At 42.7% G+C, this 62,019-nt stretch overlaps 1 protein-coding gene across 2 annotated transcripts; it reads right to left on the bottom strand.

The window, feature by feature from the left end:
- Positions 1 to 18,473: 18,473 nt before the first annotated feature.
- Positions 18,474 to 50,808, bottom strand: LOC138649135 (ninjurin-1-like). 2 transcript variants are annotated; one of them, XM_069739292.1, is made up of 4 exons: positions 50,560 to 50,808; positions 43,282 to 43,434; positions 27,809 to 27,909; positions 18,474 to 19,259 (listed from the first exon to the last, which is right to left on the bottom strand). In XM_069739292.1, the coding sequence occupies exons 1-4, from the start codon at positions 50,674 to 50,676 to the stop codon at positions 19,112 to 19,114; spliced, it is 519 nt and encodes a 172-aa protein (XP_069595393.1). In that variant the 5' UTR covers positions 50,677 to 50,808; the 3' UTR covers positions 18,474 to 19,111. The 2 variants fall into 2 exon arrangements, with proteins under 2 accessions (XP_069595393.1, XP_069595394.1); XM_069739293.1 differs by having other exon boundaries at positions 18,474 to 19,209.
- Between the last annotated feature and the right edge of the window lie 11,211 nt (positions 50,809 to 62,019).

Below are 62,019 nucleotides of genomic sequence, written 5' to 3'. Positions count from 1 at the left end.
AGGGGATAAGAAGAGATCAGTTTTCTTAAAAACGAAAATATTTCACTAACATCGATTAAAATGTAACCTGTTTTCTGCAGCGATAAAAATGAGCCTGCTTTCAGCAGCTGCTTGACGTCAGCACTCATTTAACCAGAACTGTAATTACTTGATCTTACAGAGCCCCAATTCCTTTGGCAATTTATTACACTGGGGGTCTTCTTTTGTGACCTATGGTCTCCATAGGCACCAGGGATTGGCTGCTATTGCTACTTCAGCACCCCCTATAGGAAAACCAATGTCATAGAAAAGGGGATTAAAGGAGTTTATTTTTTTCCAATAAATTACAAGATTTCCCTTACATTTCTAAGATAAGTTAAAATATTTGGTGACTCGTGAACTAAAACGATGGATGGAAACAACGACAACAATATGACTGCTTTCAGCAGCTGCCTGACACCAGCACTCATTAAACCAGAATTGTAACATGATGCTACTGAGCCCCATTTCCATGTTCCATTTATTACACTGATGTCTTCCTACAAGTATATGGACCTTGGAGCATAAGAAGCACCCGGGTCTCCCTGCGCGGGATTCTTTATACTCATCCTATTATTTGTAAACAAACCCCATAAATAATACCGCATGTCGCACAGTAACAATGTATCGTTAGCCCACATGTATCCACTGGTTTGTGTCTTGCGCTCTTTATTCCTGGTGTTTTGTGCTTTATGCATCCTCTTATGGTAAGATAACATTGAAACAAGTGTGTGAATAGTCTGTGCTAGAAGTAAGGTCATCCGTAGACACAATGCTGTCACTGCACACGTATACAGCTCGGCATTCACAGAATGTGAGGATGTGAATATACGGCTGCTCTAATAGCCTGGCGTTACAATGGAAGCCATCGTGCGTAGCGGGTGATGTTCTCATTATGTAGGGCTGCAGGCAAATGAATAGGAAATCCTGGCTTCTCCATTTTTATCACTCACAGTGAGATACACGAGTCCCAGCCCCAATATTTATACCGCTCTGAAATGCATTGACCTGACACCGGAGTCTGAGATGACGAGCAGCAATCGCTGAGTGACGCCATTAAGGGGCCGCTTTCCCCCTGATGTGCACCCATTGTACACAGCGGACGGAGAAGCTGTGAGGGCTCAGACAATTTATGGCAAAGCCTCTCTTTTGTTTGGATGGAGCTGCCATATCGGATATTATTGTACTTTTCATCTCTTATCTCTTTTATAGGTCCAAGTTTAAAAAGTCATTTGCAAAACAATGCAGAAAATAACACAACCATAATTGTCTTATAGTACTGCAATACAGTGCCTAAATAATACCACCATATAGGTCCTAATTATCACCTTCATGTAGCGCCCTAATAAAACCATATAGTTTCTAAATGATCACACCGAGCAGTTCCCATAATACCGTTATATAGCTCTTAAATGTTACTGCCATATAGTGCTCTAATAAAACCACCTTATATGATATAATTTCTGAATAATACCACCATATTATCTTCTAATAATACCATTATATGCATTAGGAATAATATTGGTACGTAGTGTCCTAAAAATGCCACCATATAGTCTCTAAATACAACTGCAATTTATTGACCAAAACATACCACTACATAGTGCCCTAATCTAGATCCTAAATGATACTATGATGTAGTATCTAAATTATACCACTATGTAGTACTCTCAGAATACCACCAGATAATACATAAATATTACTACCACATAATGCTCTAAAACTACCAACATATAGCTCTTAAATGAAACCACCATACAGTATCTAGTACCACTATATAGTTACTGACAAATATCACCATATAGCCCCTAAATAAAACCATCATATATATCTAAATAATACCACTATATAGTTCTTGAATAATATCACCATATTGCCCCTAAATAAAACCACCATATAGTATCTAAATAATACCACAATTTAGTCACTGAATATCACCATATAGCCCATAAATAATACCACCATGTAGTTCCTGAATAATATCACTATTTAGCCCCTAAATAAAACTGCCATATAGTATCTAAATAATACCACTGTATAGTTCTTGAATAATGTCACCATATAGCCCCTAAATAAAACCATCACATAGTATCTAAATAATACCACTATTTAATCACTGAATAATATCACCATATAGCCCCTAAATAAAACCATCATATATATCTAAATAATACCACTATATAGTTCTTGAATAATATCACCATATTGCCCCTAAATAAAACCACCATATAGTATCTAAATAATACCACTATTTAGTCACTGAATATCACCATATAGCCCATAAATAAAACCACCATATAGTATCTAAATAATACCACCATGTAGTTCCTGAATAATATCACTATTTAGCCCCTAAATAAAACTGCCATATAGTATCTAAATAATACCACTGTATAGTTCTTGAATAATGTCACCATATAGCCCCTAAATAAAACCGCCATATTGTATCTAAATAATACCACTGTATAGTTTCTGAATAATGTCACCATATAGCCCCTAAATAAAACAGCCATATATTCTCAAAATAATACTGCCATATCACTCATAAAAAATGCCCCAATATCACTACCATATAGTTAATAAATAATACCACAGTGTAATATATGAATAACATTGCCATAACGATCCTAAACATACGGCTCTGTAGTGACCTTATATCCTCACCATAAAGTTCCTAAATAATACCGCCATATAAGGCCTTAGAGATTTGTTTGAGAACATTAGGTAATAGTGATGAGTGAATATACTCGTTACTCGAGATTTCCCGAGCACGATCGGGTGACCTCCGAGTATTTTTTACTGCTCGCAGATTTAGTTTTTTTCGCTGCAGCTGGATGATTTACAGCTACTAGCGAGCTTGATTACATGTGGGGATTCCCTAGCAACCAGGCAACCCCCACATGTACTCAGCCTGGCTAACAGATGTAAATCATTCAGCTGAGGCGATGAAAACTAAATCTCCAAGCACTAAAAAAATACTCGGAGGACACCCGAGCGTGCTCGGGAAATCTCGAGTGACGAGTATATTCGCTCATCACTATTTAGGGATCAATCAGCAACATGAAAGCCATGGAGCCCACCAGACAGGTCCGGGATAAAGTTGTGGAGAAGAGTAAAGTAGGGTTAGGTTACAAAAAATAGGCCAAGCTGAACATCTTACAGAGCACTGTTCAATCCAACATCCAAAAATGGAAGGATTATAGCACAACTGCAAATCTACCAAGACGTGGCCGTCCACCTACCACTATATCGCTATACCGCTATATAGTTCTTAATTAATGTCACTTTATCCAACCTCAATTTCAAAATCATGTTTTTGTAGCAAAAAGACAAAACAAAAACATAGTTTCTGTAAATCCCTTTGACTCTTTATCCGGCAAGATCTCTTTGGTGCAATATTTACAGAAAGAAATGACCATTGAATGGGCTCGTTCCAGACTAATAGAGCCCAAACATTCCCAACCATTCCTGACTTTTTGCGACTTTTCGCCTTTCATCTGTTGCTCAATCTCTTCTCTTTGAATAGTTTTCAGTGGAGGCGACTATTTCATTTCCTAATTTTGCTCTTTGTGTCTAGTCTCCGCTTCTTTTGTGAATGCTAATACCTGTGCAATTAAAGGTCAGGTAGCAGCTGGAAAATACGGATGAAGGATGCGGTCTCTAATTAAGTTATTGTCGGAGCTGAAAGAATCATTGTAATCAGACGGAGCGCAACAATGTAACCACGTCAACGTAAGTGATAATTATGATGATGGAGGAACTGGACGGGGGGGGCCCTGTCTTCACATTACCATCTCTGTGCTATGTCCGAGGTATAGGACTACTATTATTGGTTTTGTCATTATTTTCCAGCTTTTACATGAGAACTAATTGGCTTCTTCCAGTGTTTAAGCTGTAAGCTAAGTAGGTGAGATAAACATTTCATAGTCTCATCATGCCATTTTGGCCTGGTCACCTTGCCGTTGATGCCTTGCGGGGTTTTAGTAACAATTTTCAACCAGACCCTTAATGTCTGGTAAGAGGAGGAAGGAAGCATAAGGAAGGCAGAAGAGCAATGATCACTATATTGATTGAGGGCGACCGGCAATTGAGCAAACAAGTCGCAAAAAGTTGCAACCAGTTGTATATTGTTACTTGCTTGCCTCGGTACAGGCGGATAACAATGGGACCCCATTTACTTGGATTATGCTACAATGTAGCAGCGATTTTTGAGTGCTCGACCTGTATCACAGCTAAGTTCACTGTGTGGCCCCAGCCTTAAAATAGATTTTATCAGTTATGGTGCTACATGAGATCCAGGATCCTTAGCTGGTGCTCCACCACAAAAGTAAGAACTCAATAGGAATCATTAGAAATAGGTCAAAGCATCAGGACAAAAGCTAAACATGAGAACAACTTACATGTTTACTTTTCTTTTAGATAATCGTGTATGTTACAGGAAGGAAAATGGAGGCTAACGTGAACCTATCATTGCCTCGTACGGCTCCATAATAGGAGAAATGATGGCAAGGAAAATGTGAAGTGAGAACCTTTCCTTGTCCTTAACTTAACAACTTGCAAAGTTCATAAGTTATAGGTCAGTTTCCTCAATCTTCTTAGCAGAGATTTTACACGGACATGTCAATTTTTCAAAAACTTCTTATTGACCATTGATCATATATATAGTGAGATTTTTAACTTATGGAGACTTGGCCTCTTGGATGATGATGACACATAGACATTCGGAGATCTGGTTCCCTCTTGGCTTCAGGGAAGTGCAATCATAATAATGCACTATCTTGTTTTGATCTTCACTAAGAATGAAGTTTGAAACTTGTGTGTGTGTGTGTATATTGTAAGGTTTGTACCCGCTCAGATGCGTAGGAGGAAACAGGAGGCACATTCTCTTAAATGTCCATGTGGGTTTATTTACTCCATAAACCAGCAAGGCAGCAACAGAAAGGAAAACAGTCCGTACATCAGGCCAACATAGCATAAAACTCCATAGAAGAGCTCTGCTCTTCTCAGGCCTGTGGGCACACAGGCTGTGCAATGTCCGGCACTCAGGCTCTATCTGAAGCCACAGACACAGAAGGGCTTCTTCCTCTCAAAACACAGACTCCTGTCTGTAGTGTCCAGCCTGGACACATGGAAATCTGTCCACACTGACAGACTCCCAAACACTCACTCCTTGTGCTAAACACACCTCCTTTACATAGTTGTAACCACACCCAGGTACCTATCACATGGCCAGTCAGGTGAGTGTGACATCACCACAGGTCCTGAAACACACATAGACAGGCAGGGTTATGTTACAGCGACAAGCCACCTATGTGACACATATCTCCCGTCGACTATACAACCTTTAGCCACGCTACAATATATATATATATATATACACACACTAGAAGCACCATCAGTACATGAATGCCGCATCAGAAACACCATCAGTACATAGACACGTCACTACAACCACCTTCAGTACTTGAATGCATCTCCAAAACCACTATCAGTACATGAATACTGTACCAAAAGCACCATCGGTACATGAAGACATTAGCAAAACCACCATCAGTACATGACTACATCACCAGAACCACAACCAATACATGGCTACGTCAACAGAACCATCATCAGTACATGGAAACTGCCCCAGAGCCATGTCATGCACTATGCATGTATGTATATGAAGTTTGAAACGTGTGTATATATAAAAGTGTACATATATATAAATAAATATATATATATATGTAATGTGTGTGTGTATATATATATATATATATATATATATATACGTTTAAATATATATATGTTTCAAACTTTATGTACATATACAGTACATATATAGTGCATGACATGGCTCTGGCGCTGTATTCTAGTGTGGTATTCATTTACTATTGATGGCTGTGGTGTTATATTTATGTACTGATGATGATTTTGGTTTTGTATTCATGTAGTGATGATGGTTCTGGTGATGAATACAGAGACCGTAGGCAGATAGGTGGGAGATGTCAGGACACTGCAGGCAGGCAGGTGGAGTACAGGAAACCATAAGTGGGCGGAAGTAATATCGGGGGACCACATGTATGTAGATAAGTGATGTCTAGAAGACTGCAGGCAGCCAAGTGGAGTACAGGGAATTGCAGTCAGTCAGAAGACATCTAGGAGACTGCAGGCAGGCAGGTGCAGTACAATGAATCGCAGTCAGAAGACATCCAGGAAATCGCAGGCAAGTAGTCGGGTGACGTCCAGGAGGCTGCAAACGGCAGCTGAGCAGGTCAAGGTGTATAGAGCAAGCAGGGTGTAGCAATAATGACATTTTAATACCAAGACACAGGTGTATGTCTTGGTGAGCCTTATATAGGTCCGGGCGGATGATCACATGTGATGATGTCGGGCCATCTGCGAAGCCTGAAGTGAAGCACAACATGTAGTGGACTGGTGTGAAGGAAGCAAGGCACGGATCCAGGACAGGTGCGTAAGAGTCACGTGAAACATTTTGGCACTGCATTGTATTTTGGGATATTAGGGAGACCCTATAATCATGTTTCTTTCTCATTTTACACTTGGTTGTGCAGTCACCAATTTGCAAAAATAAAAGCAAAACGACAAATTTGCTTAATCCATACATCTGATGGCTCCTTGTCGAGTGTAAGAGATGCTCAATGCCCAATCTGAGACTACGAGATCAGAATTCTGGAGTAAAACTGTTTGAAAAATCATCACTTTTTGGGCATCTTGAAGTTGCGCAACATTTTTGAGATTTTTGGTGATTTTTCTCCAGTTTTGGTTATTTCCACTAACTTTTTGAAAGTTGAGTAGAACTTGACCAAGAGGGGGCCTGACTGTGCACAAAATCCATTAAGAGGTCACCACGAATTGGCGCATCTTTCTCCAGCTTCATCAAAACTGGTGTATAAAAGGCTTGTAGTCTGAGAAGACCGGGAGACCAGAGTATAACGTTTTATTCAACCGTCTTGGATTTGAACTAATGGACTTTGACAGAACTGGAGGGAAAGCGTCTAAACTAAAGCTTCACAGTCCGCAGATGTGTATCGTGGAGCTCGGGGGGAAGGGTTCAATTGACAGGAGGCCATTTAATAAATAATGCAAGATGTCTAATATTTGCATGAAACTCCTCAATAGATTTGCCGACGGAACTTGGATCTAGAGTTTTTGGATTTCCGGTATCTTAAGGACGACAGAGATGTTCTGAGGACTTCTGGGCTCTGGTGTGTAATTTGTCTCACACCACGTCTCAGCTGAAGACTGATTTACTTCCCTCCTGCAGACATATCATTGCTCGTGCCCACATACTGCTGGGATTCTGCTTAGCTAGAGGTCGGTGTGTTTGGTGACACGCATAATCCTATCACAGAGACATTATCGAGACAATAAGCTCTCTCTCGCTCAATTCTTTTGGTATTAATGCCTGCTATGAATTATCTCCAAAGGTATATTTTCTGGCTAATTGCTTTAGCAGGGGAGCCAGCCTTACAATAAGTCTATTTTAATTAGCCTTTGCTAGGGAAGAGTGTCTACTGTATGGTCTACCTACTCCTGTATGCTCATAGCCACCCTCCTTGCCAAAGTACCCTTGGAATTAGCCATATTTTATTAGTCGATTATAATGCAAGGATTTTTTCTGCTCTGTAATGAACATCGGCACGTCATTAGCTTACGTTTAGATGTACAGGCTAATGGGCAGATATTATTAATCCATGGTGTGAAAACTTGTGTAAACGTATTTGGAGCGTGCACCATGGGTAACCGGCTGCCGATATGCCGGAGAAATGTCACAGTCCTAATTGATCTTGGCAGGGGCTGATGCTCGATAAGAACTTTAAGCAGAATTGGGAAAATGCTACATTGTATGTAGAGCCAGAATGGAGAGAATCATGTTAGGTGGGCTACATTGTGGGGAATGAGGAGCCTTAGAGCTTCAGACAATTGCCCCTCGCTAGAGTTCTTCATTCTATGTTGAGCGGCTCTGACAAAATCAGTGGAGGTCACATCAGAAGATGGCCTAAAATTTGGAAGCGAGCTATGAGCCACCAACGAAGAAGGAGAACTCTACTCATGGAGCTAGATCCCGACTCTGCACTTCCACCAGACAGATGAGCCATGTCCACCTTCTCCATAACAATCTAATTGTAGGGATCTGGTCCGACCTCCAAACCAAACCTCATAAGTGGCACTGGTAACACTACACCCACAACCCAAAAAGTTGTTGAGCTTAACTTTACCTCCCAAACTGGTTGGTGGATTCTTGTGGAGCTCCTTATGGCCAGAAGCTCCATACAGATGTGTCTGTCCACCATTGTCGTTGATTGAAATTGGGTAATCACTCAAGATTCTTCCAATACTAATTAGATATTTATGACAAGCTTATAAAAGGCTTCAATTCACATAACTATCAAGTGACCATGTGCAGACACATATCAAAACTATCTGTGTGTAGAGTATTGAGAAAATGTTTTATCCAATGCTAATAATCTTGTGTCACACATCTGGGGACATGTCAAGGCAAGCTAGGAAAAAGCTGGTCTGCTGCCACATATGCATCCAGTAGGCTCCTTGATGGTCTATGGATGGTCCCACAGCCTCTTACTTCACCATTTTATATCCTTACCTGGATCTGTTAGTGCTGGCAATGGAGTAAGCAGCATTGCTGGCATCACTGGGCAGTGCAGGTGATGTTCACCTAAGAATACTGATGTAGTTGTGACTTGTGTTGCCACCAAGCTTGGGTCATAAGCTCCCTGTTGTGACCACTGGGGCAGCACCACACCCTATTTAATCTCCCAGGAGTCTGCTGGAAGTTGCCAGATCTTTTTGGTTTACCTTATACTTCCCTAGCGCTATTTATCTGCTGGTCTCCTGTTCCTGATCCGGCTTGATTATGGCCTTGATTTCTCCATAGTCCATTCTGACTTTGACCTCTGCTTGTATGGCATTGCTTCTGAAAGTCTTCATACGCCAGTGGTTTTTTTTTTTTCAGCTGATTTTGTCCCTGGTTCCATTCCTCCAGTTACTAACTAATCTAGTTTGACTGCTTTTGTTCAGGTTCGCTCCACCGGGCAGCAGCTACTCTATGGATGCAACCCATCGGGCCCAGTTGTAAGTCCAGATCCCTGTATAATTGTTTTAGGAAGAACTTCAGAGTTCCTTTGATACCTGCTAGATGGAGTGACTAGTGCCAAGTCCGTCCGAAGTAACCAGACGGTATCACACAGACTTAAAAGCCATTACTTCTACAGATGTTTCTCTTGTAGGATAACCTCTTAGTCAAACATCACGAATGACGGCGACAATGCCAATCCCAAAGTTTAGATGTAAAAATTGGGGAAAAAATCTAGAAGTGCATCCTCCGTGTCAAGATTATGATTATACACTTGTGCCATATATCAATAGGTTTGTTCTGCCCATCTTAATGTGCAGAGAGTTAATTATCCTGTTATTCAAGTTGTGGCCACTGGAGGTCATCAGTTGCCTACTTTTCATGTTGTTTACCAACCTTTCCCTCCTAAGAGCAATGTCTTATGGGTTAGTTCCGCCCACATTCTTCTTGTGAAGACAAGCTTCAGTAGCCATTTTTCCTCAGATCTGCAGAGAGGCACACGTGCTCCTGTCTCGCTTACTTTCTTACCCCTGTCCTAACCGATCTCGGTACGCTTATAAAGGTTTAATGCATCTTATGTTTGTGTTAGTATTTAAGCCTTATGCAGCTCCTATAGTCAGATATAGTTAGGCAGATGTGCTTTGCAGCTTGCAGTTAGGTTAATGTGTACTCTGCATTTAGATAGATGCATTCTTGTATAAAATAGGGCAGTGCTGTTAGAATTACTGTGTAATGCACTCTGTATAATTCTTGCTGTTATGTCCCAGTTATTTATGTGATTGCACCCTGTATGTGCATATACTGAAATGCTGTTATTCTTTACAGTTTTTCACCAGTCATCCACTATGATCAGTCATCCACTATGATCAGTCATCCACTATGATCAGTCATTCACTATGATTATTCACTGAACATCCACCTTGTACATCAACATCATTCACTATTTGATCATCTACTATGAATACTGTCCACCATTGTTGTTCAACGTTATAGTTTTGGTTATCATCACCCTAATAAATAAGACTTAAGCATCAACACAGTCTGTTTACTGGGATGTGGATGAAGGTTTAGCCGTATGTTGGAATCCACACAGCATCCTACGTGGAGGAAGGCAGAACAGTGAAAAACGAGACCGCCAGTCGCAGGCGGTGATTGTAAAGTAAGATCAGATTAGCTGCCTTCAGTGAAACTGATAGCCGGTCGCAGGCTGTAGTTGTTCAGACTGTACGGAACCGCTAACACCCACACTGCTCCGCATTCGGGTATCACAGCAGCCGCCATACAGCCGCGGGACTATACTGCAGCCCGCCAAGAGGAGCTACATCATTCCCGCCACGCGGAAGCTCACCGCACCTAGACTCAGTTTCCCGCCAAAACACTCAGCAGTACGCAGCTAAGCGCACAATGTCTCGAAACAGCACATCCTCACTCAAGACGAGGTCACGAGCAAGCTCGAGCAGGTCATCATTAGCAGAGCTGGCTGCTGTCGCTCGTGCTGAAGCTGAAGCAGCCAAAGCGAGGTCCTCCTTTGCCGAGAAAGAAATGCATCTAAAGCTGAGACAAGCAGAGCATGAGGCAGAAAAGGTGCGTTTGCAGGCAGAACAAACTGCACGCCTGCAAGCCAAAACCGCACGTTTGCGGGCAGAGCATGAAGCAGAAAATGCACGTTTGCGGGCAGAGCAAGAAGCAGAAGGTGCGCGCCTGCAAGTGTCTCTAGAAAGACTTATGGTAGACAAAGAGGCAGCAGCTGCAATAGCTAAGGCAGAGTACTTGGAAGCCATGAAGGATCCTGATTATGAGAGACGCAGCAACGTTCTTGGAACAGATCTAGAGCAGCAAGATCCAGCTCAGCGCGTCGCAGAGTACGTTCATCGACACTCCAGCATGGACAACACCCTCGACAGTCTACAACGATCAGCCTACGCCGATTATCATCGATCCAACCCCGAACTTCACTACTACAAACAAGAAGACGTCCAAGACAGAGGAGTCGACCACAGCTACCGTTCCACTGAGAAGAAGGTACAGCTCCCACCTCACCTTAAAGAGACATCTTCTTCACCAGAAAGGTACTATGCAGACTGTCCGAAGCCAAGAGCATCTCACAGGTATGATGATGCACCACACACTAGACATGGCTATAACATACCGGCTCGTACCAACACTGATCAAGCCACCATAGACTTAGCAAAGTTCTTTGCCCGCCGAGAACTGGTAACAAAAGGACTTGTAAAGTTCACTGACAAAGCCGAAAACTACAGGTCGTGGCGAGCTTCGTTCCAGAACGCCATTCAGGGACTGGACCTTTCTAGTAGTGAGGAGTTAGATCTCCTGGTAAAGTGGCTTGGAACTGAATCGGTCGAGCATGCTAAAAGACTAAGAGACATTAACACAGAATACCCACACATAGGTTTACGTAAAGAGTGGGAAAGACTTGACGAATGCTATGGGTCCGTAGAAGTAATAGAGAATGCTTTATTCAAAAGAATTGATGATTTCCCTAAGATAGGGCCCAAGGGTTATCAAAGACTTAGAGAATTGAATGATTTATTGATAGAGTTACAGGTCGCCCAGAAGGAAGGTCACTTGGCTGGATTGGCATTCTTAGACACTGCTAGGGGTGTCAATCCAATAGTACAAAAACTTCCTTACAATCTTCAAGAAAGGTGGATTATACATGGTTCACGGTATAAACAAATTCATAACGTACCATTCCCTCCTTTTGCTGTATTTGTTGAGTTTGTCACCCAGCAAGCCAAGATCAGAAATGACCCTAGTTTTGATTTCACTCTGTCATGCTCCACTACCCCTGGTGTCAAACCCAGTAAGACACCCGTGGCAGTCCATAAAACTGATATTGATTCCACAGGTCCTCCACACAAGACAACTAAGCCCCCTACGGAAGAGAGCAAATCTCAGGATGTCAGTAAGCAGTGTCCTCTACACAGGAAACCACATCCTCTACTAAAGTGCAGAGCCTTCAGGGAGAAGACTTTAGAGGATCGCAAAGGTTTCCTCAAGGAAAACAACATCTGCTTCAAATGCTGTGCTACGACCTCTCACTTCGCCAGGAACTGTGGAGCTAGCGTGAAATGTGCAGAATGCAGCAGCACGGATCACAATACAGCCTTGCATCCTGGACCACCTCCAGGAGTGTTGTCACAAGCAGAGGAGCACGATGAGAAACAGAAGAACACCGATGAAGACACCCCTGCGGTCACCTCTCAATGTACGGAGATCTGTAAGGGACTCAAGGGAGGAAGATCCTGCTCAAAAATCTGCCTTGTCCGAGTCTATCCAACAGGCCACAGAGACAAAGCGCTCAAGATATATGCAATCCTAGATGACCAAAGTAATAGGTCTTTAGCCAGGTCCATCTTCTTTGACAACTTCAGCATTGTAGGCCCCGGTTCTCCCTACTCCCTTAGGACATGTTCAGGTACCGTCGAGACGGCGGGGAGGAAAGCAACCGGATACAAAGTGGAGTCCATGGATGGCCAGACCTGTCTGTCACTACCGACCATCCTGGAGTGCAACCAGATTCCTGACAACAGGTCTGAGATACCGTCACCAGAGGTGGCAACGTATCACCCCCACCTGAAGCGTATAGCCCACCTGATACCTAAGTTGGAACCAGAAGCGCCAATAGCTTTACTTCTGGGAAGAGATATACTACGAGTCCACAAGACTAGAAAATATATCAACGGCTCACTGAATGCTCCATACGCGCAGAGGCAAGACCTTGGATGGGTCATTGTAGGAGATGTCTGTCTAGGAGGAGCACACAAGCCAGTCTCAGTCAACAGTATGCTTACCAGCACACTAGAAAATGGACGTCCATCTCTCTTCCAGCCTTGTCACAATAGTCTGCTGGTAAAGGAACTACCGAGCAGCACTCCCCTACCTTGCCCTTTCTCAGTTCCTATCAACGAAGACCACGCCTGTGAAGGTGAACAAGACCACATAGGATGTACAGTCTTCCACAGGACGAAGGAAGACAACAAGGTAGCGATGTCTATAGAAGACAAGATATTCCTGGACATCATGGACGAACAAATAGTCAAGGATACGGCGAATAGTTGGGTCGCACCTCTACCATTTCGACCTCAGAGGAGACGCCTACCCAACAACAAGGAATTGGTCTACAGCAGATTCATCTCCCTAAGACACAAGCTTCAGAAGTCACCTGAGACGAAGGAACATTTCTTTACCTTCATGGGAAAGATATTCCAGAACAACCACGCAGAGATTGCACCTGCACTTCGACACGGAGAGGAGTGTTGGTACCTGCCCATCTTCGGAGTGTACCATCCTAAGAAGCCAGGTCAAATTAGAGTGGTATTCGACTCAAGTGCCAAATGCGAAGACGTGTCATTGAATGATGTCTTACTGTCGGGCCCAGACCTCAACAACAGACTTCTGGAAGTATTACTCTGTTTCCGTAGAGATTCAGTGGCATTTATGGCCGACATACAACAGATGTTCCACTGTTTTCTCATCAAAGAGGAACACAGAAACTACCTGAGGTTCTTCTGGTACCGTGACAATGACCCGGACGAAGACATCGCAGAGTACCGGATGCGGGTACACATCTTTGGGAACAGTCCTTCCCCAGCGGTCGCAATCTACGGCCTCCGACATTCTGCCAAAAAGGGTGAAGAAGAGTATGGCTCGGACGTCAGGTCCTTTGTGGAAAAGGATTTTTACGTGGATGACTGTTTGAAGTCCACACTGACAAGTGAGGCCGCAATCAGTCTACTAAAGAGGACTCGTGACATGCTCGCTCAGTCTAACCTAAGGTTACGCAAGATTTCTTCCAACAGCCGAGAGTTGATGGAAGCCTTTCCCTCTGAAGACTATTCCAGCGATCTAAAGGATTTAGACCTCAGCATCGACCCCCTTCCTATGCAGCAGAGCCTTGGATTGCTGTGGGACCTGAAGACAGATACCTTCACCTTCCAGATCAGCAAGGATGAGAAACCCTTCACGCGCAGAGGAGTTCTTACCTTCGTGAATAGTTTATACGACTCCTTGGGGTTCGTAGCTCCAGTAACCATCCAAGGAAAGCTGATGCTCAGGGACTTCACCCAAGACACTACTGATTGGGATGATCCACTTCCAGCGGGAAAGGCTGACCTGTGGGCAGAGTGGAGGAAGTCTCTTGAAGCCCTGACCAACCTTCGTGTGAAACGACCGTATGCTCCTGTGCCATCCACAGAGGTCAAAACGCAAACACTTTGTATTTTCTGTGATGCATCAGTCAAAGCGATTGCAGCAGTAGTGTACCTCAAATCCACAGACGTAAGCGGACAATGCCATATCGGGTTCGTTATGAGCCTGACGAAATTCGCGCCGCTTCGTGAACACACGATACCCAGACTGGAACTCTGTGCTGCTGTCCTCGCAGTTGAGTTGGCCGAGCTGGTCTCGGATGCGATGGGCCTGAAGATCGGGGATGCAAAGTTCTACACCGATAGCAAGGTGGTACTGGGGTACAGCTGTAACGAGACACGACGCTTCTACGTCTACGTCAGCAACCGGGTACTTCGGGTAAGAAGATCCACCGACCCTAATCAGTGGCACTACGTACTTACTCACCACAATCCTGCGGACCACGCGACTAGATCCGTTGCACCCAGTCATCTGAAGGACACTTCATGGTTCACAGGTCCTACCTCTTTGTACCGTTCGATGTCCCACATCAGCAGGCCTGAAACTTTCAGACTTGTGGGTCCAGACACAGATGAAGAGATCCGACCTCAAGTGTTTGCTCTACATACAGAGATTTCAAGCTGCCACCTCAAATCTCACTGGTTCAGCAGGTTCTCCACCTGGAAGTCACTCGTTCGAGCTATAGCTTGTCTGTTTCTTGTAACCCAGTCCTTCAAGACAGCACTTTCTAGTGATTCTGGAGATCCATCCATCCTTACTCCTGCAATGTTACTCACACAGAAAACCTGTGTCCCGAAAGCTCCACTCGGAGATTTCAATGACAAAGACCTCTACAGACGACAATGGAGGCAAGTACAAAGCGTGTCCAACGTCTTCTGGAATAGATGGAGGAAACAGTATCTCTCCACTCTGCAAAGCAGGACAAAGTGGCAGAAAGACCGCTCAAACATTCAATCTGGCAATGTTGTACTCGTCAAAGACAGTCAGTCACATCGGAACGAGTGGCCACTCGACCTAGTCATTAAGACCCTTCCCAGTAAAGCTGGGAAAGTGCGGAAAGTAGAGGTCAGAGTGTGCAAGCTTGGAGAAAACAAACTGTTCCTCAGGCCCGTTACCGAGCTTGTATTATTATTTTCCCCAAAAGAACCTAATTGTGGCATCTGTTGACGCCAAGCGGGGAGTGTTCTGCCCATCTTAATGTGCAGAGAGTTAATTATCCTGTTATTCAAGTTGTGGCCACTGGAGGTCATCAGTTGCCTACTTTTCATGTTGTTTACCAACCTTTCCCTCCTAAGAGCAATGTCTTATGGGTTAGTTCCGCCCACATTCTTCTTGTGAAGACAAGCTTCAGTAGCCATTTTTCCTCAGATCTGCAGAGAGGCACACGTGCTCCTGTCTCGCTTACTTTCTTACCCCTGTCCTAATGGATCTCGGTACGTTTATAAAGGTTTAATGCATCTTATGTTTGTGTTAGTATTTAAGCCTTATGCAGCTCCTATAGTCAGATATAGTTAGGCAGCTGTGCTTTGTAGCTTGCAGTTAGGGTAATGTGTACTCTGCATTTAGATAGATGCATTCTTGTATAAAATAGGGCAGTGCTGTTAGAATTACTGTGTAATGCACTCTGTATAATTCTTGCTGTTATGTCCCAGTTATTTATGTGATTGCACCCTGTATGTGCATATACTGAAATGCTGTTATTCTTTACAGTTTTTCACCAGTCATCCACTATGATCAGTCATCCACTATGATCAGTCATCCACTATGATCAGTCATTCACTATGATTATTCACTGAACATCCACCTTGTACATCAACATCATTCACTATTTGATCATCTACTATGAATACTGTCCACCATTGTTGTTCAACGTTAAAGTTTTGGTTATCATCACCCTAATAAATAAGACTTAAGCATCAACACAGTCTGTTTACTGGGATGTGGATGAAGGTTTAGCCGTATGTTGGAATCCACACAGCATCCTACGTGGAGGAAGGCAGAACAAGGTTGTTTGTGATTCATTATATCAGGTGGAAAGTAATTGGCTCCAAAGTCACCTCCAAATGGGGTTGCCTTCTACTGGACCATTGGAGTCAATTATTGGTGAAATCTCTGATGGACCTTTCCAACCATGGATGAAATGATACCCTACCTCACTAAAAAAAAAATTAGACCTTTTTCTGATGTCCACATGTTAAAACCTTCCCCTTGCTTTGTTGCGTTGAACGTGGCTCGTGGCACAGCTCCCTATTGTGCGTCGCCTCCTCTCTGCTTCTAACAATGACTCATCCAGAGATCAGATCTTCTGGGACTACGAATGTTATCCAAGATTGGGAATTCTCACTGCAATATGCATATATTATCCAAAAGATACATTTATATGGAAAAATCCTATAAAACAAAAATGTCCCTTTTCCCCTTTTTTCCTTGAATTGAGAAATTGTAAACTTCCAATTACCGGTGGATGTATCGAGCAAGACACTTATCTCAATATGTTGCCTGCTGAGTGCGACGCAATGCCCGGGGCGGCCGGTATACGGGGGGGACGTCAGGTTCTCGTAGGTGGCTAAATTGCTGTGATATCCAATGAGTCGGAAATTGAATTCGCCCTATTTTAATCGGTTAATTCCCTGCAGCTGCTGAGCCTGCACACATATATATATATACCCTCTCCAAGAAGCCCATTCATCACGTAACACCATTAAACTAGCCGCGTGTACGCTAATCACCGCTTTATGCGTCGGAGTAGAAAAAAAATGTATTTTCTAAATATCTAGCAAACAAAAGGAAGGATGAGATCTTAGGAAAACAATATATAAAGCCATAGAGCAGATGGTCAATATTTACTTTTGATTTTTGCTCATTAAATGAGTATTTGGCCGAACCTGACACAGTCATTTTGAGAAAATGAGCTTGGCGCACGTACAGCTAACACCGCCGACGGGCGGTTTGACGGCCCCGTTATTTGCTGATCCGGGAGCTCTTTAGAAGACTTTTGGAACCCGGGATGTTTGACTAATGTCCCATACGATATGACCGCTTCTTCTTGTTTGGTAATTTCAAGCCTCCATTGCGGTAAATGCGGAGACCTTGCTTAACGAGCCTTAGATTTAGGTTTTACGACTTCAGGTTTATCATTTCTTTGCATTTCGTAAAATTTAAAGGCGAAGAAAAGTACTAAACCTGATGTCGCGAAAATAGCTCAAACCTTATCGGAGGGAAGTACAGAACCTGTACCTTCCAGGACCAAAACCTCATTGTTACGCCCACATACCTCCCCTTAGTGAGCTCATATGGGGGGATGGACTTTTAAAAGTTTTTGGGATCCCCTTTGATAACTTTAGTTCTACCTCCTTCCCTGACACTTTCTTTAAGACTTGAAATGATAACCAGAAGCTCTAACTGCTGTACACTAGACTTCACCTTTATTGTGCACAGACTTGTCAGGGGTAGAGATCCTGATTCCAGTGATGTCTCACTTAGAGGGCTACTTGAGGCAGTTATGATAAAATCCCTGTTTTTTCTACTGTAGTTCTCTGAATGCTGAGCTCTGTATAACTTCGCCCACACCACTGATTGGCAGCTTTCTGTCTACAATCATGCTTGGGGGCATGGTTGGACTACATGGCAGCAGCTTTACTAGTCCTCTAGTGATAATCTCCTGTAGTTTTTATCAAAACTACAGCAAGCAACCCAGCAAGTAGCATATCCCTGGAATCAGGGGCTCTGCCTCTACATCATGCTCCTCTCAGATTAGGTGGAAAAAACCTGGCGACCGATAAAAGAAAACAACTAAAGACAAGAATTTGTTGGAATGATTTTAATGATCTACACAAAAGCATATTTCCATGATAATGCTAATATGGTCATGGTGGGGAACCCAAAAAAGTAGCGAACCTCAGGAGGATAAAGTACAATCTTAGTTACCCAACAGAGAACCAGCTGGGCAAAGTTAAGGTTGGGTGTGTCAAGGATTACCAAAAAACCCCAAAAAGTAGTGAAACCAAGGAGGACCAAGTACAAGCTTATTTAATCGGTAGAGAACCAGCTGGGCAAAGTTAAGGTTCGGTTCACCAAGGATTACCAAAACCCCCAAAAAGTAGCCAACCCCAGGAGGGCCTAGTACAAGCTTAGTTACCCAGCAGAGATCCAGCTGGGCAAAGTTAAGGTTCCTTGTACTAAGGATTACCAAAAACCCCAAAAAGTAGCGAACCCCACGAGGACCAAGTACAAACTTAGTTAATCAGTAGAGAACCAGCTGGGCAAAGTTAAGGTTGGGTGTCTCAAGGATTACCAAAAACCCCAAAAAGTAGCGAACCCCAGGAGGACCAAGTACGACCTTATTTAATCGGTAGAGAACCAGCTGGGCAAAGTTAAGGTTCGGTTCACCAAGGATTACCAAAAACCCAAAAAAAGTAGCTGACCCCAGGAAGACCAAGTGCAAGCTTAGTTATCCAGTAGAGAACCAGCTGGGCAAAGTTAAGGTTGGGTGCTTCCAGGATTCCGCCCAACATGGAATCGTCGATTTCTCTATCTAAACTTGAAGGCACATCGAGGTTGGGTGTAATAATGAGTCAATATTCGGAAAGGTCTTTTGTATCAGTCCTGGATTCCTTGATCTTGTACCAATATAACTTGATACTTTTAGCATCTTCCATTTTAGCAACCACAGGTGGATAAAAGTCTTATCTCCACCGACGACTTGATTATTAGGCACCGACCAGAGAACCGGTAATCCTCCGCCTCCTCGGACGGCTTCTCGAGCCTCGTAATTGTATCCAGAAAACACTTCAGTCTTCGTAGAAGGTTACCCGTATCCTGTTAACACTCGGCAGCCGCTTCTACAGTGAGAAAGTGGTGGTCCTCAGGGGTCGAGTGAAGAGGAGAGAACCAGAAGGCAGTGATGAACACATTGACAGCTGTGATAATTAAGATTAGCCCGGTCACAATGTTATTCAGCAGGTGGACTCTACGAGAGGAGATGAAGGCAGATCAATGATCAAAGGCAACGCGCCGACACACAACTCGCTCTAGCCTCTAATTGTACTGATAACGTAGCCCCCCGAGACGGGCCTGCAAACCATGAAGCCTAAAAGTTGGCAGTCTAGCAGTTCGGGAGATAAATGGGTTTATTTTCCTTTGTTTCTGTAGAGGTTTAGAAAGCGTCAAAAGACCGCAAGAAAAGGGGAATCGTAGGGAACGTCACCTGTATTCGGAATTGGGCTGAGACCACCCAACGGGACGTATATGGACATAATAGGACCCAGGGGGAGAACCCTCCGGTCATGTGCTATATTGGGGACAGGGTCAGGTCAAGGCCCGGGAACGGTGACCCCTAGGGGAGATATGCCATTTTATCTGTACAGAGAAACTGCGAAGAAGCTTCCATCAGACCCAATCATAACGTGAGAACATATCTTAGCAATATCACTTTATATCATGGGAAAAACCTTTAATTGTATGACATTACTAAAGAAGAGTTGGTTCTTTTTCCCAACGCCAATTTTGCGCGTAGGTTGTGTCTGGTACTGCTGCTTAGCCCCACTCAGCAATCAGTATGTACAGCATCAGGCGTCAAATTTTATCGGGTGCAAGAAAATCATGCCAATAATTCTGATCAGAATTTAGGACAAGTTTCATCCGATTTTTTTTTTCTCGTACGTGGAGAAGTACGTGAAAATTAGACATCTGAATGAGACCTCAATCGGCATAGTGAACCATTAAAAAGCACCAATCACATTTTTTTGTGAGTTTATGGGACGATTAAAGGGATTTTTGAGATTTAATATTAGGATACAATTTCATAGCCACAGAGTTAGACTCCAGCAAAAAGCAACGGAGATCCGGCTTTACTGCAGTACCAGGAATGGCCACAACTGGATGAATGGTGCTGTAACGATAACCAACGAGCGGCATGACCTGATCCTTGCCGATCATCTGATCCATATTAAATGTCTCCAGGATAAAACTGATTTACAGTCTAATCGTGAGTTCACAAACACTTATTAAAAGGGGACGAGGAAGAAAAACTTTAAAAAAAAAGAAAAGAAACCAAGAGATTTATCCTGAAGTCCGAGGCTTTATCCTTTCTAATCCCAGCTGCGGACGGTCAATGAATTAAACCATTATCCTGATATACGGAGGAGAGGACGGCGAGATGTCCCCGTTGCAAACAAATGTATGGTCTTCTGCCGGGGAGAAGAAGGTCGGGATTGGATAATTACTTGTCAATGTTATTGGGGCCGATATACCGGATACTAAGGGGCGGCCATTACTCTTCCTGGGATATTTTATCTAATTGTCCATTGCTCGGTGATAAGGACCTTTTTATATACAAATATTTTATCACTTTGGATTTTACCTTTCTCCCCGACTGCAAATAATAATGAGAAAAGCCCCGTCCTGGCGCAGCAAATCTTTCGACAGACTAATCTTTTCTTTGGCAAGCTTTACATTCGCTGTTCGAAGAAATATACTAAATATTTCTAAGTATCTGTAAATCTGGTGGCTCTTAATGTCTGGCAGGCTTTTGGCGCCCCGCTGGGATCGCGCGCGCGCCGATTTTGCTTTGAGATTCAGGCTTAATTCTTTGTTAGCAAAGTGACCATATCCACTTGTTGAATCCCTTTAAATAACGATTAATGAGAGCTTTATCAAGTTCGGGTCTCGCAGCCCCGGATTATCGTGGAACGCGGCCTCGAAAGGCTTCTTATTACCGGCCATTACGGATCTCTGGCTTGTGCACAGATGGGTGGGCTGGAGCGATCGCCGGCTGCTGCTGCGTTTCTTTGAAAAGGGAGCGCTGATTATAATGCCAGGCGAGGACACGGGGGTGGGGGGTATGGGGGTTGTGATCCGATCTGCTCAATCGCACTGGTACATTAGAGTAAGGCATACACGTACAGATCCAGAACCAGGACTTGCATCATATTGTGTAGGCTTATTGCTGGCTGTGTTTACATTTCAGTAGCTAAGCCAGCCTCCTCCTCCTATGCATGTATCACCTGATATAAGGAGGATGACTTAGCTATAGAGATCAGTAGCCAGCCAGTCCCCTCCTCTGTCTATGTATCACCTGTTAGAAAGGCCATGACTTAGCCATTGAGATGAGCAACCGGCCAGCCCCCTCTATGTATGTATGTATGTATCACCTGATAAAAAGAGGATGACTTAGCTATAGAGATCAGCAGCCAGCCAGTCCCCTCCTCTATGTATCACCTGTTATAAAGGGCATGACTTAGCTGTTGAGATGAGCAACCGGCCAGCCCCCTCCACTATGTATCACCTGTTATAAAGAGGATGACTTAGCTATTGAAATGAGCAACCGGCCAGCCCCCTCCACTATGTATCACCTGTTATAAAGAGGATGACTTAGCTATTGAAATGAGCAACCGGCCAGCCCCCTCCACTATGTATCACCTGTTATCAAGAGGATGGCTAAGCTATTGAGATGAGCAGCTGGCCAGCCCCCTCCACTATGTATAACCTGTTATAAAGAGGATGGCTTAGCTATTGAGATGAGCAGCTGGCCAGCCCCCTCCACTATGTATAACCTGTTATAAAGAGGATGGCTTAGCTATTGAGATGAGCAGCTGGCCAGCCCCCTCCACTATGTATCACCTGTTATAAAGAGGATGGCTTAGCTATTGAGATGAGCATCTGGTCAGCCCCCTTCAGACATTTCTTGGGTCACATGCTGACACAGGACACTCCGCCTTGTTTCTTTCACAAGACAAGAAGTGGAGCCACTAAATCTCAGAACTGGAGCCGATATCCTAAGATTCTGGCATTTTCAAAGTTTATTAAAAAGTTGTATAAATTAAAGGGAGTGTCCACTTCCAAACATCCTAGCATGGTAAAAAAAAAGTCTTAAGTCTTCTCTTCCAGTGGGGACATGGTGCGACCACTGCAGCCAATCAGTGAAGAATGTATCATTGGCTGCCGATGTCACAAGACGTTCCCACCAGAAGAGAAGTCTTGGACCCTAAACATAGTACAAAGAGGCAAAGGCAGATTAGTTCCATTGTTTGTTTTTTTATTCGGACATGCCGGGAAATCTGGTACTAAAAGAACTGGACAACCCCTTCAAGAACTGGACAATTCCTTTAAGAAATGAATCAAGCACAGTGAATGGGTCCAGAATGTAGTGAGCGTGTTGGTGCAGCGCTCAGTCCTTCCTCTAGGGGCACTGTGTGAGTCCTCCCAATCCAGGCATTATATGGGAAGTAGTATCCTCATCCCTGAGGCTCCGATGGGAGTCGGGCTCCGTTTTCAGATTTCTATACTAGTTTTTACTAGTCAGTGGCACAAGATTATTCATTATGGCTGCTCTCGTGGCTGCACACTGCTGACATAACTAATCAGGACAGGTCTTGTCCGGGAGGGCCGCCGCCCGACTCCTGCATCTTAGACCCACATTTATTTATGCAAATTATTCTCATTAAGTTTTCTACTGGACTAATTATATGTAAATGAGGTGACCAGTCACAGGCTTCATCATGGGTCCTTATGATGGCGGAGCAGAGCCTCTGGGTCCCACGATTAACCCCCTTCATCCCCCGGCGGCGACGATCCTTATTTCTGCAGGTTTTAATATTTTCTATGTGTGAGACGAGAATCCAGCGTCAAGTTAGAAAATAAATGTTACGTATCGTCAATGTGAGCGACGGGTTACTCCAACGTGCTCGTCATCTGCGGGGATCGTGCAGATAATCACGGACACCAGGATGCTACTGGGACTAGGAAGGGTTGTAAGGGGGTCTCCGGGCCAAGTTGGCTCCTTATACCAACGTGTGAACATAGACAGAATGGATCTCTGCACAGATCCCTCTGATCACCTGTGATCTATGAACCATCTTGGCAGGAGGTTTTCTTGTTCCCTGCAGCGCCTCCGCAGGGGAAGTGAAATATTACACATTTCCTATTAAAATCCATGCATGGAGACACCAGGTCCCCCAGAAGGCCTGATTGGGGGACCCTCTCTATTAACCCCTCCTGCCCCAACAGCGAATAGGAAAAGCTCTTTAGAACCAGATCTCCAGGAGTATTTGTAGCCCTGACTGGTAGAAGACGGGGCGATGGCAGAGGACGCCGAGGGTCTGGTGTCGCTATATACATAATGATGTTTCTACAGTGAATCTCCTTTTAATTGCCGCCCGTTCTCTGCTGTCGGACGCCATCTGTCCAGCCGCTCGCTTTTCCATGGTGAGATAGTCCTCTCTGTACGATGCCAAACGCCGCAGCATAAGTTAATGAATAAATAAACAATTACTAAGAAATTGTCAGGGCCGATCCGTCAGAGGCTCCTTAGCGGAAAAGCCAATGCATTTCTATGAGGCGTCGTACAGATCTGTCTGTTCTGTCTGATGGTGCCTAATGTGGCGAAGAGTGGGGGAGGGGGAATATTCCCACGCTGTCTGTTATTATAGAGAATGGATATTATTACTGACACATTCACAAGTCAGGAGTCAGAGATCCGGTGTGACCGGAGCAGCGGCCACTCCGTACTCCTCAGGGTCTACTGGTGCACTAATAATAACAGAACAAGTCACCAGAAGACAATGATGCGGAAGATCTGAGGATTGTAAAAGTCAGGAAGGAGGGAAGGTCTCACATTGCCATAGCCAGAGGAAAGGTCTCACACTGATGGAGATGGAGGAAACATCTCACACTGCCAGAGATGAAGAAAAGGTCTCACACTGCAGTAGGAGGAAAGTTCTCACACTGCCGGAGATGGATGAAAGTTCTCACACTGCCGTAGATGGATGAAAGTTCTCACACTGCCGTAGATGGAGGAAAGTTCTCACACTGCAGGAGCCTGAGGAAAGGTCTCACACTGTCGGAGTTGGAGGAAAGGTCTCACACTGCCGGAGATGGAGGAAAGGTCTCACACTGCAGGAGCCGGAGGAAAGGTCTCACACTGCAGGAGCCGGAGGAAAGGTCTCACACTGCAGGAGCCGGAGGAAAGGTCTCACACTGCCGGAGATGGAGGAAAGGTCTCACACTGCCGGAGATGGAGGAAAGGTCTCACACTGCAGGAGCCGGAGGAAAGGTCTCACACTGCCAGAGATGAAGAAAAGGTCTCACACTGCAGTAGGAGGAAAGTTCTCACACTGCCGGAGATGGATGAAAGTTCTCACACTGCCGTAGATGGATGAAAGTTCTCACACTGCCGTAGATGGAGGAAAGTTCTCACACTGCAGGAGCCTGAGGAAAGGTCTCACACTGTCGGAGTTGGAGGAAAGGTCTCACACTGCCGGAGATGGAGGAAAGGTCTCACACTGCAGGAGCCGGAGGAAAGGTCTCACACTGCCGGAGATGGAGGAAAGGTCTCACACTGCCGGAGATGGAGGAAAGGTCTCACACTGCCGGAGATGGAGGAAAGGTCTCACACTGCAGGAGCCGGAGGAAAGGTCTCACACTGCAGGAGCCGGAGGAAAGGTCTCACACTGCAGGAGCCGGAGGAAAGGTCTCACACTGCAGGAGCCGGAGGAAAGGTCTCACAATGCCGGAGTTGGAAGAAAGGCCTCACACTGCCGGAGATGGAGGAAAGGTGTCACACTGCCGGAGTTGTTGGAAAGGTCTCATACTGCCGGAGTTGGAGGAGAGGTCTCACACTGCCGTAGATGGAGGAAAGGTCTCACACTGCCAGAGAAGGAGGAAAGGTCTGACACTTCCGGAGATGGAGGAAAGGTCTCACACTGCCGTAGATGGAGGAAAGGTGTCACACTGCCGTAGGAGGAAAGTTCTCACACTGCCGGAGTTGTTGGAAAGGTCTCAAACTGCCGGAGTTGGAGGAAAGGTCTCACACTGCCGGAGTTGGAGGAAAGGTCTCACACTGCCGGAGTTGGAGGAAAGGTCTCACACTGCCAGAGAAGGAGGAAAGGTCTGACACTTCCGGAGATGGAGGAAAGGTTTCACACTGCTGGACTGCCGGAGCCGGAGGAAAGGTCTCACAGTTCCGGAGATGGAGGAAAGGTTTCGCACTGCCTAAGCCGGAGGAAAGGACTCACATTCCCGGAGATGGAGAAAATGTCTCACACTGCCAGAAACGGAGGAAAGGTCTCACACTGCCAGAGAAGGAGGAAAGGTTTCACACTGCTGGAGATGGAGGAAAGGTCTCACTCTGCCAGAGATGGAGGAAATGTCTTACACTGCCAGAGATGGAGGAAAGGTCTCACACTACCGGAAATGGAGGAAAGGTCTTACTCTGCCAGATATAAAGGAAGGAAATGTCTCGCTGTGCTAGAGATGGAGGAAAGGTCTCACACTGGCGGAGCCAGAGAAAAGGTCACACTGGCGGAGCTGGAGGAAAGGTCTCACTGCCGGAATTGGAGGAAAGGTCTCACTCTGCCGGAGATGGATGAAAGTTCTCGCACTAAGACGGAGAAAAGGTCTCACACTGCCAGAGATGGAGGAAAGGTCTCAAACTGCTGGAGATGGCGGAAAGGTCTCACACTGCAGGAGATGGAGAAAAGGTCTCACACTGCCGGAGACGGAGGAAAGGTCTCACACTGCAGGAGATGGAGGAAAGGTCTCTAACTGCCAGACATGGAGGAAATGTCTCACACTGCTGGAGATGGAGGAATGGTCTCACACTGCTGGAGGTGGCAAACAACGGCAGGCATGGCAAACCACGGGAGACATGGCAAATGACGGGAGATGTGGCAAACCACGGGAGACATGGCAAACAACGGCAGACATATGGCAAACAACGGCAGACATATGGCAGACATGACAAACAATGGCAGACATGACAAACAATGGCAGACATGGCAAACAATGGCAGACATGGCAAACAACAGACATGGCAGACATAGCAAACAACGGCAAACAAGACAAACAAAAGAAAGGGCAAACAATGGCAGACATGGCAAACAATGGCAGATATGGCAAACTATTGGAGAAATGGCAAACAGGAGAAATGGGAAACAACGGCAGACATGGCAAACTGCAAAAGAAATGTCAAACATCAGACTTGGTAAACAACGAAACACATAGCAAACGACGAGAGACATGGCAAACAATGGGAAACAATGCCAGTCATTGCAAATAACGTTAGTCATGATGAACAACATGGCAAGCAATTGCAGACATGGCAAACAGCATACATGGCATACAATGACAGACATGACAAGCAGTGGTAGACATGGCAAACAATGGCAGACAAGGCAAACAACATCAGACATGGCAAACAACGGAAGGCATGGCAAACAACGGGAGACATGGCAAACAATAGCAGACATTGCAAACAACAGCAGGCATGGCAAACATTGGGAGAAATGACAAGCAACGGGAGACATGGCCATCAACGGGAGACATGGCCATCAACGGCAGACAAGGCCAGCAATGGCAAACAGCGACAGACATGGCAAACAACGGGAGTCAAGGCAAACAGCAGACATTGGAAACAACGGGAGAAATGGCAGACATGGCAAACAAAATACATGCGTGGATGGCACCTGTCACATCTGATTTTTTCTTTAGAAGCGACACTGGTGCGACGAGGGCTGCGTACCTTCAGATGATTGCACATTGTTATCTGTCAGCTCGTTAGACTTGTCACAGACGACTTTGTGATTGATGGTCTAATTGGCTGCTGGCACTTGTAATTGGTTAATGAGGTTGGTGTGAGGCTGTAATTAGAATTTCTATATATAGGTAATTGTGGCATTGCTGCATCCTGATGACCGGGAAATCTAGCGATTCATTTAGATTCCAGGATAGGAGAGGTGCAATTAAATGGCCTCTGCAGCAATGTTTATGGGTAATTGGAATCTTCTCCACAAAATTCATTGTAAAATTCTTCCAGACACTCAAAAAAAGATGCAGAGAAAAAATTCAGAAAACAGAAAAAGGAGAACAAACGTACGATATCCAGAGCCGCCATGAGTCGTCACCGCTCACATGTCACTCAGAGCAGGTTACAGGTTGATCGCCTATAATGCCGATATTCCGGGGGAAGGTACTCAGACGTTCCCACCACTGGCATGTCTGAGGGTCTCCAATCACACACTGACATGAAGGGTACAGGGTAAGGACACTGACTTGGGGAACAGGGTATGGACATTTGGAATCACTGTAGGATGTGGGGGGGCAGTCATCTCGCCTTGCCCACCATATGAGAAGCTGGTGCTGATGATGTAGAGGAGTATCATTGAGCCGCACATGGTACAGGGAAAGATATAATTGCATTTTCTGTCTCCCCATCGTCCCTGAGCTATGGGGGGTGAAGGAGAGTCATGGATCTGTCAGTTGGCACTCTTATTAGTCCCCTGTTGTGGAGAGACGTGACAAACCACCTAGCGGGGGCTTCACTGATCACAGATGAACTGTGCAAGCAAATCTAACACCGAACCTAGTAAGAGCGCTACATGTAAGGCCCCCTTATATCAACTTCCATGAAATTTTCTCTTAATTCAATTATGAACATAGATTGATAATTTTTATCATCTATGTATCTATTATCTATCTACTATCTATTATCTATTTGGCATGAAGATCCCGTGTCCGGCGTACCTGTCACTCAGCCGCTGCTCGGGGTCGTCACATTCTATGTTCTTGGATCCCTTGTAGATGAGAAGAGCGGCCACAATCAGCTGCAGGAGAACCGATATGCACTGTAACAAAGCAATGGCAAGTAGATGGGAAGTGGCAGCGCACAGGTGGACCCTCTTTGTGCAGGATGGGCACCCCCATCAGAGACAAAGTGTGAGGCTTAAATACCAGCTCTCTACTCCATGGATATTATCCTTGTGTCATCAGTGTGCACATGTGCGGGACGTTTTGCTCCCCATGCTGCTCATAAAAAACAGACATGTCTGCAGGGTTTTCACATGCTCCCATGTTCCGTGTGAAATACCTGACATGTGCTCACCACAACTGCATGTGTCCATATTTGCGATCCTTAAAAAACGGACCACATACGGACATGAAAAACAGGCCTTAGAGATAAAGAACAATGGAGAGAATGTAAAGTAATGAAAGGGAAGAGCTGCTCCAAGAAAACTCAAATCATAGGAGTGGTATGAGACTCTACACAGCGCCAGCCTTTTATTTAGGCTGTGTCTGGAATTGCAGGTCATCCCCATATTGACCTATCCGTGTGTCATCAGTGTGACACTTACCGAAGCCAGGGAAGAAGCGGTACAGTTTGCGCTGTTCCCAGGCGTCGGCTGCTGGAGGCAGCTCTCATCATTGCCGCCTGTGATCAGCATGAGAATGCGACAGTGATGGGAGTCGTATCCAGCAGCCGTTGTGCACATCCTGTGTAAAAGAATGAAATAATAACTGGTGTGGGCTCCCACGGAATTTTCATAACCAGCAGAGAGAAAGCCAACAGCTGGAAGCGGATGTTACAAATCTAGGAAAGGGGACAACATCTCATAATGTTCCCAGGTTATTAATAACAGCTCACAGCTGTTTGCTTAGCCTTTACTGCTTAGTTTACGGGGGACCCCTAAGAGAGTTATTCACAGTAGACACGTAGGGTCCCAGCAATTTGAGGCCACCTAGTCGTTGGTTGCTGGGCATGCATGAATTGTCCAAATTATGTGCTAAGCGTCGCAATTTTTTTCTTATTATTCAGAGCAGTATTGCTATTCATATTTCATATATTCCATGTCTACATGCTTTCGCATGACAGAGTGCAACTTCTTTTGCATATTGTATATGGAGGTGGTTGCCCCTAGTATGCACCTGTTCACAATAGCTTGGCAGTGCCAGTCAATCTTTTGCTATTTATTATTACACTTGGATTATCTTCAGACAGGTGAGGAATATGGTGTTTTCATATTTTTAATTTTACACTAATAAATATGTAAAATAGGGCGGGATATGTGTGTTTCAAATAAAGGAGTCTGCGTCTTTCAATTAAAGGAATTTATTCTGGCTGTGTATTTTTAACAATATAACCCCTGGGCTTGATGTCAGAGGCCATAAAACAGCTGACATCAACCCCAACCCTATTACCGCACCAGGTTAAATAGGAAGAGCGAGGATAAGCGCAACTTATTGATTCACTATTTCTGGGACTGCAGAGGGCTGATGTTATTAGCATGGGAGGGGGGCCAATATCCCTGCCCCCTTTCCTGGCTATTAAAATCAACCCACAGCTGTCTGTTTAGCGTTCGCTGGTTAGAATTTATAGGGGGACCTTACATCATTTTTTTTTCTGGGGTCCCCATATAAACTAACCAGTAAAAGCCAAGCAAGCAGCTGTGAGACGTTATTAATAGCCTGGGAACATTTAGGGCTATTAGCCCCTTTCCCAGATTATTGATATCAGCCCACAGTCATGGGCTTTCCCTATGCTGGTTATGAAAATTATGCAGGAATCCACGCCATTTTTTTAAAATTAAATTATTTATTTAAAAAAACTATTTGTAGTCACTGTATTGCTTTATTATTCACTCACTGCTTGGTAGTAATAACCACTGTATGACCGTATTCTTCAGTCACTGTAAGGCTATATCATTTTATGGCAGTATTATGTAGTCATAATATAAGAGTATTATTCAGTCACTGTATATAAGTATAATTTTGTTACTATATGGCAGTATTAATTAATTTAAATACTGAATTATAGTTTGATATAGTTACTTTATGGTGTTATGTAGTCATTGCACAGCGGTATTCTTTATTCACGTTATGGTGGTATAATGCAGTCCCTGTACGGTGTTATTATTTATTCATTGTATACTAGTATTATTTAGTTACTCTGTTATGATACTATGTATTATGGTAGCATTATTCAGTTACTGTACGGTTTTATTGTTTAGTCATTGTATAGTGGTATTATTTAGTCACTTTATGTCAGTATCACTGTATGCAGTATTATTCAATCACTGTATATTGATATTATTGATTTACTGTATGAAAGTATTAATCATTTCATGACAGTATTATTTAATCAATATCTAACAGTATTATTCAGTCACTGTATGTCAATATCATTTTCTTAATACATGGCAGCATTATTCAGGTACTGAATTATAGTTTGATAAAATCAGTTTATGGTGGTATTATTGAGTCAGGGTATTGTATTATTATTTAGTGATTCTTCAATATTAGTCACTGTATGGCAGTATTATTTAGTTACTTCATGATGATACTATTTAATCAATCTATGGCATTATTATTCTGCTATTGTATGATGTTGTTATTCAGCCACAGTGTGGAGGTATTATTTACTCACTTTAAGAAAGTATTATTTTGTCTGTGTAGTGGCATTATTCTGTAACTATATATATATATATATATATATATATATATATATATATATATATATATACTGTATATATATACTGTATATATATTCAGATACTGTAGTATATAATTTACTGTATAGAGGTAATGTTTAGTCACTGTATGGAATTATGTAGTCATTGTATAGTGGTATTAGTTATTGTATGGAAGCATTATCTACTTGCTGTATGACAATATTATTTAATCACTTTATGGCAGTATTATTATGTAACTGTATCACAGTATAATTTCAGTACTATATGGCGATATTCAGATACTGTACTGTAGTATAAATTACACACTGTATAGTAGTATTACACAGTCACTGTATAAGTGTTGTTTACTGTATGGCGCTATTATAAATTCAATATACATTATGTCATATTATGGCAGTATTATTGGGCCATGTATCAGTCATATTATGGCAGTATTATTGGGCCATGTATCAGTCATATTATGGCAGTATTATTGGGCCATGTATCAGTCATATTATGGCAGTATTATTGGGTCATGTATCAGTCATATTATGGCAGTATTATTGGGTCATGTATCAGTCATATTATGGCAGTATTATTGGGCCATGCGATTAGCTAATTTCTCTGCCGTTCTCCAGATTTCTAGTTTCATCTCGTCCGCAGGATACATAAAACAAAATGACTTGATGTACCCGTTGTACTCTTTCAGGGGCGTTGAATTCTTTGGCGGCTGCACGGTTGAACGATCCGAATTCTTGTGGTTTTGCGGCACTATTGTTGCACATAATTATATTTATATATATTTCAGCAGGTAATTGGCATCTGTCTGTCATTCGTGATTATTCATTTTGATTCTGTGAAACGACAGCCATGTCCCCGGCGCCTGACACCGGTATAATTAAGTCACACAATATCCTTTATGCGAACAAAACACGGAGATATTTCTGGAAAACGGCAAACGGCTGAATATATTACAACGTGTCACATCCAACAATCACTTTATATTGTATTATTTCAACCTTTACGGCACAGACAATAACATCTGTGGGAATGCAGAACAGGGACGGGCTGCCAATGGGATCTAATAATAAAATGATACGATGTCATTTCTAGATATATTCCTTACAGATGTGGCAGAGCCGACATAGCGCCCGCTAATAAACCAATGCCAAAAAGGACCATTGCTGCAATTAAATCTGTATAGGAAGTTTCTGAAATACAGATGTAGCAGAGCTGAGTAAACCATGTAACAGTTCCTGGCTCCCAGTGCAAAATCTGCAGCAGGTCGCCCATCTAACATGTGCCATTTATTGCAGCTTGCCCCTGCACCCCCCACGCGTCTACTTAAGTTGATTTTTGCACTGCAATGACCAAAAACAATTTAAAACCTCTTTTCCAACAACTCTGCATTGTGCCGTTCCTCTGCTGTAAAGTAATTTGAGAAATGGGTGTTACCATTTATTACAACAAAGGGGGAGGGAATGTAAGGAAGCTCTGATTGAACAAGTATTAGAATCCATAGAGAAACCCCCCCCACCAATTGGTATAACCCAGTTATATACATTTTCCAGGAGGGTCAACACCATAGAGTGTTGCACAAAAATATGTCCCAGGTATTTACTAAATTAGCATTTCAAGGGTACGGTGATACTAATCTCTTCTTACACAAACAGAAAAATGATGGCAATCAATAAAATAGCTGTTATTGTTGTGCAGTGGCCACTTATATAACCAAAATTTAAAGGGGATGTCTGCCTGAATAAATATGAGGGTTCAGAAGTGTCTGATGGGTTAGAAAGAATTGGGATCGCTCCTTGTGGGAGGGTTCAAACTACTTCCTGCTTAATTGGGACACGCCCATGAGCAACTTTGATGCTTCTGATTGCCGCCTGAAAGGAGCTACGTGACCAAAGTAGAAGCTCAGCAGGTGGATCCATAATTTTACGTGGATGCCCTCAATTCGGAGGGTTCTCGCTGTCGCTGTCCCTGGTGCTGACGTCCGATTTCCCGTCATCTCCGTCCTGCTTTGCTTTTTGCTGTGAACTTCACGTTATTTAATTTGTACATTTTTCATATCAAGTTTAAGATATTTTCCGCCGGCTGCCACGAGCGCAGCGAATGTTGTGACAAGAAAGGACAGAAAGATCACCGCCAAATACGGCTCAGAGACCGAGCAGCCATGTAAAGTATATATACTGTCCCCTTCATAATGTCTTTTTACGTTTCTCCCCTGAAATCCATATAGACAAGAAAATGAGTCGCGTGCGCTAAATCAATGTGGCAGCGCCGCTCCAAATATGAGAAGCACAAGGAGGAGAGGAGGGGAGCGGCAAAAAAATCCTAGCACAACGCATTAAGCCATGATGTGGGGGATGGGCTGCCATCTGTTATTAGTGGCTGCGGCACATATGAAACAAGACAGAGACATATCAGATATGTGCAGTTACTGAGTGCGGAGGCTAAACAGAGCCCTCCTATACTGAGCAGGACAGGGCAGAAGGCACAAAATGGGGAATTGCAGTATGAGCATTTTTCCAATAGGATGTTAGTGCTGCAAATACTAAAAGGAGGTTGGAACCTCGACATAAGGCAGGGAGCTTACTTATGCTGCATTATCCTCCAGAGCTGCACTCACTATTCTGCTGGTGCAGTCACTATGTACATACATTACATTACTGATCCTGAGTTACATCCTGTATTATACCCCAGAGCTGCACTCACTATTCTGCTGGTGCAGTCACTGTGTACATACATTACATTACTGATTCTGAGTTACATCCTGTATTATACTCCAGAGCTGCACTCACTATTCTGCTGGTGCAGTCACTGTGTACATACATTACATTACTGATCCTGAGTTACATCCTGTATTATACCCCAGAGCTGCACTCGCTATTCTGCTGGTGCAGTCACTGTGTACACACATTACTGATACTGAGTTACCTCCTGTATTATACTCCAGAGCCGCACTCACTATTCTGCTGGTGCAGTCACTGTGTACATACATTACTGATACTGAGTTACCTCCTGTATTATACTCCAGAGCCGCACTCACTATTCTGCTGGTGCAGTCACTGTGTACATACATTACTGATACTGAGTTACCTCCTGTATTATACTCCAGAGCTGCACTCACTATTCTGCTGGTGCAGTCACTGTGTACATACATTGCATTACTGATCCTGAGTTACATCCTGTATTATACCCCAGAGCTGCACTCACTATTCTGCTGGTGCAGTCACTGTGTACATACATTACATTACTGATCCTGAGTTACATCCTGTATTATACTCCAGAGCTGCACTCACTATTCTGCTGGTGCAGTCACTGTGTACATACATAACATTACTGATCCTGAGTTACCTCCTGTATTATACTCCAGAGCTGCGCTCACTATTCTGCTGGTGCAGTCACTGTGTACATACATTACATTACTGATCCTGAGTTACATCCTGTATTATACTCCAGAGCTGCACTCACTATTCTGCTGGTGCAGTCACTGTGTACATACATTACATTACTGATCCTGAGTTACCTCCTGTATTATACCCCAGAGCTGCACTCACTATTCTGCTGGTGCAGTCACTGTGTACATACATTACATTACTGATCCTGGGTTACATCCTGTATTATACTTCAGAGCTGCGCTCACTATTCTGCTGGTGCAGTCACTGTGTACATACATTACATTACTGATCCTGAGTTACATCCTGTATTATACTCTAGAGCTGCACTCACTATTCTGCTGGTGCAGTCACTGTGTACATACATTACATTACTGATCCTGAGTTACATCCTGTATTATACTCCAGAGCTGCACTCACTATTCTGCTGGTGCAGTCACTGTGTACATACATTACATTACTGATCCTGAGTTACATCCTGTATTATACCCCAGAGCTGCACTCACTATTCTGCTGGTGCAGTCACTGTGTACATACATTACTTTACTGATCCTGAGTTACCTCCTGTATTATACCCCAGAGCTGCACTCACTATTCTGCTGGTGCAGTCACTGTGTACATACATTACATTACTGATCCTGAGTTACATCCTGTATTATACTCCAGAGCTGCGCTCACTATTCATGCATTGCGTTACTCATGTACAGAGGAGAATGCAGAGACTCTGTGACTGTGTGACCTGATGATGGCTCCATAGCAGCTAATAATGGTCGCCCCTTTACTATATTCGCTGTATGGATGTCAGAAGATGACGGACTATCAGCCCTCGGACATTTAGATGTTTCTCCTGGACTCCATGCTTTATCATCCTGCTTTCACATTTAATGACTGCCAAGATTTTAAAATTCCAATTTGGTAACGTTGTAACGTGATTTTTATGCCGATGGAACGGCCGCTCGCCTCTGAATGGGTTTGGCGGCCGGTAATGAATGGGGGGAGTCTGGTGATATAATTCTTGACAAAATCGAGGAACAGATTTTAATGTCCCATCTAAAATCATTCCACTATGTAACTATTATATTTACAGTCATTAATGCCCGCTCTATTTATGGCTAATTACATTAGCTCCGTGCCAACGTGCCCTTTTTAATTTCTCTCAGATTCCTAAAGTATGCCGCGATAATTGATCTGGTTGTAAACTACAGCCATAAAGTACAATTTTTTTTAGCTAAAAGTCCCCTCCGCCTGATCTCCTCGGAGCCGACATCTTGGAGGTTGAGTTACTCATGTAATTATGAAATGTAACGACTTTCTTTTCCAGGATATCAAATATTTTGTAGGGCAAAAAAGACATTTGTATGGTAACTCTCGGCTCCGAGCTCCATTATTCCATCTGTTATAGGGTTACCCCATCTGGTACATTAATTGCCTATCAAGTGCTCCATTATTCCAGCTGTTATAGGGTTACCCCATCTGGTACATTTATTGCATATCCAGTGCTCCATTATTCCAGCTGTTATAGGGTTACCCCATCTGGTACATTTATTGCGTATCCAGTGTTCCATTATTCCAGCTGTTATAGGGTTAGCCCATCTGGTACATTAATTGCCTATCAAGTGCTCCATTATTCCAGCTGTTATAGGGTTACCCCATCTGGTACATTTATTGCCTATCAAGTGCTCCATTATTCCAGCTGTTATAGGGTTACCCCATCTGGTACATTTATTGCGTATCCAGTGCTCCATTGTTCCAGCTGTTATAGGGTTACCCCATCTGGTACATTTATTGCCAATCCAGTGCTCCATTATTCCAGCTGTTATAAGGTTACACCATCTGGTACATTTATTGCGTATCCAGTGCTCCATTATTCCAGCTGTTATAGGGTTACCCCATCTGGTACATTTATTGCCAATCCAGTGCTCCATTATTCCAGCTGTTATAAGGTTACACCATCTGGTACATTTATTGCGTATCCAGTGCTCCATTATTCCAGCTGTTATAGGGTTACCCCATCTGGTACATTTATTGCCAATCCAGTGCTCCATTATTCCAGCTGTTATAAGGTTACACCATCTGGTACATTTATTGCCTATCCAGTGCTCCATTATTCCAGCTGTTACAGGGTTACCCCATCTGGTATATTTATTGCCCATCCAGTGCTCCATTATTCCATCTGTTATAGGGTTACCCTATCTGGTACATTTATTGCCTATCCAGTGCTCCATTATTCCAGCTGTTATAGGGTTACCCCATCTGGTGCATTTATTGCCTATCCAGTGCTCCATTATTCCAGCTCTTATAGGGTTACCCCATCTGGTACATTTATTGCCTATCCAATGCTCGGACGGCATCGGTCAAGAATGTGGCTCCATTGTAAGGAGACGTGATTTTGGCTCTCTCCATTAATTGGAAATGGAGCTGTGATACATTGTAACTGTCCTACAAGTGAAAGAAGTAGGCCTGCGCCACCGCCTCTCTGTCTTCGATGGTGGGCACTTGTCTGGCAAATTTGAAAACTCCCATACAAATAAATGAAACGTGCAGCAAATGAGTGATCACCTCTCCGCTCCTGAAAGTGCATTTGATTGGAAAGTTTTAGATTTTTAGAAAGAAATGAAGAGCCGAACATGCACCGCTGCCACCTCTCTTTTCCCAGTAGCTAATTTTCTTGAGGATTTTAAGAGCACCCATGAAAAATGAAATGAGAAAAACCATATGCACGGCCACCTCTCCATTCCAAGTGGCACATTTTCATGGGAATTTTAGGAGCCCCCATAAAAAGTGAAAAGAGAGACCATATGGGAGACCACCTCTCTATTCCGAGTGGCAAATTTTGGGGGTAATTTTAGGAGCTTCCACGAAAAGTTGGAAGGTGAGAACCATATGCACGGCCATCTCTCCATTACGAGTGGCAAATTTTTTGGGTTATTTTAGGAGCTCCCATGAAAAGTGAAAAGAGAGAAACCATATGCCACCTCTCTATTCCGACTGGAACATTGTCTTGGGAATTTTAGGAGCACCCATGAAAAGTTAAAGGAGAGAAACCATATATACCTCGCCATTTCTCCTTTCCAAGTAGCACATTTTCATGAGAATTTTAGGATCTCCCATGAAAAGTGAAAGGAGGGAGACCAGATGGCGACCACCTCTCCATTTCCAGTGGCACAGGTTCTTGAGATTTTTTTAGGAGCTCCCATGAAAGTGAAAGAAGGGAGACCAGATGGAGGCTACCTCTCCATTCCTGGTGGCACAATTTTCAGCATTTTTAGGATAGAAACCGTATTTGTCGCCACATCTCCATTCTCAGTGATACACTTGCTTGGCAATTTTTGGAACTCTTAATACAATGAAAGGGGGGAGCCCAGATGGCGGCCACCTCTCCATTTCTGGTGACTCGCTTCCACATCTCCTCTCCCGCTGCCACGCATAGTTACAGACTCCACCAGAAATGAACACAGTAGCTCCACTCTTTCATTGCCAGTGATACAATTTGGAAATCCCTAACAAACGAATACAGAGTTGCAGAGGCATGGCCGCCCGGCCGCGTGCAACGAGTCCAGTTTTCAATACAAAAACTGATCACTCACAGCAGAAACCCAGCGTTATTGGCCCTCAGGCCGTGCAGTGCCGCAGACTTCTCCTCGATGCCAAGTGCCAGGTATGAGCTGTAATTAGTCGCCTTGTGGTTTTCTGCACGTTTTCTCCACTTTCCAATGAAGCCAGAAGAGTTTTCAGAATTGAGAGTGCGCCGGGCATGAGACGGCCGCTGCACCGCCTCGTATTAGACAGTGAGGAAGATGAAATCCGACAAAGCAATTACAGGCGAGCCGCAGTCATAGAGATGTAAATGTCGCTAATTAGGCTCATTAGAGGCCACGTGCGCTCACATCCGCTGCCCCCTGACACGTACCGCCTGATATTTTCATTAGTTACACACTTCAGGTCCATGCACTAAGCTTCTTCTCCAGGGTAGAAATCTGCTTAAATACTCTGCGCTCACAGTAGTTACCAAAATCCCCCACACCATACGTTCTTGTCGGTTAATTTCTTAGCCATTTTTGTAAAAATTGTGGGATATCCAGCATGGAGGCCATTACATGGGCTATACCACCAGCAGGTCAGCAGAGGGCCCTGGGCAGGACATGTGTGGAGGGGCCACAACCAATTTTTCAGGAGACACAGTTTGGAGAGTCGTGCCGACATAACATTGCCGTAGTGTCTCCATAACACAGTGACGTGTGTGCTCACAAAACTTCTGCACTTTAAATATGCAGTACAGCAGTGCCACATACTACCGCCATAATGCTGACGTGCCGTGAATGCATAGCAATGCCGTCTAGTCAGGGCGTGCATGGGTTACTTTCTCACCTGGGTCCTGGAGCCTCGCGGGGGCCAAAATGGTCCATTTGTCCCATATCAGAATCCCAGGACTATGTCGGGATGTATAATTTGTCAGGACTGTCTTAATCCAACAAATTCACAATATCACAGGCCCGGAAGGTCACGGGTACCACCCGCTGTGATCTTTTGGAGCGAACCGCTCTCTGCTGCCCCTATCGTCCAGACAATTAAACGATTGGCCAACGATCAACGGAGAAAGCCGCTAGGCCGGCTATTGGAAAACTAACGGTGAGCGTACAGCACATACACCTCCGGATTCCATGGATATACCCCCACATGGTCATCGCTAACTCCACGATAGTCCCAGACTACTTGTCTCCACCACCAATCTGTCTCGGTCTATTGGACACCGTTACGGTAGCTTATCACTTCGAGGCGTAGTTTACAGAACAAAAGGAACATAACTATTACATTTTATATTTAATCCAAAGGAAGGTTTTGAAAAATATACAAAAGATTTTCCAAGGGGGACAAAATAATACAGCATAAACAGTTACATAAAATAAAAGGGATTAACAGGAGAACTTACTATCGATTGCAGAGAACCATTCAGTTTAGTGAAGGAGAGCGCTTTCCTTGGGTCCAACAATAAACGGGAATCATGCATACACAGGTGTGTATCTCTCTACAGGAACACCGTTCATAATTGGGATTGATCTTTGATCAGACCCTCTACGCTTAGAGACCAAACATGTCCTAGCTGCTGGTGGATATACGGGCCCTATGGTTTTGGGGCCTTTTGGTAGGGGTTATAATTATGAGAAAATATATATCTGTTTCCTTGGTTAACCCCAATGCCAACAATGTACATCACATTAATATCGGATGGATAGAAATTCCAATATTCTAAGTTTTCTCCCAGAGACACAATGTCTGCGCTGACTTATTGTAACTGCAGTGACCATGGCTATTTCTAAAGAGTGTGAGGTCTTTCTTTAGTCCACTCAAATCCTAATAAGCCTTCTCCTGTCTCTCTGTCTACGCACAATACACATCCTCGATCAGTCACCTAGCCATAAAGAGGACTCCTTGCATGTTAATTAAGCTGCTTCAGATTTCTTTGTGCACCGCCATTTTACATAAAGGCAGCTTGGAGTGCTAGCTCCTGTTTCCTTATGGCAAATGGTAGAGGAAAGAAAAAGGGAGGGGGGGGGTATACGAAGGACCCCATGGATTTTTAATATTTTCTATGACACTGCCTAATCCTTGAAAAGGAATATTGGAATCAGCTCACCACATCCTACGTTATGTAGTCAAGTAGAGCCTTGAGGGCCATGTTGTTTCCTGTTTCCCGCAATGTGCCATGAAATTTTTGGGGAATTTTTAAGGTGTCTCTAATAAAGGGTTTTCATATTTTTATGCATTGTTGCCAGAAACTGGAATTTTTTCTACTTCTCACTGCCTATTACTGCCATACTGTGAATATCTAGCAGTGCCGTGTAGAAAGTGGCCACATAATACTACCATACTGTGAATGTATAGCAGTGCCATATAGGAAGTGGGCACATAATACTACCATACTGTGAATGTATAGCAGTGCCATATAGGAAGTGGGCACATAATACTACCATACTGTGAATATATAACAGCCATATAGGAAGTGGCCACATAATACTACCATACTGTGAATGTATAGCAGTGCCATATAGGAAGTGGGCACATAATACTACCATACTGTGAATATATAACAGCCATATAGGAAGTGGGCACATAATACTACCATACTGTGAATGTATAGCAGTGCCATATAGGAAGTGGGCACATAATACTACCATACTGTGAATGTATAGCAGTGCCATATAGGAAGTGGGCACATAATACTACCATACTGTGAATATATAACAGCCATATAGGAAGTGGCCACATAATACTACCATACTGTGAATATATAACAGCCATATAGGAAGTGGGCACATAATACTACCATACTGTGAATATATAACAGCCATATAGGAAGTGGGCACATAATACTACCATACTGTGAATGTATAGCAGTGCCATATAGGAAGTGGGCACATAATACTACCATACTGTGAATATATAACAGCCATATAGGAAGTGGGCACATAATACTACCATACTGTGAATGTATAGCAGTGCCATATAGGAAGTGGGCACATAATACTACCATACTGTGAATGTATAGCAGTGCCATATAGGAAGTGGGCACATAATACTACCATACTGTGAATATATAACAGCCATATAGGAAGTGGCCACATAATACTACCATACTGTGAATATATAACAGCCATATAGGAAGTGGGCACATAATACTACCATACTGTGAATATATAGCAGTGCCATATAGACAGTAGCCACATAATACTACCATACTGTGAATAAATAACAGAGCCATATAGGAAGTGGGCACATAATACTACCATACTGTGAATATATAACAGCCATATAGGAAGTGGGCACATAATACTACCATACTGTGAATATATAGCAGTGCCATATAGACAGTAGCCACATAATACTACCATACTGTGAATAAATAACAGAGCCATATAGGAAGTGGGCACATAATACTACCATACTGTGAATGTATAGCAGTGCCATATAGGAAGTGGGCACATAATACTACCATACTGTGAATGTATAGCAGTGCCATATAGACAGTAGCCACATAATACTACCATACTGTGAATATATAACAGCCATATAGGAAGTGGGCACATAATACTACCATACTGTGAATATATAACAGCCATATAGGAAGTGGGCACATAATACTACCATACTGTGAATATATAGCAGTGCCATATAGACAGTAGCCACATAATACTACCATACTGTGAATAAATAACAGAGCCATATAGGAAGTGGGCACATAATACTACCATACTGTGAATATATAACAGAGCCATATAGGAAGTAGACACGTATTACCATACTGTGAATAAATAACAGTGCCATATAGGAAGTGGCCATATAGTGTTACCATACTGGTAATATTTAAACATTCCATAAAGAGGTCACATCATATTGCCATACTGTGACCCCCGTACCAATCAATAATAGCATATTATAAGCTCGTAGTAATGACGCAGTGGCCATCTATCAGCGCCGTCCTTAAGTTATACCGTAATGACTAGGTTCCCTTGAATCTTGGAGCTGGGCCCCACCACTCGGAAACCAGATAGTAGAAGCTCCTTTGATCTTGTTCTCTGGCAAAGATCTTACGTTACAAATACAAGATCTAAGAATGGGACGATTTGCAAGTAGATTGCTGTGAGCAAAGCCCAGGACTAGGTGCAGCTGTTCCCATTCACTGACAGCAACAGAGCCCTTAAATTTTGTGATTGCCGGAAAGACAAAGTGTAAAGTCCATTGGTGGTGCTCGGAGAAGTTACGGCATCCTCCCAGGAATTGAGCTGTTTATCTTGATTAAAGTGTCTGTTTCCAGTACAAACACCCCATACGATTATGTATTCTGTGTTTCCACGGCTAGTCGTCACATTAAAGGCTGCGGAAATATTTAGTTGCTAAATCATGCCCAAGGGGGACAATGACTAGATTATTTCAATGTACTTATGCCTTTCCGCTAAGCCTTTCTAATTGGTTCTGCATTATGAGTACATGTGTAAAACTGGCAATCAACCATTGTCTAATTACAGAGTGAACCGTCAGTGATTTACACCCTCCGCCGCCATAACCTGCGTCGTTTTATGCTCCAATGCCGGAAATTTCTGATGGACCTGATTGAAGTGTTTGTAGGAGGGTTATATACACCGGGCATCGGATGGTACAGTCAACGTATTGAGCTTATTTCATGGCACAATCAAGAATCCGGCTTCATGAAAGGCAGATAAATATTTAAGAGATGTTATATCTTTATACCAGGCTGTAAAACTTACTTTATTTTTATGCGTTACCATTACGACGCCTCTTGTCAAACAGCGGGAGCTTTTTTCTTTTCTCATCCATGAATCTGTGCTTTACTAGGAGCTGAGATGATTACACGGAGGATGGAAATGAGGAAAATACGCATATTGCCTTAGTAAAGAGTCAACTAACCCATAGAGGCCAATGTTGGGCCTGCCATCACCGTATCTTATAGTAATGGGCAGAAGAAAGCCAACAATGACTGTCTGAATCTGGGCGCAGGCTTCATAGTCAACATTTATCCTAAGGAAGCCCACTTATCTAGGATGCCCTGAAAGTCTGGACTTCCGAAAGACTTGGCAAATTTCCTGGGATCCACTTTAACCTTCTAAAACCTTCTTGAAGCCAAGCTTCCAGAAGAGCAGAGGGTCATAACTGGCCAAATCAGGACGACGGTTTCCTAATCATCATTTATCCTAAGAAAGCCAACTCTCCTACGATGCCCTGAAAGATGTGGAGACCTCCTGGACTTTCAAAAGACTTGGCAAATTTCCGGGGCTCCACTGAAAACTTCTAAAACCTTCTTAAAGCCAAACTTTCAGAAGGTTTCTTACACAGAGGAGGCACAGGAGAGTCGAGAAGGGGTATCGTAAAAATCTGATTTGGAAACTTTTTTGGCCTTGACCTGAAGGCTGGCAATTTTTCGCTTACAAAGAACAGTACTGAGGTCTGACGATGCAACCAGCTCAAGACCAGGACTAGGTGAGGATGCAAAATTCACTGTCTGTCCCAGGTGAGTGATGGTACAGTGGAAATGTAGAATTACACAGTGGCCATTCAGATGAAAGCCCCACGGGTCAACAAGCATGTCTGCTAGAAGTTTCTACAGTGCTGCCCCAATTTGTGACTTATAGAGCACTGATCTCCCTTTCCGATGAGCATATGCCCTAATGTGGCATATGGACAAGAGTTATATTTATAGGACAACATCTTTAAAGCCCCGTGGGTCAACAGTCACAGTGGATATTTCCAAAATGATGGGAAAAGAATGAGAGTTGCCAAAGCCTGGAATAAGAAGTTATCGGAAGGGCATTGGGCATCAGACTAGATCACAAAGGTCCTATGGTGGACTTACCAGGAGGGAGAAGAGGAAGTAATAAAACGGTGTCTCTGGTCCCTGCTGGAGGAGGTGTTTCATCTGGGAAGCGTTTGCCGTGAAGAGGGCCATGTCTAGAAATCCTTGTGCCAACGTCTTAGTTCTGGCGAATGTGTTGATGTTCCTTATCACCTGCAGAGAGATGTGAGGGTTACACCATGTCCCCATGAATTATTCAGACTGCCGTTCAGTCCTTGTATTAGTTAAACTTGTGGTGATTCATCATCTCAGGCTTCACCAGATGTTTCTCTCTGAGATGTATTGTTACCTGATGTTCCCTCTATGACAGGCCGGAGACACAGTGATATTGTGACTCACAGGACGACCTGACGGGCTCCTGTGTCCTCCTGTGCTCTGCTCAAAGCTCAATCAGGTCATAGTGAACATCTTAAAGGAAAGCTGTCGTCAGAAAAAAAAAATTTTTGGCATTTTTTTTACAAATATTTATTAGTTGAATGTGTTATCAGTCCTTGTACAAGAGAAGGTGAGCTGTGACATCACCTATTGTGAATGGTGGATCCCGTGTTATCTACTGTATATAGAGGTGTTATCAGTCATTGTACAGGAGGAGGAGGTGAGCTGTGACATCAGCTATTGTGTATGGTGGATCCTGTGTTATCTACTGTATATAGAGGTGTTATCAGTCATTGTACAGGAGGAGGTGAGCTGTGACATTACCTATTGTGAATGGTGGATCCTGTGTTATCTACTGTATATAGAGGTGTTATCAGTCATTGTACAGGAGGAGGAGGTGAGCTGTGACATCACCTATTGTGTATGGTGTATCCTGTGTTATCTACTGTATATAGAGGTGTTATCAGTCATTGTACAGGAGGAGGAGGTGAGCTGTGACATCACCTATTGTGAATGGTGGATCCCGTGTTATCTACTGTATATAGAGGTGTTATCAGTCATTGTACAGGAGGAGGAGGTAAGCTGTGACATCAGCTATTGTGAATGGTGGATCCTGTGTTATCAGTCATTGTACAGGAGGAGGAGGTAAGCTGTGACATCAGCTATTGTGAATGGTGGATCCTGTGTTATCTACTGTATATAGAGGTGTTATCAGTCATTGTACAGGAGGAGGAGGTGAGCTGTGACATCACCTATTGTGAATGGTGGATCCTGTGTTATCTACTGTATATAGAGGTGTTATCAGTCATTGTACAGGAGGAGGAGGTGAGCTGTGACATCACCTATTGTGAATGGTGGATCCTGTGTTATCTACTGTATATAGAGGTGTTATCAGTCATTGTACAGGAGGAGGACGTGAGCTGTGACATCACGTTTTGGGAATGCCTGGACCTTTTCATGTTGCAATACCAGACACAGCCTTATAGCCATGGGTGGCACTGTTAATGATAAAAAATTAAGTAAGACAAATTGTCATAATCTTGAATATTCTCTTTTTTATAGCAGACATGTAAAATCCATTGAATCAATGTCACCATGTAATAAATGTTCTAAGCTACAATTTCCATTCTAAGGTCTGACGGTGATTTGTTCGGTTTGGATACATCACAGGCGATATGACAGAGTAGTTATTTGACAGCGTTGTTATCATAGACACCTGCAGCATAAATACATATTAGAAGCGGTTTCAGATCCTAAGTGATTGCTATCATTTAGCGTAATGCTCTTTGCTCCCCTCCGCCTGTATAAATAGGGACCAGAGATGTAATCTTCTACTGTCTCCTACGTACCCTGTGTGCATACTGGAAGCTTTATGAAAATGCAAACCATGTATTGACTCTGTCCTTGCACAGAGGGGGGAGGTATGTATACATTCTGCCCTAGAATAGACTTCACTTTAGATTCAATTGAATGGCTCTGCACTGCCCCCAGTGGCCATAACTAGTACTGCACATTTAGCTAAACTTGTCTTTATTTGCTCCTAACATTGGCCTATCAATGAAATGACGCCCTAAACGAATGTTTCTATAATTCTTTGGTCGCACAGTTCTCTGTGATGTATTACGGGAAATAGCTGTTGTTGTCTTGATGTTAATAATGTATTTACGTTCCTGGCACAAAACCTCAGGCGGTCTCTCATATTCAATGAACTGTGTCTTGGATGATATGATGGAAAGTAGCCCGAGGCTGAATTATTTATATACCAATAAACGAAACTACAATCTGTTCTTTGTTTAATGTAAGCTTGCCAAAGGGGGAAAACACTAATGTGCACTGGAGTGATTACCTCAATGTATATTACACTTTATGTACTGCAAAGAGAAGCTAAACTCAATACTTTGTGGAGCTTTACGGCCATTGGGATGAGTCTTCAAGAGACCCAAAGTCAAGTGACGAAAGAAGTGCGGCAGACTGACTTCCTACAAGTAATCTACAGCTTAATTACAAATAATCCACAATTTAATAATAATCATATGTGTATTAATTTGGAATAATAGAAGTAATGAAAGAATATAGTGGGCTCAAGCCAGCATTAATGAGTAGAGGGCTTTCCCCACCTCCGCTGTCCCACATGGTGGTGAATTGCAGATTGTAAAGTGACTGGGAAATTGCTGAACTTAAGTTAATTGAAATCAACCAGACTCAACTGAACCCAACTCAATCGAACTCTATCCAACTCAGCTTTAAAGAATCCAAGTCAAATGAACTAAGTCCAACTCAACCCTATACAACTCAACTGAACCCAACTCAATCAAACTCTATCCAACTCAGTTCATTTGACTTAGGTTCTTTTAGGCTAAGTCTAACTCGACCTAGGTAAAATAAACCCAACACAACCTAACTGAACCATACTCAATTTAACTATATACAACGCAGCCTAAAAGAATCCAAGTCAAATGAACTAAGTCCGACTCAACCTAGGTCATTTCAACCCTATAGAACTCAACTGAACCCAACTCATTTTAACTATCCAACTCAACCTAAAAGAATCCAAGTAAAATGAACTAAGTGAAACTCAACCTAGGTCAATTCAACACAACAGAACTCAACTGAACCCAGCTCAATCAAACTCAACATAAAAAAAAAGTAAAAGTAAAATAAAATAAGTTCAAATCAAACTAGGTCAATTCAACCCAACACAATCCAACTGAAACCAGCTCAATCAAACTCTATTCAACTCAATCTAAAAATTTTCAAGTCAAATTAACCAAGTCCAAATCATACTGGGTCAATTCAACTCAACACAACTCAACTGAACCCAACTCAATTCAAATTAACAAAGCCCAACTATACTAAACTCAATTCAATCAAACTGCTTTGAACTCAATCAAAACCAATCCAACTGAACCCACCTGAAGCCAATTCAGTTCAACTTAATGCAACTCAACTCAATCTTACTCAATCCAGATTATTCTAATTGAACCAAACTTAATTTTACTCAACTTAATCCAATTTGCTGAAAGTCAAAGCAACTCAACACCACTCAATTCAAATCAACTAAAGCCAACTATATTAAACTTAACACAAGTCAATTCAACCCAATTGAATTCAACTCAATCCAATCCAATCCAATCCAACCCAACACAATTCAACTCAATCCAACTTAACAGCGTTGACTACAAATCAATTTACATTTGTGCTACTGTTTTAAACCCAACTGAATCCAACTAAATCAAAACCAATCCAACTGACCACAATTGAACCCAATTCTGTTCCACTTAATTCAACCAATTAATCAAACTAATCAATCAAAATTACTTCAGTTGAACCAAACTCAGATTAACCCAACTGAATCCAACTAAACCAAGATCAGTTTAACTAAACAAAACTGGTCCCAACTAATTTCAGCTCTGCAACTAAAGTCGGTTTAACTTAAATTTAATCCACCTGAACCGAACTCAGTTCAACTCAGCTGAATCCAACTTAAGTCAACGCAACTCAACACAATTTAAAGGCAATTTAAGTGACCATTTAAATCAACTCAGTCTAACTCAACTCAATGCAATCCAAGGAAAATTATCTCTCCCAGTCCAAACCAAGTCAGTTGTACCCAACACTACTCAACTGGACTGCACTCGAGCACAATGCGATACTCCGCACTGCTCAATGGATCGACCCCGATACTCAATCGATTATTGACCACTGCCGAGTACTGATAATTGTTTATTAAATGTTTATTCAATTTTAAGGGCAGTTCTGTTAAAAACCAATCATTTCTCTTTGTAATCATTCTTCGGCAATCCTTCGGAGACAAGTAACAATAATCTGTCCAAGATCTTGTCCTTAGCGTCCGACTACTCTAGATGAGAATGTGTAGACCATTGTCGCCTTCAGTTTTTCCATTACTTAGTGAAGGTCTTTCTTCATGAGTGATGTCTTGGCAAATATTTGCTACTGCTTTGCATCCAAAAACATTTTTTGTCTTAGCCATTTATTACATTGTATGCCTGGGCTCTGTAATCCTGGCGAGACAAAATGTAGCTGATTGCTCCTCAGGATTCCTTCCACCTGGATATTTGGCTTTGGCAAAGCTGAAAATCGTTTTTGTTTGTCCCCGTCGTAGTCAACAATAAACACAAAGGAAAGAAGAAAGAAAACAATATACTAAAGAGTGAATAAGGTCTCTCATCAGAAGGTTTTCCTTGATTTACTGTAAGTAGGGAATCCTTCAAATTTCCCATTTATCCATTCTTCAGTGGTCGCTTGTTTGCCAAATTTCACTAATTTGAGCTAACTTTAGATTGGTTGTTGTCCAATGTAGCCGTACATTGCCCAGATACCATTTGTCCAGTGACCGAGTACTGAACTTTAAAAGCTGTCTGCATCTTGTATTGCTACTTTTGCTAAGTTTTAAGCACCAGTGTGTAGCTACCAGTTAACAAATCCAGGATACCAGGTCATTAGAGGCTAATTGTGTGCTGCTCTGGTGACGACCATTGCAGACCTTCAAGTTTCTCATCCATGCCCTGTATTTTTTTTGAAGATATTGGAAAACTCTAAACGTCTTGTGCAGTAATAGTATGATGCAGGTGGGACATGTGCCATACTATGCATTCTGTTTGAGTGAACACTGTCAATCACAAAAATCCTCGGTTGCTAAGACCCCTAACTGGAGGGTCTTAAAGAGTTTTAGGGGTCCAATAATTAACATTGTTGTCATGTCCTTTAGATATTCTAGTGGTATAAGAATAATGGTGACCCACCATGCACAAGAATGAATGAGCAGTTTATCATTTTCTCCAGTCTCTATATTACCATGAAGGGTAAGAAGCCCCTTTTGTTCTTCTGGTCAATGGGGGTTTCGAGAAGATTACATGTTAACACAAAATCCTAAATTAACTGGGCCAGAGGAGGACAAATTCGGATCTGCACACTCTTGCATTTTTGTAATTGAAGAAAGGTGGCGCACCATTTTTAAGTCAAGCCATGGTTTCCAAAATGCGAAGGAGACCTTATAGGAATGGTATATTAGGGCCAATGTAGACAGTCCCTATTCATAGGCAAGGACACAGGCAGAGGTATTTTTACCTACATTCTAGAATCATAGAATGTTAGAGTTGCGATGGATCTCCAGGGTCATCGTGTCCAATTCCCTGCTCAATGCAGGATTCACCAAACCACCTCAGACAGATGTCCATCCAGCCTCTGTTTGAAGACTTCCATTGAAGGAGAACTCACCACCTCTCGTGGCCGCCTATTCCACTCACTGATCACTCTCACTGTCAAAAAGTTTTTTTCTAACATCTAACCCGTATCTTCACTCTTTCAGTGTAATTAAATCCCTTGGAACCACCAAATCTGGCCCCTAAACACACACGGAATGCCAACTTTGGGTGGTTTTCCTAAACCGCACCCTTTTTGCAAAATTTGGCAAGTATGCAGAAGTCATACACAAGTTGCCAAATGGTCTTGTAAATAGTGGTTGAGTTGAGCATCAAGTTACCTGACTGATCATATGGTGGTTATAAAAGAGGGTTCCTCATGGGAAATGTTTCAGACACCGGGGAGAAGCTGTCCATATGGTGATCCGCGGACTATTGGGATGGCTGCAGTCCAGGTGGGTCTATTCCTAGAAGTCCCATACCCACCAACCCTATAAGAAGCCTTTGAGCCTCCATGTAGGATCCTGCCTCTCCGGCACAGTCCGGCCCTGGAGCCTTCTCTCCAGCGCTGACCTGATGACACATTGTAACAATTAGCTTTATTGTAGATTAATCCTTGATGAAAACGACAAGGTTAAAGCTTTTCATAGAGCGCGACTGTCAGATGGAATTATCTGGAATCTTTACTAATTCACTTCTCAGAGTCACTGATGTATCTACTTAGTGGACGCCATGTTTTATTCTCCGGGCTGCAGCTCAAGGCAGGAGTATTTTTTTTCCTTTTTTTTCCAATTTACAAATAAGAACATAATAGCAACAAAATAAAAGCGGCTTCCAAAGACATCGGCACCTTCTGGCACCCGCATCTATCTCGAGAGCAGAGGCCCATCGCACGTTCATAGCCCCTTTCATTTGGATGGAAGGTCAATATTCAGAGCTGCCTTACAGATGGACAAAGAGAGCAGCGCATGCGTGGCCACCTGTCTATTCCAGGCAGGGTCCATTTTTGAGATAGATGGAGGTCCCCCTTTTACTATGTTTCTGCTTGTATGTCAGTCTTCACTGAACTCCTAGTATTATATTCATACACCAGGAAACCCAGGATGAACAGTGTAAGTAGATAGGTGGCTGCGCATGCGCAGATATCTTTTTTTTTTCACTTGCTCAGAAAATTGTGGAAAAAAACGATTTCAGCAATTTTTGGAGCTTTCATTAAAGTAAACTAAGAATGGGCGACCACCTTTACTACTATAAGTCATAAATCTCCTTTCAGTCTCCTTCCGTCTTCTGCCTTATTCATGAACCAGGAAGCTTAGGCTGAACCATATTATTTCTTAAGAAGGGTCTTCCGGGATAGCTTGTACAAACAAAAGTATTCTAAAATGGTGCAAACATCAGCACTGTCCACATTAAAAAAAAACAAAAAAAAAACCTGCTTTCTTCCAAAAAAATAGCGCCACCCCGGTCTTACAGGTCTTGTGCGGTATTGCGGCCTCACCACTCACTTCAATGGAGCTGCGTTAATTGAGTTTAAATTGTTTCTGGGATTAGAAAAAAAAACCAATATCTTCAGAGTGATCGTGTTGATCAATCTGAAGATACTGGGTTTTTTTCTAATCCCAGAAACAATTTAAACTCTGCTTTTGTTTCAGTTTTTACTGCATTTCAAGGATTAGATTCATGAACCAAGAAGCTCAGGATAAACATAATTTTTTTTTGGAAAAAAAAAGTAGTTACTCACATTGATTGTGCTCCCATCGTGAGGACCAGACTGGAGAAGCGGCTCTTCCTCGCTCGACATGTCGCTGTTGTCCGCGGGCTCGCTTCTGCGCATCGCTCGGTGGAATATCGAGGTCATGTCTAGGCAGGAAAATTTTGCAAAAACTGTTTGGAAAAGTGCGTCGGTGCAGTGCAGCAGCGTAATGTAGGTCGAGTCCCGCTCAGTATCACCCCCACGGTCACTACAGCGCTGTCTGCTGGATCTCGGCTGACTCCTGGCTTCTCGTGCTGTCTGCTGTGCTTTATTCCCTGCCGCTGCCTGCTGACGCTCACGCGTTCCAGGCTTTTCACAGCTTTTATCTTCTCTGGACTTTTGTCAAAGTTTTTGTTTATGAAGAACAACAGCAGCAGCAGCCCTGATGAGTGACGAGACCCCTCTAATGTTACACCCCTTATTGTCTGGATTCACACTCGGAGTTTCACAGTGACATTTTAATTCTTTTTTTTTTTACTTTTCTTTACAGTTTTTAGCAAATTATTCAAGTGTAAAAAGTTGCATTTTGTTGTTTTTTTGCCATTTCTGAGCCATTTTGCTTTTTTTTCTTCTCCCATATTTCTTTAGTCTTCTTTTCCATATATTCCGTTTATGATGTTTTTGCTTTTTTTTTTTAATTCCTTTATTTTCATACTATAATTTAAAGCGTTTTTTTATATTGTTCTTTTAAAAAACATGAAATAAACACCTGGAGCATTTTGCAGTGGGCAGAAAAGGTCACGTCATTTTTAAAAAAATTTTAAAGTGTGAAACAAAATGAAGTGTTTTTGATGCGTTTTTATCTTGCGTTTTGGTGCAGATTTTCCTCGCTCATTAGTTTTGGGGAAAACTGCAGCAAAAACTCTGAAAGAATTGATGTGCCATAAATTTAAATCTGCACCAAGTCTGCGAGAACAATAAGCAACGTCAAGATTCTCATTCACTTTGCTGATCTCAGGAAACCCTTCAGGTTTTGTGAAAAATCTGCATAGAAAAAAATGCACCAAAAATGGCCTTAGGGGTCTTTTGAATCGGACCACAGGATCTTCAGGTTACTTCTCCATGAGTAACCTTGTGACAATTTTGCTCTTAGGGTGTTAGATATTTTAGGTTGCAGATGTTAACAGGTATGTGGATGCAACAGCACAGAGAATTAGGGGACAATGGTACTTAACCAACAACTATTTATTCGATTATCACAAATATATAATTAGTACCAACGGCAAAATATCGAAAGTAAAAGTGAACAGTGGCAATACAGTGAATTATGGTAAAACAGGTCATTAACACAATGCTATTTACACACTGTCATTCTAGAATCACCATTAAACAGCTGTTACTGTCTACAATATTTCGGCCCTAATACCTTGTCCTAGGGTGCTTCATCGCCTGTCACCATTGTCACTCCCTAAGAAATATCAAGTGCCATACAGACCCCAACAGGAGTCTACGTTACTCCCTGTTAGGCCATAAGTCCTGTATCGATGAGTCACTTGACACACCTGACACCTCTGTTTCCTAAAGCACGTCCTGATACCCCCACTCTACCATATGTTTGCACCTGGAATGGCAGCTAACAGGAATGTCCCTCTTCTGAAGCCCGATCACCACTCCCAGTTGTGTCCCTGCTCACACAACTCGGTTCTTTCGTCTCCAGGTGTGATCTCTGAGGTCTTCATTTGGTCTGGTCTCTTGGTTCTTCACCTGGGTCTGGCCTCTCAGGTCTTCACTTGAGTCTAGTCTTTCATGACTTCACTCGGGTCTGGTCTTAGGTCTCCACTCAGACCGGGTCTCTCAGGTCATCACTCTGGTCTCGCCTCTGAGGTCTTCACTCAGGTTTGGTCTCTCAGGTCTCATCTCTCATAATGGTGGCTTTAAGCCAACTCCACTGCTCACATGTCCGTCTTGCTACAGGTCCAGGCATTGATTCCTCCCCTTCTCGGACTTCCTGGGCTTTTTAGATTTATTAACTGCACCACAACTGTTATCTGACCTGGTGCCTCCTCTAGTGGTTTTCTTCAGGGGAGGTGTACTTCACTCTTCAGTTCCTACGAGTACTGTCAAAAGTCCAAGTATATATAAATGTACAAAAAATCTTTATTAGTAATGACAGGTAAAAACATAACAGGAGGAAGCAATCCCCGTGCTACCCATGGCATGCACCTGAAAAGGGCAGGGGGTAGGTGCCTCTAGTATAAATAAGTCCACTCACTAACCAGACAGAAAAACCGATAAACCCTGTCCACCCCGACGCGCGTTTTGGCTGATGCCTTTCTCAAGGGGTATGCCGGTGTAGTACTGGGTTCATTATATAAAGGAAAGGGGGCGCAGAATGGTGGAGCTAAAGTTAACGGGCTGACCAATAGCGTCGTCCAGAATATCTTCATTATCTGTACTCGGTACACCTGGACGCCTTTTGACTGTTTTCTCTTCGGTTTGGTTTGGCGTTAATTGTTGCAGTCTGTCCATTATGGTCCTATTCTTGGTCCCATTAATTTAAATATGAGTATACCGCATTCGGGGTGAATAATAATGTTGGTGACCTCTTTGCCTTCCACAAAATCTTTTTGCTTAGTTCCTACGAGTGTAATTATCTCTGCTTTATCTTTTCTTCTTTTTTCTGCATTTTTTTCTTTGGTCAGCAGTTGCTGATGTTCACTTGCAGACACTCTGTTTAGGCATTACTATGTGTGTCTCCTCACTCTTTCATCCCCTTACGCAGACTGTATATCTCTCTAAGATCGGAAGATCAGATATTGTCCCAAAGTTTGGTACCCCTATGATACCACAGAGGCTCATCAAAGTCAATGGACATCCATAGAGCTCCATGGTTGGCCACCGAGAATAATACCAACGAAAGTATGATTAGACCATCTTTACTTTAATTTAAAAAATATTTCATATTTCCCAGCACTCCTGAGTCTCCTGGTATAAGGGTGAAACCTCCTGAACTCCCAAAAAGTTAGCAAATTTTCCTTTCCCTGCAATACCTGTCTGAAACCTTCTGGAAACTGGTGGGTCTGAGAGGTTTCTTCATTCAGGTATATTGGTACAGAGGTGGAGGGGCAATGAATGGGGATGGAAAAGGTGGGGGAAAAGGCAAAGAGGGTGTTAATTTGGCGAAAGAATCATGTCATCGGGGATTGTATTTTTCTTTGTGAAGGATGGCTTATAGATGGAAATGCCTCCATAGAGATATCCTCCTTAATAGATGGTTAGAGGAGGCAGAGGGTGCAGTGCCCTAGTTGAGCCAGTGTTACTGGGCAGAGGAGGACATGGGAGTAAGTATGTACTAATAGACATGTCCCCAATTACTTAAGGGTCAGATTTTGCCATTCGGGGTCAGTTGCAGAGGCCACAAGAAGCAGACTGGAGCACATAAGGTGGGGAGAGGAAAAATATGGGTCCACCTGTAAGGAATGGAGGAGAAAGCTGTCCTGTTGAGGGAGCCACCCCCATAGCAAGTTAGAGTTGGGGAAAGGCTAGATGTTTCCTGTGGATGAACACTTACAGTATAAATGGATTGTGACTATGAAGCAGAAAAAGCCTTACAAAGTGTGGACCAGAGAGTGAAGAGGTCCTATGACCAGAGTGCCCAGTGCTCAAGCAGCCATAGGCCATCATGTAGAGAAACTGTAAATGAGTCATATCTCATCTTTGAAACCTGTTTCTTCCATTGTTGAGAAGTTCTTGTCCACTTTCTGCAAAAAATAAACCCAATACAATTTTGATATTATTGAGGAACCTGTTTAGTTTCTATCAACAGAATACAAAAACAGCAAGTCCTTTGTTTGACATCACCAAGCTCAGCATTTATTTATACAGATGACTTTTTTTTGCAGCACTTGGTATCCATATGTTGCGACGTTTGTCCTTAGGAGCTTATTATTTTGGTTTCTGATGTACAGGAGACTCATTGAAGTTCATACAAAGCCTGAAAGTCAAAATTTTCTTGACTTACGTTCTTATCCACCTTGTCAATATAAAACTAGAGAGATCAGTAGAGATGCAGTTTGGCCTCAGGATCTTCTTTCATCTGTGTCATCACTTTGAGTTCGATATTCTCCAAGGCAATGCATATTCAAAAAATTACCAATTTTTGGGTATTTTTTTTAATGGCAGTTGGACAGTAGCTCTGAGAAATGCCTCCAACCTCTTGGCATCTGCAACCTTTCTTTTGATTAGCCAGCCTGCCGTGATGTCATCTTGCCATCATCCCTGACTAATGAAAAGACAAGATGTGGGTGCTGTCAAGTATCTTCCACCATTTGGTGACTTCTATCTGGGCTTTTTCAAAGTCTATAACTCATGGAAAGAGTTTATATCAGATAATTCCTTAGACACTGTGACAGGGGTGGGTGTGGACCCACATGCTTACCCTAGAGGGGAGAGGCTAAGTGGCTTCCTGGTTTTCAGTAGAGCATCTGATGGTGAGGATAGGATTGGTGCCACTACAGGGCAGTGCCCAGACCTGCAGCAGTTAGCCAAATGGTCAGCACGGAGGGAATAAACAGAGACATGGTCAGGAAGTCTGAGGTCGAGGTGGGCAGCACAGGTTCAGAATACAAAGCTGGGGTCAGTACTGAAGAGGACAGGCAAAGCCAAGTCAGTAACAGGAGCGTCAAAAGAGGAATACACAAAGACAGGAAAGTAGAAACATCTGGAATTAGGGACCTCAGTTTAGGCGAGGTATGGAGGGCCAAGCTGCCTAATAATATCCCCTGCTGGCAGGGGATAGTCCAGGGAAGCGAAGCTCTTCAGTACATAGCAGGGTTAAATTCCTGCAGAGTTTGGCCACGCCTCCCTATAGTCATGCAAAGACAGCAGGAAGATGCAGCAGTGCTGGGAGTGCAGCAAGAACCAGCTCAGCAAGATGGTCTGACCTGGGGAGGAGCAGAGCGGTTAACGCAATGAGTAGGACGGCGCCCACTAACTACAGAAGTCACCGGCGTGACAGACTCAATACTAATGGTAATACATAGGGTCTCCCCTCAAATTTCACAACTTATCTCCTTGCCTTAGGCTGCCATTCTTACAGTAGGTATTCTTAACCTTCGCTTCTTCCTGGCAGAAAAGCACCCAACGGTCTTTGACAACTACAAGAATTGAAACTCAGTAATGTAATACGTCGTTCCGTAAGACTTTATGGTAATGCGGTCTCTTGCAATTTTTGTTGCGAAGACAATTCCCGTCATGACTGAGCAAATTCATCATTACCTTTACAAACAAATGGAAGCTCACGCCGTCGAGCAGAATCGATATGAGAGAAAATCACACACTCCGAATGAGAAGGGACAGTGATTTGGGCTGCAGAAAATTCTGCAAACATTACGACGGGCGATGCCGAGCTTATGAAACAATAACATTGTAGGGAAACGGAAACACTAATGATACACGCAGCGAGATTACAAATAATATTTCCTTATCTTTTATAATCCATTGTCAAACACTATGAATTATTCAGTAATCCCATAAAAACCGAGACAGTTCTGCAAAGTGTTCACTTTGTTATAAGACTTTAAGGCAGGAAGGAGAATTGTTATGGCAGGTGGCCCTCGGGAAGCCACGTGCTGTGTCACCATATCTCCAGGAGCAATTAGGCTCTGTGCACACAGCGTTCGAGCGCTCTGATGGAGGTGTACTCTTCCAACTTATGCCTCCATCTTCCTACAAAGTTCAGAAAAGTATATTGCACAATGGAGGCCAAAAGGACAATACTTTGGCCTTCATCAGTGCCCTTTGAATATGTTTAACTTTTATACCAGGAGTATTTTCCATATGCAAAATATTGGGTGCTGTGCGCAGTTCATTTTTACTCATCTCAAATAATTCATATGTGGATGTCCACCTCACCAGTCTGGTTTCATGAGGATCATTGATGGTGAATGGTTTGACTTGGAGGATACCGTAATCATTCATTTCAATGGAGAGCGACCACTTAACTGGTTACAGGACTGGCAATCATGAAATGATTTTTTTGGTCCTCCGGAGGACCAACTCACCCATTGATTTCAATGGAGAGCAGCCACTCGGTTAGCTGCGGAAATTGCAATCATGAAATGATCTCTTCTTCTGCCACTTGGTTGCCTACAGTACTGGCAATCATTAAATTATCTCTTCAGTCTTTCGGAGGACCACCGCATCCATTGCTTTCAATAGAGAGTGGCCACTTTGTTGACTGCAGGACTGGCTATCTTGAAACAATCTCTTCGGTCTTCTGAAGGATACCATACCTATTCATTTCAATAGCGAGCAGCCCCTTGGTTGCCTACAAGACTGGCAATCATGAAAATTACCTGCTATGTCTTCCAGAGGACTACCATAACTATTGTTTTCAATGGAGATCAGCAAATTGGTTGCCTTCAGAGCTTGCAATCATGAAATGATCCCTTCAGTCTTCTGAAGGATACCATACCCATTTAATTCAATAGGCATCAGCCACTTTGTTACATACAAAACTGGCAATCATGAAATTATCTCTTCGATCTTCTGGAGGACTACCATAATCATTGATTTCAATGGAGAACAGCCACTTGGTTGCCTTTAGGGCTTGCAATCATTAAATGATCTCTTTGGTCTTCTGGTTTTCCATGTTCTTAGTAACCAAAGCTTGCCATACACTTTACAAAGCTGGAATACTACCTCTATTCCTCCCAAACTCCCATACTCATTCATGCTCCACAGCCTAATCCTTTTGTCTTCCAATGACAGATATTGGAACACCTCATTACACATTAGATGGTCCGCCGATCCCGCTGATGTGCTTGTCCCAAATCAATCTAGTATGCATGGATTCCTTATGCCGAGACGCAATGGGGCTCATGGTGTTCTGGAGGTCATCTTCACTTGTGTCCCCTCTGCTACCCCTACCTGTTGTCATACTTTTGTTTTCTGCTTGCACCCTCTGAACGGTGACGTCAGCACCAATGGATTGGGTGGCAGCTGTCGCACCCACAATAGTAAAGCAGCTGGAACACGTCTTCGTTTTCTGACGTAATATTTGTTTATATACAACACTAAATCTAAACCTCTAGACTGAAAGCCTTTCCATGTCCATTTCTCTCCATAATGCAAGTCAAAGTATTTTTTTCTTATTCCATAGAGTTAGCAAGACATTTCCTTTCAATGCCACGAGCTCATACAAACCTGTAATGCCTCAATTGGCTTTCAGGCAAAATGACCAATAATACGATGACCATTATTATTACATTAGTCCCCAGTAGAAACGATTTTATTGGCACCCCATGCACTCGCTCAATGTTCTCCGTCTCTGATATATTGCATTCCCCACTGACTCGGCATGTGATCTGAGCCAGAAAATGACATTTATTGACGTTCTCGTAATTGTTTTTGGCTCTGAAAGATTTGAGGACACCATAAAATGGCAATATCCTGACACAGAACCACTTAAAAAATGGAAATGCAAAATTGAAGATGATATTAGTAGAACTTAATTTCAGTCCGAATGGCGGCTGAAGGTCAGGACCACGTCAGGGTCAAATGAGTAAAGCTTATATTGTTACTAATTTTACATATCTGTCTTTCCAAGACCATGGAAATAACAAGTACAAGGAAAGAAGAATTTGGCATCATCGTGACTAATGTGAAATATTTGTATCCATAAATGAAGTTGAAGTGGGAACATTGAAGAGATCTAAAGTAAAAATGCAACCAAGAGTCCGTCCAAGAACAAGGTGTCACAATTCTCTCCCATCTGTTGTAGAGAAGCTTAACATTTCTTCTGGTGCCTCCAACTTCACATCTTTTAATTATTTTCTTTTTAATTATTCTTTAAAATTGAGGTTTCAAATTAGTGCTTTAGAAATGTGGATAGATGTCTTGTGCCACCAAATTCTTCTTTTGTAGAAACACAGCGATGATCAATGGTAGCAATATAGATTTTCTTGGGACATCCCGAGAGGTTTGGGCTATCGTGCTCTTCTTACATAGAAAATTATTCATAATTGTATAATTCGGAGTAAGAAAAAACAAAAGGGTTTGGTCCACCGTAGTTTTCTTCCATATGAACATAGACATGGTAATATCTCATTGGGCAAGAGTCAATTTTGGAATCAAAACCAAAAGGTAGAAAAACTTTTCCAACAAGGCAATTTGGACCACTATGGTATTCTTCAGAGAAACCTAGCCATAGTTAGATCTTATTGTTCAAGAGAATTCAAAAGATTTGGGCCACCATGGTTTTCTTCTATACAAATATAGCCATGACTAAATCTCATTAGGTATCAGAAAATTTAAACGCTTGGATCAAAAGGATCTTTTATAGGAATATAGTCATAACTAGATCTCATTAACCAAATGGTTTGGGTCACCATGGTCATCTTCAATGGAAACATAGCTTTGACTAGATCTCATTGGGCAAAAGAAAATGAAAAGGCTTTGACCTCAATAGTAACATGGGCATGACTACTAGATCTCATTGGATAAGATAAACCAAAAGCTTTGGGCCACTGTGATTGACTTTGATAGGAACATAGCCATGACTAGTTCTTATTAATCAAGAAAATTCAAAAGTTTTGGATCACCATGGATTTCTTCCAAAAATTTCTCCTCTATGAACATAACCATGATTAGATCTCTTTTGGGCTAGAGAAGATAAAAATCTTGGACCAAAATTACCTTTTTTTCCTATGAATATAGTCATGATTAGATTTGAGTAAATAAGCCAAAAAGTTTTGGGGCAACACAGTCATCTTTAATAGGAATATACCTTTGACTAGATCTAATTGAGGAAGTAAAATTAAGAGGCTTCAACCGCAATAGTAACACGGTAACGATTACTAGATCTCATTCGATAAGATAAACCAAAAGGTTTGGGTCACTGTAGTCTTCATTGATAAAAACATAGCCTTGACTAGATCTTATTGAGCAAATAAAAACAAGAGTTTTGGACCACTGTGACCTTCGTCCATAGGAACATAGCCATGTTTGAAAAATAAAAATGACCATAAGGTTTTGGCTACCATGATCTTTTTCAATAGGAACATAGTAGATCTCATTGGTCAACAGAAAATAAGAGGCTTGGACCACAATAATTTTCTTCCATTGGAACATAGCCATGACTAGATCTAATTCGGCAAAAGTAAACAATAGATTTGGGTCACCTTGGTCTTCTTGCATAGGAACATAGCCATCATTAGATCATATTAGTCATGAGAAAACAAGTGGGTTTGACCTCAATGATCTTCTGACATAGTAACATGGTCATGACTAGTTGTGACTGGGCAAGAAAGAATTTTGCAGCTTGGGTTTGAACTGAAACCACAAGGCAACAAAATATTTGCCTTGTTTCCTTGCATGATGACATGGCCATGAGAAGATCTCATTTAGCTACAAACAGTTTTAGAGTAAGGGCTGGTTTCTAAAACATGTGCACCAAGGTTGTTTGGGCCCCTGTGGTCTTCTTATAAAGGAGTGCATCCATGACATAACCTTCCAGGAAAACGGGCAATGACGTCCGGATGCTGAGCATGTACGCAGTCACGTTTTAGTAGTGTCTAATGATATTTCTTTAACTGATTTCTACGTCCAACCAAGTATTAGTCCTAAACTTGACAAATCCACTTTCTAAAAATAGAACTAAAGATTTATCTGACATGTTTTCTTGCTAACGAGTATCTGTTTTGTCAGCCAGTAGTTTACTTCATTCAGAAACATTTGTCATGGGCGAAGGGTGAGCGGAATGTTTCCTGTCCTTAATAATATGTAAAGTGCATTCTGAATGTGCGGCTCAGTGCCTTCTAGACAGTCATTACTGAGATTAATGTAGACAAATTAATTTGATTTTAATTTTTATAAGTATCTGCTTTAGAGTCTTGGGAGGAAACATATTCCGTAATTCAAGTAGGAAGCATAAAACGAAGCCGAGACGGGCAAGAAAAATGTCCAGGATCCATTTAGTTGTTGGGAGACGAATAATAACACTGAAAACATGACCAATTTAAGGCAAATTTCTGAAGCCTAAGTGTTAATTAATGGCACTGTACCATTTAGTATGACTTAGTATCAATTACAGTAAATCATACAATATACTTTATGTGTCTTATAAAAATGTGATATTATTTATTGCTATTTATCAAGGCTTATTATGGCTTTATGGGTTTGGTCCTTGTGGCTCAAAGTAGATGGTAGACGTGGAGCTACAAGGTTTTGGTATTACTAGGATGTTCCTTATGCCCCTGACTTTCGATCTTTTGTCTCTACCTGGGATTTCAAAAGTTATAATTAGAGTTGGTGCAAATCGATTTGCAGAACTCAGTCCATCATCCATGTCAGCAATCTGTGGGCCACCAAGATATTCTTCTATTCGAGCTTAGAAATTACTAAATTTCATTGGGTAAGAGTAACCAATAGAGTTGGACCAACATGATCTTCTTTATATGAACATAGTCATGACTAGATCTCATTGGGCAAGTGTTAGTAGTAAATTTTGTCCATGATGGTCTTCCTAAATACAAACATAGTCATGACTAGATCTCATTGGGCAAGAGTAACTAGTAGATTTTGGCCCCCATGGTCTTCTTAAATAACAACATAGTCATGATGAGATCTCATTGGACAAGAGTAACCAATAGAGTTTGACCAACATGGTCTTCTTCCATACAAACATAAGCATGACTAGATTTAATTTGTCAAGAATAACCAAATCTCATTGGGCAAGAGTAACCAGTAGATCTTGGCCACCATGGTCTTCTACAATTTGAACATAGACATGATAACTAAATTTCATTTGGTAAGAGTAACCAATAGAGTTGGACCAACATGATCTTCTTCATACGAACATAGTCATGACTAGATTTCATTGGGCAAGAGTAACTGGTAGGTTTTTGGCACCACGGTGTTCCTCCATATGAACATGGCCATGACAAGATCTTATGTGCAAGAATAACCAATAGAGTTGGAGCAACATGGTCTTCTTCCATATCAATGCATCCATAGCTAGATGAGAACTACCTTCTACGTGATGCAATGTAATATGTGTGAAGCCGCAACAATGACTTTGGGTCAGTCCAGCTAATGAAGAGAAGAACTGCAGATTTTTGGTAGTAGGAGGCAGTTCTTAGGGCTCCCATCCAGCAGCCAAGGGTTATTGAGGTTGGCGATGGGCTGAGTCCTGGGAATCAATTTACACTAACTCTAGTAAGAATAAATAGATCACCTTATACCTTGTAGAACAGTAGAAGACAATGGCCATGTAGATCCAGTAGGATACAGGGTCTAGAACTGATTTCTACCTTAGAAAGTAAAGTCTTTGCGCTATTGAGCTTTTAAAGTCTACGTAATAAATACTAACGACCCAGATATGTCCAACTACAAACCCAACTGGACTTTGAGACCCACATCTTTGTATAGAAAGCCTTGGGCATGACCAGGATTGGGTATTCCTTAAAGAGCCGAAATCATTGGCTGCTATTTAAAGGCATAACACTG

This window comes from Ranitomeya imitator, chromosome 9, assembly GCF_032444005.1.
Source record: "Ranitomeya imitator isolate aRanImi1 chromosome 9, aRanImi1.pri, whole genome shotgun sequence".
NCBI lineage: Eukaryota > Metazoa > Chordata > Amphibia > Anura > Dendrobatidae > Ranitomeya > Ranitomeya imitator.
Note: the sequence above shows the minus strand (reverse complement) of the source record. Positions and strands in the feature narration are given on the sequence as shown.

Coding starts and splice junctions, on each gene's coding strand:
- LOC138649135 (XM_069739292.1), bottom strand. CDS start 50,676: ATGACCTCGATATTCCACCGAGCGATGCGCAGAAGCGAGCCCGCGGAC. Junction 43,435..50,559: donor ACGATGGGAGCACAATCAAT/GTGAGTAACTAC, acceptor ATCTCTCTGCAG/GTGATAAGGAACATCAACAC. Junction 19,260..27,808: donor GAGCAGCGGCTGAGTGACAG/GTACGCCGGACA, acceptor CTCCTCTCGTAG/AGTCCACCTGCTGAATAACA.